The 72,089-nt window shown below is 48.5% G+C and overlaps 1 protein-coding gene across 1 annotated transcript; it reads left to right on the top strand.

Annotated features, from left to right (window-relative positions):
* The first annotated feature begins 20,321 nt into the window (after positions 1–20,321).
* On the top strand, positions 20,322–59,508 carry LOC141272336 (uncharacterized). The gene is made up of 6 exons (XM_073682983.1): positions 20,322–20,399; positions 20,857–21,036; positions 21,120–21,243; positions 21,325–21,389; positions 21,604–21,706; positions 56,512–59,508. The coding sequence occupies exons 1-6, from the start codon at positions 20,322–20,324 to the stop codon at positions 58,116–58,118; spliced, it is 2,157 nt and encodes a 718-aa protein (XP_073539084.1). The 3' UTR covers positions 58,119–59,508.
* The last annotated feature ends 12,581 nt before the right edge of the window (positions 59,509–72,089 follow it).

The following is a 72,089-nucleotide window of genomic DNA, read 5'->3' as shown; positions in this document are numbered from 1 at the left end:
AGATTCTTGGCAATAGTGTTCAAGAATCAGGGATAAAGTTGAAGTTACGCAGTGGATGGATCTTTCAGCAAGACAATGATCCAAAACACCGCTCCAAATCTACTCAGGCATTCATGCAGAGGAACAATTACAATGTTCTGGAATGGCCATCCCAGTCCCCAGACCTGAATATCATTGAACATCTGTGGGATCATTTGAAGAGGGCTGTTCATGCTCAGCGACCATCAAACTTAACTGAACTGGAATTGTTTTGTAAAGAGGAATGGTCAAAAATACCTTCATCCAGGATCCAGGAACTCATTAAAAGCTACAGGAAGCGACTAGAGGCTGTTATTTTTGCAAAAGGGGGATCTACTAAATATTAATGTCACTTTTCTGGTGAGGTGCCCATACTTATGCACCTGTCAAATTTTGTTTGAATGCAGATTGCACATTTTCTGTTAGTACAATAAACCTCATTTCAAGGCAGAAACATTACTGTATCCAACAGTTATTACATATATCAAACTGAAATAGCTGTTGCAAAAACACCAATTTTTATAAAACATTAAGCTTAAGATTAATAGGGGTGCCCAAACTTTTTCATATGACTGTATGTTCCCTAAGCACCATCTTAGCAGTGGCCCAAAATAAATTGATATCATATAGGTGTTCGAGGATATCTTCTATGAAAGTCTCCCACCAACCAGTCACATAGTGCTTGAAGTCATCTGAAGTGTAAAGATAAGAGGGAAAGCACCAACGAAAAGATACAGATCTACTAGTGGGGAGTTATAAAGTAAGTACGATAGGAGAGTGGTCTGAAATAATCGAAGGGAGAATGTCAACGGTTTTTAAGAGGGAAAGAAGAGGAGCAAAGGTCAACCAATAGTCAATTCGAGTATGGACATCATGTACCCTAGAAGGTATATTCTCTTTCCGTAGGGTGGCAGCACTTCCAAACATCCACCAAGTCAAGCCTGTCTAATAAGGTAGAAATCACTCCAGATAGAGAATGAGATGCAGGCAGAGGTGTGGATCTATCAAGAAAAACGTCACGAAGAGCATTTAAATCTACAACTAATAGTATATTAGTGGGATGTCAGCCATGATCGACCTCCAAGAGTTTAATAAAACAGGAAGGATTGGTAGTGTTGGGCGCATAAACGTTAATGAGGTAATATTCCCGTTGTTCAATAATGGCTCTGACTAGTATAAATTGTCCCGCCTGTTCTCTCACTATATCATGTATAGAATATTCGAGATCCTTATGGACCAGAATGGCCACCCCCCTTTTTTCCGCGAAAAGGAAGCCTCCAAGCACTCCACATAATGTCTATTACGGATTGCTGGGTGACCCCTGCAAAGCCAGTGAGTTTCTTGTAAAAAGGCAATATGCGGATGTAAGCGAGTGATATGGTCTAACTTTTCTGCGCTTAACCGGTGAATTAAGGCCAGCCACATTACAGCATAGAAGTTTGAGAGAGCTCATATTAACGTGAGGAGCTATATTATTGAGGGCAACCATGTTAACCTATCCCACATCGGGGCCAAAAAGTAGGAATAGGAAAAAGAGCATCGTTGGGCAAAGGTCTATCCCAGTGAGCAAACCCAAATTAGCCAAAAAGACTGAGTATAGACTGTGCCCAAGGAAGGGGAACCAACCCCCCACCCCCAATTCCCAACAAAACTGAAAAACATATAAATCAAAATGCTAAACATCAGGTTAAATTAGAAACTAGAAAAAAGAAACCTAGATAGAAACCGTGCAATAAGATAACATCAATACTCAGGTTTAGATACTTAAAGGCATTAGAACATATGGCAACAAAACAGAGTCAAGTAACAGGAGAGGATGCCGGGGAGGAACGTTCAGTTTCATCAAAAAACATCGGCTTTCCTTAAAGCATCACCCGGAGGCGTGCAGACTATAAAAGAGCAAAACGATTGCCCCTGTCATGTAACAGCGGAGAAATCCTGAAACATGTGAAGGGAGTGACCCTCATACTTCAACGAGGAGGCGGCTCGAAACGCCCTAAGCAGTGGCATTTTGTCCTGATAATTGAGTAACTTGAAAATAACAGGGCGTGCACGTCTGTTCTCTCTGGTGTCTTGGCCATGCCCCCTTATATTAATTATTAATGTTGGGTTTGACTATTAATAACCAATATCCAGCCAATAACGTGTCTGTTATATACTCCGAATCCTTTGCTATACACTATACTAGACAGCGGCTAACTGAGACAAAAAACGTGTTATCAATAAAATATGTTTATTACACAAGTCTACCATTAATTCTACTATTTATTACCACACTAACACTGAATATAACAATAATAATAAGGATATACATTTAACCCCACAATAACCTATTTATGCTTCCCACCCACTTACCTAAACAATCACACATACATTGTTATATCCCACCCACCTATCACTATACTATCCCTATGGTAAAGAAGGGGTTAATAGTGATATTTAGCCACTTGATGGGGAGGAAGTTCCTGGGCTCTTCCAGTTCTTGGCTGAAGATAAACTTCACACAGAGGTAGGGAGCAGGGCCGAGCGACACAGAGGTAGGGAGCAGGGCCGAGCGACACAGAGGTAGGGAGCAGGGCCGAGCGACACAGAGGTAGGGAGCAGGGCCGAGCGACACAGAGGTAGGGAGCAGGGCCGAGCGACACAGCGGTAGGGAGCAGGGCCGAGCGACACAGAGGTAGGGAGCAGGGCCGAGCGACACAGCGGTAGGGAGCAGGGCCGAGCGACACAGCGGTAGGGAGCAGGGCCGAGCGACACAGAGGTAGGGAGCAGGGCCGAGCGACACAGCGGTAGGGAGCAGGGCCGAGCGACACAGCGGTAGGGAGCAGGGCCGAGCGACACAGCGGTAGGGAGCAGGGCCGAGCGACACAGAGGTAGGGAGCAGGGCCGAGCGACACAGAGGTAGGGAGCAGGGCCGAGCGACACAGAGGTAGGGAGCAGGGCCGAGCGACACAGAGGTAGGGAGCAGGGCCGAGCGACACAGAGGTAGGGAGCAGGGCCGAGCGACACAGAGGTAGGGAGCAGGGCCGAGCGACACAGAGGTAGGGAGCAGGGCCCAGCGACACAGAGGTAGGGAGCAGGGCCCAGCGACACAGAGGTAGGGAGCAGGGCCCAGCGACACAGAGGTAGGGAGCAGGGCCCAGCGACACAGAGGTAGGGAGCAGGGCCCAGCGACACAGAGGTAGGGAGCAGGGCCGAGCGACACAGAGGTAGGGAGCAGGGCCGAGCGACACAGAGGTAGGGAGCAGGGCCGAGCGACACAGAGGTAGGGAGCAGGGCCGAGCGACACAGAGGTAGGGAGCAGGGCCGAGCGACACAGAGGTAGGGAGCAGGGCCGAGCGACACAGAGGTAGGGAGCAGGGCCGAGCGACACAGAGGTAGGGAGCAGGGCCGAGCGACACAGAGGTAGGGAGCAGGGCCGAGCGACACAGAGGTAGGGAGCAGGGCCGAGCGACACAGAGGTAGGGAGCAGGGCCGAGCGACACAGAGGTAGGGAGCAGGGCCGAGCGACACAGAGGTAGGGAGCAGGGCCGAGCGACACAGAGGTAGGGAGCAGGGCCGAGCGACACAGAGGTAGGGAGCAGGGCCGAGCGACACAGAGGTAGGGAGCAGGGCCGAGCGACACAGAGGTAGGGAGCAGGGCCGAGCGACACAGAGGTAGGGAGCAGGGCCGAGCGACACAGAGGTAGGGAGCAGGGCCGAGCGACACAGAGGTAGGGAGCAGGGCCGAGCGACACAGAGGTAGGGAGCAGGGCCGAGCGACACAGAGGTAGGGAGCAGGGCCGAGCGACACAGAGGTAGGGAGCAGGGCCGAGCGACACAGAGGTAGGGAGCAGGGCCGAGCGACACAGAGGTAGGGAGCAGGGCCGAGCGACACAGAGGTAGGGAGCAGGGCCGAGCGACACAGAGGTAGGGAGCAGGGCCGAGCGACACAGAGGTAGGGAGCAGGGCCGAGCGACACAGAGGTAGGGAGCAGGGCCGAGCGACACAGAGGTAGGGAGCAGGGCCGAGCGACACAGAGGTAGGGAGCAGGGCCGAGCGACACAGAGGTAGGGAGCAGGGCCGAGCGACACAGAGGTAGGGAGCAGGGCCGAGCGACACAGAGGTAGGGAGCAGGGCCGAGCGACACAGAGGTAGGGAGCAGGGCCGAGCGACACAGAGGTAGGGAGCAGGGCCGAGCGACACAGAGGTAGGGAGCAGGGCCGAGCGACACAGAGGTAGGGAGCAGGGCCGAGCGACACAGAGGTAGGGAGCAGGGCCGAGCGACACAGAGGTAGGGAGCAGGGCCGAGCGACACAGAGGTAGGGAGCAGGGCCGAGCGACACAGAGGTAGGGAGCAGGGCCGAGCGACACAGAGGTAGGGAGCAGGGCCGAGCGACACAGAGGTAGGGAGCAGGGCCGAGCGACACAGAGGTAGGGAGCAGGGCCGAGCGACACAGAGGTAGGGAGCAGGGCCGAGCGACACAGAGGTAGGGAGCAGGGCCGAGCGACACAGAGGTAGGGAGCAGGGCCGAGCGACACAGAGGTAGGGAGCAGGGCCGAGCGACACAGAGGTAGGGAGCAGGGCCGAGCGACACAGAGGTAGGGAGCAGGGCCGAGCGACACAGAGGTAGGGAGCAGGGCCGAGCGACACAGAGGTAGGGAGCAGGGCCGAGCGACACAGAGGTAGGGAGCAGGGCCGAGCGACACAGAGGTAGGGAGCAGGGCCGAGCGACACAGAGGTAGGGAGCAGGGCCGAGCGACACAGAGGTAGGGAGCAGGGCCGAGCGACACAGAGGTAGGGAGCAGGGCCGAGCGACACAGAGGTAGGGAGCAGGGCCGAGCGACACAGAGGTAGGGAGCAGGGCCGAGCGACACAGAGGTAGGGAGCAGGGCCGAGCGACACAGAGGTAGGGAGCAGGGCCGAGCGACACAGAGGTAGGGAGCAGGGCCGAGCGACACAGAGGTAGGGAGCAGGGCCGAGCGACACAGAGGTAGGGAGCAGGGCCGAGCGACACAGAGGTAGGGAGCAGGGCCGAGCGACACAGAGGTAGGGAGCAGGGCCGAGCGACACAGAGGTAGGGAGCAGGGCCGAGCGACACAGAGGTAGGGAGCAGGGCCGAGCGACACAGAGGTAGGGAGCAGGGCCGAGCGACACAGAGGTAGGGAGCAGGGCCGAGCGACACAGAGGTAGGGAGCAGGGCCGAGCGACACAGAGGTAGGGAGCAGGGCCGAGCGACACAGAGGTAGGGAGCAGGGCCGAGCGACACAGAGGTAGGGAGCAGGGCCGAGCGACACAGAGGTAGGGAGCAGGGCCGAGCGACACAGAGGTAGGGAGCAGGGCCGAGCGACACAGAGGTAGGGAGCAGGGCCGAGCGACACAGAGGTAGGGAGCAGGGCCGAGCGACACAGAGGTAGGGAGCAGGGCCGAGCGACACAGAGGTAGGGAGCAGGGCCGAGCGACACAGAGGTAGGGAGCAGGGCCGAGCGACACAGAGGTAGGGAGCAGGGCCGAGCGACACAGAGGTAGGGAGCAGGGCCGAGCGACACAGAGGTAGGGAGCAGGGCCGAGCGACACAGAGGTAGGGAGCAGGGCCGAGCGACACAGAGGTAGGGAGCAGGGCCGAGCGACACAGAGGTAGGGAGCAGGGCCGAGCGACACAGAGGTAGGGAGCAGGGCCGAGCGACACAGAGGTAGGGAGCAGGGCCGAGCGACACAGAGGTAGGGAGCAGGGCCGGAGCGACACAGAGGTAGGAAGCAGGGCCGAGGGACACAGAGGAGGCTATGGACGAGCAGCAGCAGAAGCACACAGAAGTTGCTGCAGGCTGAGGGAGTTCTTGTGTCCTGTCCTGAAGATAGGAAGAAAAGACCAAGCCACTCCCTCGTGGCCTTATAAGCTGCCCCCACCTTCTCTATACCCATCCCCACCTATGCCGCACCCCCGTCATTGCCCTGGGCCAATTGCTCCAGCCTTTTCTAGAGAGATGTTCACACTTAACAGATGTAATGATGCAGATCAGTGAATAAAACCTTCTGGTCACTTCTGGGACATTTCTGGTATATATCTAATGTGCACGGAAAAGCTGGAATGCGACGTATACATCTTCCTCTATAATACCGTACATCATCCGGCTCCGCTCTGCGCACATTACACACACGGCTCCGCTCTCCGCACATTACACACACGGCTCCGCTCTCCGCACATTATACACACTCGGCTCCGCTCCGCACATTACAACTCGGCTCTGCTCTCCGCACAATACACACTCGGCTCCGCTCCGCACATTACACACATAGCTCCGCGAACGTTACACACACGGCTTTGTGCACATTACACACGCGGCTCCGCTCCGCACATTACACACACGGCTCCGCTCTCCGCACATTATACACACTCGGCTCCGCTCCGCACATTACAACTCGGCTCTGCTCTCCGCACAATACACACTCGGCTCCGCTCCGCACATTACACACATAGCTCCGCTCCGCGAACGTTACACACACGGCTTTGTGCACATTACACACGCGGCTCCGCTTTGCGCACATTATACACTCGGCTCCGCTCATTACGCACTCGGCTCCGCTCCGCTCATTACACACACGGTTCCGCTCCGCAGATTACACGCTCGGCTCCGCTCCGCACATTACACGCTCGGCTCCGCTCCGCACATTACACGCTCGGCTCCGCTCATTACACGCTCGGCTCCGCTCCGCACATTACACGCTCGGCTCTGCACATTACACACTCGGCTACGCACATTACACACTCGGCTCCGCACATTACACACTGGGCTCCGCACATTACACGCTCGGCCCCGCTCCGCACATTACACGCTCGGCTCCGCTCCGCACATTACACGCTCGGCTCCGCTCCGCACATTACACGCTCGGCTCCGCTCCGCACATTACACGCTCGGCTCCGCTCCGCACATTACACACTCGGCTCCGCACATTACACGCTCGGCTCCGCTCCGCACATTACACGCTCGGCTCCGCTCCGCACATTACACGCTCGGCTCCGCTCCGCACATTACACGCTCGGCTCCGCTCCGCACATTACACGCTCGGCTCCGCTCCACACATTACACGCTCGGCTCCGCTCCGCACATTACACGCTCGGCTCCGCTCCGCACATTACACGCTCGGCTCCGCTCATTACACGCTCGGCTCCGCTCCGCACATAACACGCTCGGCTCCGCACATTACACACTCGGCTCCGCACATTACACACTCGGCTCCGCTCCGCACATTACACACTCGGCTCCGCACATTACACACTTGGCTCCGCACATTACACACTCGGCTCCGCTCCGCACATTACACGCTCGGCTCCGCTCCGCACATTACACACACGGCTCCGCTCTCCGCACATTATACACACTCGGCTCCGCTCCGCACATTACAACTCGGCTCTGCACATTACACACTCGGCTCCGCTCCGCACATTACACACTCGGCTCCGCTCCGCACATTACACACTCGGCTCCGCTCCGCACATTACACACTCGGCTCCGCTCCGCACATTACACACTCGGCTCCGCTCCGCACATTACACACTCGGCTCGGCTCCGCACATTACACACTCGGCTCCGCTCCGCACATTACACACTCGGCTCGGCTCCGCACATTACACACTCGGCTCCGCTCCGCACATTACACACTCGGCTCCGCTCCGCACATTACACACTCGGCTCCGCTCCGCACATTACACGCTCGGCTCCGCTCCGCACATTACACGCTCGGCTCCGCACATTACACACTCGGCTCCGCTCCGCACATTACACACTCGGCTCCGCTCCGCACATTACACGCTCGGCTCCGCTCCGCACATTACACGCTCGGCTCCGCTCCGCACATTACACGCTCGGCTCCGCTCCGCACATTACACGCTCGGCTCCGCTCCGCACATTACACGCTCGGCTCCGCTCCGCACATTACACACTCGGCTCCGCTCCGCACATTACACACTCGGCTCGGCTCCGCACATTACACACTCGGCTCGGCTCCGCACATTACACACTCGGCTCGGCTCCGCACATTACACACTTGGCTCCGCTCCGCACATTACACACTCGGCTCCGCTCCGCACATTACACACTCGGCTCCGCACATTACACGCTCTGCTCCGCACATTACACGCTCGGCTCCGCTCCGCACATTACACGCTCGGCTCCGCTCCGCACATTACACGCTCGGCTCCGCTCCGCACATTACACGCTCGGCTCCGCTCCGCACATTACACACTCGGCTCCGCTCCGCACATTACACTCTCGGCTCCGCTCCGCACATTACACACTCGGCTCCGCTCCGCACATTACACACTCGGCTCCGCTCCGCACATTACACACTCGGCTCCGCTCATTACACACTCGGCTCCGCTCCGCACATTACACACTCGGCTCCGCACATTACACACTCGGCTCCGCTCCGCACATTACACACTCGGCTCCGCTCCGCACATTACACGCTCGGCTCCGCTCCGCACATTACACGCTCGGCTCCGCTCCGCACATTACACGCTCGGCTCCGCTCCGCACATTACACGCTCGGCTCCGCACATTACACGCTCGGCTCCGCTCCGCACATTACACGCTCGGCTCCGCTCCGCACATTACACGCTCGGCTCCGCTCCGCACATTACACGCTCGGCTCCGCTCCGCACATTACACACTCGGCTCCGCTCCGCACATTACACACTCGGCTCGGCTCCGCACATTACACACTCGGCTCGGCTCCGCACATTACACACTCGGCTCCGCTCCGCACATTACACACTCGGCTCGGCTCCGCACATTACACACTCGGCTCCGCTCCGCACATTACACACTCGGCTCCGCTCCGCACATTACACACTCGGCTCCGCTCCGCACATTACACGCTCGGCTCCGCTCCGCACATTACACGCTCGGCTCCGCACATTACACACTCGGCTCCGCTCCGCACATTACACACTCGGCTCCGCTCCGCACATTACACGCTCGGCTCCGCTCCGCACATTACACGCTCGGCTCCGCTCATTACACGCTCGGCTCCGCTCCGCACATTACACGCTCGGCTCCGCTCCGCACATTACACGCTCGGCTCCGCTCCGCACATTACACGCTCGGCTCCGCTCCGCACATTACACACTCGGCTCGGCTCCGCACATTACACACTCGGCTCGGCTCCGCACATTACACACTCGGCTCGGCTCCGCACATTACACACTTGGCTCCGCTCCGCACATTACACACTCGGCTCCGCTCCGCACATTACACACTCGGCTCCGCACATTACACGCTCTGCTCCGCACATTACACGCTCGGCTCCGCTCCGCACATTACACGCTCGGCTCCGCTCCGCACATTACACGCTCGGCTCCGCTCCGCACATTACACGCTCGGCTCCGCTCCGCACATTACACACTCGGCTCCGCTCCGCACATTACACTCTCGGCTCCGCTCCGCACATTACACACTCGGCTCCGCTCCGCACATTACACACTCGGCTCCGCTCCGCACATTACACACTCGGCTCCGCTCATTACACACTCGGCTCCGCTCCGCACATTACACACTCGGCTCCGCACATTACACACTCGGCTCCGCTCCGCACATTACACACTCGGCTCCGCTCCGCACATTACACGCTCGGCTCCGCTCCGCACATTACACGCTCGGCTCCGCTCCGCACATTACACGCTCGGCTCCGCTCCGCACATTACACGCTCGGCTCCGCTCCGCACATTACACGCTCGGCTCCGCTCCGCACATTACACGCTCGGCTCCGCTCCGCACATTACACGCTCGGCTCCGCTCCGCACATTACACACTCGGCTCCGCTCCGCACATTACACACTCGGCTCCGCACATTACACACTCGGCTCCACACATTACACACTCGGCTCCGAACATTACACACTCGGCTCCGCTCCGCACATTACACACTCGGCTCCGCTCCGCACATTACACACTCGGCTCCGCTCCGCACATTACACACTCGGCTCCGCTCCGCACATTACACACTCGGCTCCGCTCCGCACATTACACACTCGGCTCCGCTCCGCACATTACACACTCGGCTCCGCTCCGCACATTACACACTCGGCTCGGCTCCGCACATTACACACTCGGCTCCGCTCCGCACATTACACACTCGGCTCCGCTCCGCACATTACACGCTCGGCTCCGCTCCGCACATTACACGCTCGGCTCCGCTCCGCACATTACACGCTCGGCTCCGCACATTACACACTCGGCTCCGCTCCGCACATTACACACTCGGCTCCGCTCCGCACATTACACACTCGGCTCCGCTCATTACACGCTCGGCTCCGCTCCGCACATTACACGCTCGGCTCCGCTCCGCACATTACACGCTCGGCTCCGCTCCGCACATTACACGCTCGGCTCCGCTCCGCACATTACACACTCGGCTCCGCTCCGCACATTACACACTCGGCTCCGCTCCGCACATTACACACTCGGCTCGGCTCCGCACATTACACACTCGGCTCGGCTCCGCACATTACACACTTGGCTCCGCTCCGCACATTACACACTCGGCTCCGCTCCGCACATTACACACTCGGCTCCGCACATTACACGCTCTGCTCCGCACATTACACGCTCGGCTCCGCTCCGCACATTACACACTCGGCTCCGCTCCGCACATTATACGCTCGGCTCCGCTCATTACACACTCGGCTCTGCTCCGCACATTACACACTCGGCTCTGCTCCGCACATTACACACTCGGCTCCGCTCATTACACACTCGGCTCCGCTCCGCACATTACACACTCGGCTCCGCTCCGCACATTACACACTCGGCTCCGCTCCGCACATTACACACTCGGCTCCGCTCCGCACATTACACACTCGGCTCCGCTCCGCACATTACACACTCGGCTCCGCTCCGCACATTACACACTCGGCTCCGCACATTACACACTCGGCTCCGCTCCGCACATTACACACTCGGCTCCGCTCCGCACATTACACACTCGGCTCCGCTCCGCACATTACACACTCGGCTCCGCACATTACACACTCGGCTCCGCTCCGCACATTACACACTCGGCTCCGCACATTACACACTCGGCTCCGCTCCGCACATTACACACTCGGCTCCGCTCCGCACATTACACACTCGGCTCCGCACATTACACACTCGGCTCCGCGCATTACACACTCGGCTCCGCACATTACACACTCGGCTCCGCACATTACACACTCGGCTCCGCTCCGCACATTACACACTCGGCTCTGCTCCGCACATTACACACTCGGCTCTGCTCCGCACATTACACACTCGGCTCCGCTCCGCACATTACACACTCGGCTCCGCTCCGCACATTACACACTCGGCTCCGCACATTACACACTCGGCTCCGCTCCGCACATTACACACTCGGCTCCGCTCCGCACATTACACACTCGGCTCCGCTCCGCACATTACACACTCGGCTCCGCTCCGCACATTACGCACTCGGCTCCGCTCCGCACATTACGCACTCGGCTCCGCTCCGCACATTACACACTCGGCTCCGCTCCGCACATTACACACTCGGCTCCGCTCCGCACATTACACACTCGGCTCCGCTCCGCACATTACGCACTCGGCTCCGCTCCGCACATTACGCACTCGGCTCCGCTCCGCACATTACACACTCGGCTCCGCTCCGCACATTACACACTCGGCTCCGCTCCGCACATTACACACTCGGCTCCGCTCCGCACATTACACACTCGGCTCCGCTCCGCACATTACACACTCGGCTCCGCTCCGCACATTACACACTCGGCTCCGCTCCGCACATTATACGCTCGGCTCCGCACATTACACACTCGGCTCCGCTCCGCACATTACACACTCGGCTCCGCTCCGCACATTATACGCTCGGCTCCGCTCCCCACATTACACACTCGGCTCCGCTCCGCACATTACACACTCGGCTCCGCTCCGCACATTACACACTCGGCTCCGCTCCGCACATTACACACTCGGCTCCGCACATTACACACTCGGCTCCGCTCCGCACATTACACACTCGGCTCCGCTCCGCACATTACACACTCGGCTCCGCTCCGCACATTACACACTCGGCTCCGCTCCGCACATTACACGCTCGGCTCCGCTCCGCACATTACACGCTCGGCTCCGCTCCGCACATTACACGCTCGGCTCCGCTCCGCACATTACACGCTCGGCTCCGCTCCGCACATTACACGCTCGGCTCCGCTCCCCACATTACACGCTCGGCTCCGCTCCCCACATTACACGCTCGGCTCCGCTCCGCACATTACACGCTCGGCTCCGCTCCGCACATTACACACTCGGCTCCGCTCCGCACATTACACACTCGGCTCCGCTCCCCACATTACACACTCGGCTCCGCTCCGCACATTACACACTCGGCTCCGCTCCGCACATTACACACTCGGCTCCGCACATTACACACTCGGCTCCGCACATTACACACTCGGCTCCGCTCCGCACATTACACACTCGGCTCCGCTCCGCACATTACACACTCGGCTCCGCTCCGCACATTACACACTCGGCTCCGCTCCGCACATTACACACTCGGCTCCGCTCCGCACATTACACACTCGGCTCCGCTCCGCACATTACACACTCGGCTCCGCTCCGCACATTACACACTCGGCTCCGCTCCGCACATTACACACTCGGCTCCGCTCCGCACATTACACACTCGGCTCCGCACATTACACACTCGGCTCCGCTCCGCACATTACACACTCGGCTCCGCTCCGCACATTACACACTCGGCTCCGCTCCGCACATTACACACTCGGCTCCGCACATTACACACTCGGCTCCGCTCCGCACATTACACACTCGGCTCCGCACATTACACACTCGGCTCCGCTCCGCACATTACACACTCGGCTCCGCTCCGCACATTACACACTCGGCTCCGCACATTACACACTCGGCTCCGCGCATTACACACTCGGCTCCGCACATTACACACTCGGCTCCGCTCCGCACATTACACACTCGGCTCCGCACATTACACACTCGGCTCCGCTCCGCACATTACACACTCGGCTCTGCTCCGCACATTACACACTCGGCTCTGCTCCGCACATTACACACTCGGCTCTGCTCCGCACATTACACACTCGGCTCCGCTCCGCACATTACACACTCGGCTCCGCTCCGCACATTACACACTCGGCTCCGCACATTACACACTCGGCTCCGCTCCGCACATTACACACTCGGCTCCGCTCCGCACATTACACACTCGGCTCCGCTCCGCACATTACACACTCGGCTCCGCTCCGCACATTACACACTCGGCTCCGCTCCGCACATTACACACTCGGCTCCGCTCCGCACATTACACGCTCGGCTCCGCTCCGCACATTACACACTCGGCTCCGCTCCGCACATTACACACTCGGCTCCGCACATTACACACTCGGCTCCGCTCCGCACATTACACACTCGGCTCCGCTCCGCACATTACACACTCGGCTCCGCACATTACATGCTCGGCTCCGCTCCGCACATTACACACTCGGCTCCGCACATTACACACTCGGCTCTGCTCCGTCCTCCTCTATAATACTATACATCATCCAGCACAGCAGAGTCCTGCAGACACTGAGCAGAGAACCCTGGAGCTCCGCCCCTGATCATGTGACTGATCACATGACGGTGACGTCACACAGGTCCTGGCAGCACACGGCGGTGCCGGCTCTGCAGGTGGAGGTGTGTTGTGCTCTCGGCTCCAGGTTTCCGCGGTTCATGATACACAGATACGGCAGAGAACACAGGTACAGGACAAGGCACAGACTGCACTTCTTCCATTACATGAGTGACGTCTGTTCTCCATTCTACAATACAGACAGCAGAGGGGATTCAGGGGATCGAGGGGCCGCAGGATTCACAACTCGTAGTATCAGAGGGAAACGGGAAACTGTCCTCAACAGTGTACAGACGTCATTATCCTCCTATATAGTCCTCCATACAGTGTAATGGGCCCCACATAGTCCTCCATACAGTATAATGGCCCCACATAGTCCTCCATACAGTATAAGGGCCCCACATAGTCCTCCATACAGTATAAGGGCCCCACATAGTCCTCCATACAGTATAATGGCCCCCACATAGTCCTCCATACAGTATAATGGGCCCCACATAGTCCTCCATACAGTATAATGGCCCCCACATAGTCCTCCATACAGTATAATGGCCCCCACATAGTCCTCCATACAGTGTAATGGCCCCACATAGTCCTCCATACAGTATAATGGCCTCACATAGTCCTCCATACAGTATAATGAGCCCACATAGTCCTCCATACAGTATAATGGCCTCACATAGTCCTCCATACAGTATAATGAGCCCACATAGTCCTCCATACAGTATAATGGCTCCACATAGTCCTCCATACAGTATAAAGGCAATGTAAAAAAGAGGAATGTAAATAAAAATTTTACCACTGAAAATGTCCTCTTGTCTCGCAAAAGAAAAGCCGCCATACATCTCCGTCAGCGGAAAAATTAAAAAGTTATATCTCTCAGAATAAAGCGATGCAAAAATAATTATTTTTTTCTATAAAATAGTTTTTACTGTTTAAAAGCTCCAAAACATGAAAAAAACTATATCGCTGCTCCCATTTGCTTCAAACTCCTTGAGCAACATGTTCACGCTAAACTTTCTTTACATCTCTCATCTAACTTGCTCTTCGATAACCTACAATCTGGTTTCTGTCCCCATCATTCCACTGAAACTGCCTTGATCAAAATTACTAATGACCTACTTACAGCCAAAGCTAACAGACAGTTCTCTGTACTCCTCCTTCTTGACCTGTCCTCTGCCTTCGACACAGTTGACCACTGCCTCCTACTAAAGATCCTCTCTTCCTTTTGGAGTCAGAGACCTTGCCCTATCCTGGATCTCCTCATACCTTTCCAACCGCACATTTGGCGTCTCCCACTGCCACACTACCTCCTCATCCCACCCTCTCTCTGTTGGAGTCCCTCAAGGCTCTCTCCTAGGACCCCTACTCTTCTCAATCTATACCCTTGGCCTGGAACAACTCATAAATTCACATGGCTTCCAGTACCATCTGTATGCTGATGACACCCAGATCTACCTCTCTGGCCCAGACGTCACCTCTCTGCTGTCCAGAGTCCCAGCGTATCTATCAGCCACATCCTCCTTCTTCTCCTCTCACTTTCTCAAGCTCAATGTGGACAAATCTGAACTCATCATCTTTCCTCCATTTCACGTACCTTCCCTACCTGATCTATCTATCACAATAAACGACATCACCCTTTCCCCTGTACCGGACAAGCGCTGCCTCGGAGTAACCCTTGACTTTGCCCTGTCCTTTAAACCGCACATCCAAGCTCTTTCCACCTCCTGTTGCCTCCAGCTCAAAAATATTTCCAGAATCCGTCCTTTCCTCAACCTTCAAACTACTAAAATGCTTGTGCGTGCCCTCATCATCTGGACTACTGCAACATCCTCCTCTGTGGCCTACCTGCTAACACTCTTGCACCTCTCCAGTCCGTTCTTAATTCTGCCGCCCGACTAATTCATCGCTCTCCTCGTTACTCCTCCGCTTCCCCCCTCTGCAAATCCCTTCACTGGCTCCCATTTCCTTAGCTTATCCAGTTCACTGCATCCACTGCTGCTTGTTTCTGAAAAACACCCATGGAGTCAAAATCCTCACCACACCTGTAGATAAATTCACAGAGGGGTAACATTTCTAAAATGGGCTCACTTGAGGGGGATTCTGCTCTTCTAGCACATAGGAGCTCTGTATATGGAGTCCGCAAACTATTCTACGAAAACCTGCACTCAAGGAGGGAAAAAGCGCTCTGTCTTTCCAAAATCTCGCCGTGTGGCTAAGTAATACTGTACAGCCACATATGGGGTATTTTTACATTCAGCAGAAATTGTGGGACAAATTTTGGTGCCATTTTTACCCATTTTCCCAGTGTGAAAATGTAAAATCTGGGGCTAAAACTAAATTTTGGTGGTAAAAATGTAATTATTTTTTCTTCACTGCCCAATGGTATAAAATGCTGTGACACACCTGTGATGTCAATATGATCACTGCACCCCTAGATAAATTAATTGAGAGGTGTAGTTTGTAAACTACTTATGGGGGGTTCGGCTAATCTTGCACCTCAGGGGCTCTACCAATATGACATGGCACCCTCAAACCAGTCCTGCAAAACCTGAACTCCAATATGGCGCATCTTCCTTTCTGAGCTTTGCACTATGCCTCAAAAGTAGTTTTTGATCACATATAGGGTATCTGCATACTCAGAAGAAATTGCACAACAAATTTTGGGGTCCATTTTCTCCTGTTAACCTTATGAACATGCAAAATTTGGGGATAAAAAATATTTTTGTGGAAATATTTGATTTTCTTATTTTTTATTTTCACGGCTCAATGTTATAAACTTCTGTGAAGCACCTGGGGGTTCAAGGTGCTCAACACACATGCAGATAAGTTCCCTGAAGGGTAAAGTTGCTAAAATGGTGTCACTTGTGAGGGGTTTCCTCTGTTTAGGCACATCAGGGGCTCCCCAAACGCATCATGGTGTCCGCTAATTTTTCCAGGAAATTTTACATGTATAAAGTCAAATGGCGCTCTTTCACTTCTAAGCCCTTTTGGTCGCCCAAAGAGTGGTTTTCCCCCACATATTGAGTTTCGGTGTGCTCAGGAGAAATTGTGGTACATTTTCTCTTGTTACCTAGTGAAAGTAAAAAAACTTGGGTCTAAAGTATAATTTTTGTGAAAAAAAGTTAAATGTTTATTTTTTCCTTCCACATTCCATTAATTCCTGTGAAGCACCTGAAGGGTTAATAAAGTTCTTGAATGTGGTTTTGAGCACCTTGAGGGGTGCAGTTTTTAGAATGGTGTCACTTTTGGGTATTTTCTGTCATAAAGTCACTTCAAAAGTGATGTGGTCAAATGAGAAATCGCTGGTCAACTTTTGAAGCGTGAAGCATTCCAGAGTTATTACTTCATAAAGTGACACTGGTCAGAATTGTAAAAATTGGCCTGGTCAGGAAGGTGAAAACAGACTTCAGGATGAAGAGGTTAAGGACATGTTACAGCCAAGATCTTTGTATGTATTGAGTAGATTTTCCACCAACTCTTCATAATTATCTGCTCTTGAGCTCCCACTAATGTGAACACTACCCATGCAGTCTTCTCCTTGTCCTGCTACAAACAGAGAGACTCCTCATCTTGAAGAAGCTTCCAAATCTGAGAGCCAATAAAGACTCCTTCCTTTATCTTTTCTCCACTCAACCTTGGAGATTTATCAATGAGATACTTGATGCTTTTGTGTTTTTATCCATTGCCTTTACCAAGTTCTTCATTAGGTTCAACTTGATCTGCAATGGTGGTGGCAAAGTCTTATGTGGGTGAACAAGTGCTGGATGCAGGTCATTTGTACTCTTTCCTGGCTGAAGTGAATGTCGGAGAGGCCGATCTTTCTAATGGTAGCGATTTTCTCTTGTATGACTATTCCAATCATACAGAAAGCAGCAGAAATTTGTCCACCCTGGAGACCAAGTAAGAGGACAACCACCTTTACTTGACCACAGAGGGGCCACAAATGTTGGTCATAGTTCAGGCCCCTCAACAGCTGTTTCATGTTGTCATGGGTTTCTTTCATGTGGGCGGCATAACCAACTGAGATTGAAGGCCGCGTACTGCCATTATGAACCAAGACAAGCTTATTTTGGACGAATCGATGAAGACCCTCCATTCCTCTGGATTATGATTTATCTTCAGAGCTGCCATTAAACTGGTGATGTTGTTGTGTGCCACAAGATTGCCCTCCATGACGAAGTATTGGACATGATCTTTATCACGGTCGCGGAACAAAGAAATCCGAACATCGCCCGCTAGGAGATTCCACTACTGTAAACGGGAACCTAAGAGCTCAGCCTGACTCTTGGGCAGATCCAAATCTCTAACTAGATCGTTCAGTTCAGTTGAGGTTGCTGACAGAAAGTCTGGGTCGTGAGAGGAAGATGCGTCATGACACCAAGTTCCCTCTTTTTCTTCACTTGACTTGACTGACAATGTTTCGGTGGTGCTTTTGGGTCCAGCAGTTTTTCTGTATGTGGTACTGGGCTTATTGCAAATGGAAGGTTTGGACACTGTAAAATCCACTTCTCCTTCCTTGAAACTACTTTCCTAATGGGGGGAACCATGCAGAAATAGCAATTGGTAGTGTGAGCGATTGGCACTCTCCAGATCATTGGGACAGTAAAAGGCATAGATTGCCTCTTTCCTTGAAACCCCTGGGTAAGATGTGACCCACATCTATTGCAGTATATGTGTGGAGCCCAAATCTTGTCCTGATCTCCTATTCTGCTGCCAAAATACAGGTTGTAGGCTTTCCTTATCATGGTAGCCAAGTTTTGCCTGCAAAAGTGACTTCTCTGCTTATGTAGCGAAAACTGTCTGCTTTGTAAATGCAAGAACAAGGCATATCTGAAAAAACCTACAACATATTGACATGTTTCTAAGAAACTAAGCTAAGAAATCCTAAAACTGCACACCTTACATGGAGAGCGTTTTATAAAAGTAGGTGATGCAGCTGTAATTAGGATGACGTCACCGGAGCGGAGTTGGCGTTTTTTGATTGGTCGCCCTAAGATGATAGAAGACTGAAGGCTCAATAGACCAAATAGATGATGTAACAGACGAGCTACTAACAATGCAATAATGAGGAGGAAATAATAATGCAATGTTTCTATAAGCCTGAATGAAAGGTGTCATAACTAATTACAATCTGGATCTTGAAAATTAGATCCAATCAGCAAATGTAAGCATCATATTCATTTTCAGTACACACTATTAGTTAAGTTCAGCTGTTTTAGTCTCTGAACCAATCTGGTTATAGAACAGTGTTATGGGATGAGTTGTATTTGTTACTTGTGTGGTTGTGGATTACATCTGATGTCACATGACCGGTGTTGTATTCGATGGGCTGCAGCATTCGCAGTCAGTCAGTGATCGAGTACTTTCCTTGTGTGATGTCATGTTCGCTCGGTGTGATGTCATGGCCACCCCATAGAGGATGAATGGAGCGGTGTTCGAGCGTCCGACCTGCGGCCATTGTGTAATAGGGATAAACATTCCACGTCCTGTGATCAGTGCCGCTACCGGCTGTCGGACCCCACGATCAGTAACGTATCACTTCTCCTGGAGGCTGCAGATAACTTGTCTACACCAGACAGCCTCTATAATGGAGGCCGCAGCTCGGCAGTTACACGAGGAGGCTCCGCACTAGAAGATTGTGATACGACTGTCATGTCTGTCCCACAGTCCTCCTCTACCTTCCTTCAGTGTTGCCCTTAGGGCCCTTGTCTGGCGGTCCAGTATTCCTCTGCTCGGCTCCCACGACCCGGTCTGTACTGTCCCCCGTCTTCTTTCCTCACTTTCTTGCCGTCACACCGGTACCTGGACTCTACCGCTCCCAAATCCCTTCTTCCTCCACATCACAATTCTGGGAGCCGCATTCTCCTCTCCTTGCTGTGTGATCTCCTCTGTTCTGCCTCTGTCGCTCCTTCTTCTGTTTCTTGCTATTATAGCTGCTGCTCTTCTTCCCTCACACAGAAATGGGGCAGTGGATGTGGAACTATGACCGCTCTATAAAGGACTTCTATTGGCTCGATCTTTACAATCCTCTCTGTCCAGCAGATACCAGGGGGACCCCGGCCTTCTCCCTGCAATCCCTGTACCGGGATCTGGACTTACACAGGGGCCCCAGGTTACATCCATGGAGAGGCTGCTGGCCGGAGGAGCGAGCTGGCAGAGAATAGTCGTGATGCCGGGTCACAGTCAGGGACAGAATACAAGCCGAGGTCAGGAACTAATAGCCAAGAGATTGGAGAAGATAAAGCAGCAGATCAGGGTCAGAACCAACTTATATCTTGGAGCCAGAAGCAGCTGCTGTGGAGGAAACAGGACGTGTCCTCACCCAGGGCCGAGCGCAGAGAGCGGACTACAACTGACAGCCAGTGCTCTGCAGTAAGACATAGATTCCCTGATGGGCGGCAGCACAAATCCCAGCCACACTAATGTCATACAGGACTGTGCCTGCGTCACCCAATGCTGTCCGCAGTGCAAGTGTGGCGCCACCTAGAGGTAGAAATCGTGTTACTGGGATAAAATGACAGTCTTTACACGTTTCTCCATATTGTTTTTTTATTAAGTTTATCTTGTTTTTATCATCTCATCTTTTTCCCATTCAGGTTCCTACAATCAAGGATCCTCTGCTGATAACGTCTCTGCGAGAATCTTCCTGATTAATGTGTCAAGGATGAATAAGGACAGAGGCAAGATGGCGGAGAGGATAATAAATCTCACCCTGGAGATAATCTTCCATCTTACCGGAGAGGTGAGAGGTTCTGATGTCATCACATGACATCATTATCTATGGGAATAACAGGTGATATGACCGGAGAGGTGAGAGGTTCTGATGTCATCACATGACATCATTATCCATGGGAATAACATGATATGACCGGAGAGGTGAGAGGTTCTGATGTCATCACATGACATCATTATTTATGGGAATAACAGGTGATATGACCGGAGAGGTGAGAGGTTCTGATGTCATCACATGACATCATTATCTATGGGAATAACAGGTGATATGACCGGAGAGGTGAGAGGTTCTGATGTCATCACATGACATCATTATCCATGGGAATAACATGATATGACCGGAGAGGTGAGAGGTTCTGATGTCATCACATGACATCATTATCTATGGGAATAACAGGTGATATGACCGGAGAGGTGATGAACTCTGGGAATGTCTGTAGTGATATTATTAATGTCTCCACACTCAGGATTACACAGTAGTGAAGAAGACCTCTAGTGATCGCTGTCAGGACCCTGTGTCTGAAGGACGGGGAGGAACCCTGAGCCCAATCCCGGAGCCTCCACCTCACCTCCGGATACATGAGGACATCAATGACCAGAAGATCCTAGAACTCACCAACAAGATGATTGAGCTGCTGACTGGAGAGGTGACACTGCTGGGAATGCTGGGACATTATACAGGACGGCACTGGAGGATTCTGGGTGATGACGGTATCATTGTGTGTGTCAGGTTCCTATAAGGTGTCAGGACGTCACCGTCTATTTCTCCATGGAGGAGTGGGAGTATCTAGAAGGACACAAGGATCGGTACAAGGAGGTGATGATGGAGGAGCACCGGCCCCACACATCACCAGGTAATAGACAGGACTAAATCCACACGGCCTATAATTCTCTGTATGTAATAATGGTGTCAGTCCTGTCTGTGTCTCCTGCAGGTCTCTCCAGTAAGAGGACAACCCCAGAGAGATGTCCCGCTCCTCCTCCTGCACAGGACCATCAGGTAGATGGAAATCTCCCCTATGATGTGTAGACGGCTGTGACCTACTTGTGTTCAGTCTTGTCTTCTCCTCCAGTATTAGATGTTTTATACTTGTGTAATGAGAGCGGTGGAGACGGCAGGATCACAGCTGACCACTGACATGTCAGGATCTTCTCACCAGTATTCCCTGTGACTTCTCCAATCCTCGGGGACTTTTACAATATTTGTTTTGCAGCTTTTGGATCCAGATAAAGATCTGAACAATATTAATGCTCCAGAGATAAATGTGAGGGGCGATCAGCGGTGTAAAGAGGAGACCCCTACAGATAACCGCCCAGGTGAGGAGCTTTAGATGAATATTCACTCTTTGAGCCGCAATCTGAATTGATAATAATGTGATCCTTTTATATGTGATGTCACAGGTCGTGCATTTATAATATAGATGATAATATACAGCTGGAGGTGAATTATACTTATGTGAGCGGCCGATTTTTTCATCATCTGATGTCAGTTCTGATGAAGAAAAGTATTTGTCCAATTTGTGACTCATAAACCATTAGCTCCTATTAATGTCACGCCAGGTGTGAGTGCAATACAGGGGGAAAAGGAAAGTGGTGACCTCCTAAACTGGACTAGTGTCACCCTGTCTTCCCCTACCATCCCTATACAGCCTCCGCAGCAGTCGCCGATCACGTGCCTCGCCCTACTATCCCTGGCGTAAGGCTACAACTGGGGGTGGAAGGAGATGAGCACTAGCCAACCTCCGCTAGCACTCTAAAGACAAAAGGGGAAGACAACACAGGGGAATTACAACTTGGCTTTAGAAGAAACTCCAACAGGGCACACGGCCTCAAGACTCCAAAGAGGACGTGATGCTACTTCAGCCAAGTTCCAAGTAGGAATGAGTATAACCAGCAACGCCCACCTAGACACACCAGGTACATATACATCCAGACTAAAGGGAGGTAGTCGCTCGGTCCTAAACACAGCCTCCTATCTAGGCAGCTGTCTGCATTGCCAAACGTGGAGATCTCCTGCAAACTATTGTCACTTCTGACACACCCATGACAATTAATCTCTTGTCAGTGTTTGGTGACAGAATACAGAACATGGAGACGTCCCCCCAAATAACCGCGACTGACAGCGGGGCTCCGGCCATAATGACTGGGAGTGGAGATAACTCTGATCTTAGTCTTTACCCCTAAGATGCTGCGTTTAGTAACAACCATGGACGCTGAATGTGAACAGGGATAAGAAATGAAAACCTTTTTATTTTGACAAAACTTAGATTTATTTTGAGAAAGTTAAAAACAAACAAAACCCCAATATAATGTAACCCGGATAATAAAGGTATTGCGTTATTTTACCAGCAATTCCCCTTTTCTGAAAAAAATTTACTCATTATGAAGAAATGGCAGCAGAGAGACGCCGCAGAATCCCACCGCTGCCACCAATGTGAGAAAATGGCAGCAGAGAGACCCTGCTGAATCCCACCGCTGCCACCACTTGTGATGGATCCGCCACCCGCCTGACGTCACTATCACATCAGACGGATCACGTGATACAGATCTGCCCTTTCCACCACCGTGGCGTTCCACACCCCCTCGAGGACGCGTAAAGTCAGATTGGTACAGTTCTACACAGACACCCCCTGTCCACATGGGTACAGGAAAGCCCCAGGGAGTGAGAAGAGTAGGCACACTCAGTCAATGACGTGGCACCACACTCGCTCACACCCCTAACAGGCTGAGAGGCTCCTTCTCGAGCAGCCCAAGATTAAATTATATATTTAATCACCTTAGGGGCACACTAGACAATACACTATATAAATAAAGGTTATACATACACAATGGTCAGAGTTGCAAACACAATAGTAGTGGTACAAAAGGTATAAAGCAGTTATTAAGAGTCAGTTACCAGTCAGATGAAAGGCCTGGCTTGCTGTCACATGGGAGGCTTGAGGGGCCCTCTCTCTTTGCTGCAGGACTTTCCCCACATGATGTATCCTCCCGACCTACATGGAAAAAAGACACTGGGCTCTAGCTGCTCGGGCTCGTAACCTCTCTGGGTCACCCCCCCCTCTGGCCTCCTTGATGAACCTAACTCTCCACCCCTGGCCTCTCTCAGCTAAAAACTCCAAAAACTAGAATGGGCTATACTTCCTTAATGGACAGTCCTTGGGTGCCGGTTCTGGTGTCATCGGATACAGCCGTGCCCCTGCTACGCGTGGATACCAAGCACCAGGGCCTAGGGGCCCCCGCAAGGCTGTGCCATGTATCTCCCTTTCCCTACGCGCTGGACTGTGCTAAAAGCCAGGGTGACATTCACTTGGGTTTCCAAAGATCTATTTGGTGTATCACTGGGATGTATCGTATTCCCATAACTCTGTGTTGAATTATAATATCTGACACAAAGAACATGCCTCATGGCTTGGAAGCCACAGGGTGTCTTCCCTTGGCAGCTCCAGAGCTGAGGATGGGGGGTTTTGTCACTCACTGGGTCTCTCAGCCCCCTCCCTTCTTCTTGCTGCTGTAGTGTCAGGTTTCAGTTTTGCATTTGTAGACCTCTATAATCCCCCGCCAAACAGGGCACAATGATAGACATGGGATTATCTTGAATATTCTTTACACTCACTTATAGCCGCCCTGAAAGGGTTAAATTAAAACCAGTGACTGATCCGGAATAAAAATAATTCGACAATGTGGAATTTTTGTGGATAACTTGTAAATCCGATAACAAGCGAATGATATCTATATACATTTGGTGTAGCTGTAATCGTAAGGACCCGATGTTACTTCTGCTGCACAGGGAGGGGCGCAAATATGCAGAAAGTCAATGGCGGAATTGCTGTTTCCAGCCTCATAAAGAGTTGATATGTAAGTTATATGTATTCCTAAATATCACAACTGAGAAATACAAATAAAACAAGGCCTCGTAAGGCTGCGCGGACTGAAAGATAAAAAAAAACATAGCTGTGCAAAAAAAATCCTTAACCAGTTTATGACAAATTTTCATATTTATGCTCTTCTTTTTTCCTCTTCCTCCCTTTCCTCCAAAATCCATGACTCTTTTGTGTCTCCGCACAGCTGTACGAGGCTTGTTATCTGCGGGACGAGCTGTAATTTTACATGACACCATTCACTTAGATTATATTGTAAAAAAAAAACACAATTCCACCATTATTTTTTGAGTTTTGATTTTACAGTGTTTATGTAAAATGATCTGGCGACAGGATTCTCCGCTCAGTGTGAATACGGTGATATCAAACTTTGATTCTGTCCCCATTTTCTGAGCCTCATACATTTTTTGATTTTCCTGCGATGGAGATGTGTGAGGACTTTGGAGATTACTGTATGAGTAAGTTAATTTTATGTTTTGATAGATCGGACTTTTTTATTTTTTAGGCTGTGTGCCCACGATGCGTTTTTTAAGCGTTTCCGCAGCGGCAAAAACGCTGCAGAAACGCTTAAAAAACGCATGGTAGAAGGCCTGCCATGTCCCTCAATGATAATCCGCATGTGCTGTGCACATGAGGCAGAAATTTCCGCTGCGGATTATCATTGCGGAAAAAAACGCAGCACTACCAATTATTTTGCGGAAGTGCTGCGTTTTTGCTGCCATTGACTTGCATTAGAACGCGCCAATTCCGCAAGACTGCATCTGTACTTGCGTAATTGGCGCGTTCTAATGTGCAGATGGTACCCGGGTGTGGAGGACAGGAGACTCTCCTCCGGACCCAGATACCATTAAAAAAGCTGTAAAAAAAAGAATAAAATAAAAAATAAATGTATACTTACCTTCTGGCGGCCCGCACTGCGCTCCTCCTTGCTTCCCGGCACTTCGCGATGGAATGAAGGACCTGCGCTGACGTCAGAGTCATGTGACGGGACGGGTCACGCGACGCTGACGTCGGCAGGTCCTTCAGTCTACCGCTGCCGGCAGCCGGGACAGTGAAGCAGGACAGCGCGGGCCATCGGAGGGTAAGTATACATTTTTATTTTTTGACATTCTCTCGGTCACCGTATATAAATCCATGCCGTTTGCATGGATTTATATAGTGTGACCAAGTTGACAACGACAAGCACTTTCCAGGTGATGCTAAAATCGCTTGGAAGGCGCTTGTCAACCCGCATGCGGAAATGCATGTGAAGAACGCTTCACATCCGCATGTCCCTGGCAGGAAAAACCCATGCGCAATCCGCATGCGCAATTCGCATGTACAATCCGCATGCGTTTTTTCTGCCAGGGAGATGCAGAAACGCTCAGGAAAAAATCCTGAGCATTTCTGCATCGTGGGCACATAGCCTAAATCTCGTTTTATTGAAGATAATACAAGGTTACATCATGATTTTTACACACAGCCGGGCTCGCAAGTGAAGGAGCCTACTGAATTCTGAAGCTCAATTTTGGCTGAAATAGGTCTCAGATGCCATGTCACATTTGAAGAGCTCCTGACATGCCAAAACAGCAATAACCCCCACAAGTGACCCCATCTTGGAAACTACACCTTTTGAGGAATTTATCTAGGGGTTCAGTGAGCACTTTTATCCTGGCGATTCACAGAATTTGATAACATTAGGCTGAGTAAATGGAAAAGGAAGCATTAGACCTACCAGTAATAGGGTTTCCAGGAGTCCCTCATGACAGCACCATCAGGAGGTCGTCCTTCATATTCTTGATAGGGACAGCAAACACACAAGAGGTTAAAAGGCCCCTCCCTCCACCCTCACTCCAGTGATTTTCCAAGTACCACACCAGGATGGATGCAACTTTATTTTATTTGCCTTTCAACAATCTATGTTAATTTCACATAGCCGTTTAGGAATATTTAGGGAGGGAATATAATGGGTGCTGTCATGAGGGACTCCTGGAAACCCTATTAACGGTAGGTCTAATGCCTACTTTCCAGGACGTCCCTCCTGACAGCACCATCAGGAGAATACCAGAGTATACATTTAGGGGGGGACCACTGCCTGGAGGACCTTCCTTCCGAAGGCCATCTTTTGGCCTGATAGAATGTCCAATTTATAATGTTTACAGAAGGTGTTCAGATTTGTCCAAGTTGCCGCTCTGCCGATCTGGTCCACAGATGCCCCTGCTCTTTCTGCCCATGATGCGGACATAGCTCTGGTAGAATGGGCTCTAATATTTTCTGGAAGGGACATCCCCTTGGCTAAATAGGCTAGACTACTTACTGATCTGACCCATCTTGCTAATGTAGATTTTGTTGCTTTTTTTTCCCCCTATTTTTTCCCCCAAACTGTATAAATAGGTTGGAATCTATACGCCAGTCCTTCGTGACCTCTAGGTATTGTAGAACTACTCTCCTGACATCAAGTGAGTGGAAAGTTAGTTCCTGATCATTCTTATAGTCCTGACAAAAAGAGGGTAGAACTACCTCCTGATTCATATGGAAAGGGGTAACTACTTTTGGCAAAAAAGCTGGGTCTAACCTGAGGATAATACAATCGTCTAGGCATTTCAAGTATGGTTCTCTGATTGAGAATGCTTGAATTTCCCATATCCTCCTCGCTGTGGTTATTGCGACTAGGAACACTGTCTTAAGTGAGAGGAATTTTATGTTTGATTCTATGAGAGGCTCGAAGGGCTTGTTGCATAGGCTCTTTAGGACCATATTCAAGTCCCATGGTGGGATATGGGTTTTAATTGTTGGTCTTAACCTTGTTGTAGCCTTAACAAATCTTTCTACCCATGGATGGTGAGCTAGTGGGTAATCCATGAAAGCACTCAATGCAGCGATTTGTACTTTTAATGTGCTGGGCCTTAGACCTTTTTCAAACCCTGTCTGCAAGAATTCTAATATTTTGGGGAAGTCTGGAACGGAACTCTCAGATGCTGGTTGATACTGTAAACAGAATCTCTTCCAGATTTTTGTATAGATGGCCGATGTTACCGGTTTCCTACTATTTTGCATGGTTGAGATTACTGCGTCTGATAGGCCTCTAAATCTCAGGATCTGCCTTTCAGGGTCCATGCCGAAAGCTGGAGACATTTCACATCGGGATGAAATATCGGGCCCTGAAACAGCAAGTCCTGCCTCTCTGGAAGGATTATTGGATCCTCCAGGGACATTTTCTTCAGTAAGGGGAACCAACTTCTCTAGGGCCAGAAAGGTAGGATTATTATCACCCTGGCTCGGTCTTCCTGAATCTTCTTTAGCACCCACGGTATCAAGGGTATAGGAGGGAATGCATATGCTAGATTCATGTTCCATTTCTGAGATAACGCATCTATCCCTTCTGGTCTGTCTTCTGGATTGAGGGAGAAGAATTTTCCTGCCTTTGCATTTTCCCGAGTAGCGAAAAGATTGGGGAATGCCCCATCGATGTGTTACCTGGCGAAACACCTCCCAGTTCAATTCCCATTCTGACTGTAGAACAGTTTCTCGACTGAGGAAGTCTGCTACTGTATTTTGAGAGCCTTTTAGATGTACTGCAGATATTGAAAGGACCGAACTTTCTGCCCACTGGAAGATTTTGCCCGCCAAGGATTGTAGAAGGTGGTGACGAGGACCTCCCTGATGTTTGAGGAAGGCTACTGATGTCATGTTGTCTGTTAATACTCTGACATGTTGACCTTTTAGATGTTTTTGACCCTTTTTCAACACCTCCCAGACGGCCTGAAGCTCTCTTAGATTTGATCTGGGACGATCCTGCGTTCGCCAGGTACCTTGTACATATTGACCGTTTTCGTGAGCCCCCCAGCCTCTGCTGCTCGCATCGGTAGTGAGAGTCACGAATGGGGTCAACCTCCACATGACTCCTTCCTGTAGGTTGGCTTTGGAGGTCCACCAAGTCAATGATCTTTTGGTTACCTTTGATAAGGAAACCTTTTTGTCCAGATCAACCATTTTCCGATTCCAGGTTGATAGAATTTGTTGCTGCAACTGTCTTGAATGGAATTGGCTCCACCTGACTCCCGGTATGGAAGCTGTCATGAGACCCAGGATTTTCACACATTCCTGAATGTTAAGTTTCGTGTTCCTCATGAATTTCTTGATCCTGACTCTGAGCTCTGTATGTTTCTTTTCCGGCAGAAAAGACATTTGTTGTTCTGAGTCTAGAAGGATTCCCCAAAAAAACTTTCTTCTTTCTGGTACAAGATGTGATTTTTCCCAGTTTATAATCCATCCTAAATTTTTCAGGGTCAGGATGGTTGATGTTGGGTTCGACTTTAGCTGCTTAATAATTAATTAATTAATAATATTCCTTGTTCCCTGAGGAACGCCATAACTTAGGCCATCAGTTTGGTAAAGATACGTGGAGCTGAAGAAAGGCCAAACAGAAGACAAGTAAACTGGTAATGTAGAATGGTGTCTCCTTCTTTTAGAGCAAACCGTAGAAATTTTTGACTGAGACGGTGAATTGGGACATGATAATAGGCCTCTTTGAGATCTATTGTACACATCACCATGTTGTGTCCGATTAAGGGAATTGTCGACCTGATTGATTCCATTTTGAATTTTTTGTAAACGACTGATTTGTTTAGAGATTTCAGATTTATTATGGTGCGATAATCGCCCCCGGGTTTCTTTATTGAAAAAAGACCCGAGTAAAAGCCCAGGAACTGTTCTGCTTTTGGTACTGGTATTACTGCTCCCGATTTTATTAGCTTCCTCACTTCTGGTAGCAGCCTTTTGGAGACCTGGGCGGAATGGGTTGTCAGATGAAATCTTCCCTGTGGAATCTGTCCGAATTCTATCTTGTAGCCCTCTGCGATAAACTGGAGAATCCATGGGCTGTTGGTAATCTTCATCCAAGTCCCGTGGAAAAGTTGGAGTCTTCCTCCCACTTTCCTGGAGTCATCTTCTACGTGTGTTAGCACTTGTAGAGGGAAGGGGATTCCTCGAGATACCTCCCTTCTGGTAGCTCCATCTACCTGACTTCCCTTTTCCGGAAGATTCTGGCTTTTGCTGGTAGCGAGGTTTCCGAAAGGAGGACACCTTCTTAGGTTTCTCCTCCGGAAAACCCTTTTTTTCATCTGAGGCCTTCTCCAGTATTTCATCCAATACTGGACCAAAGACCCGCAGACCTGAAAAGGGAATGGCACATAATTTACTTTTAGAATGACTGTCACCTGACCAGGTTTTTAGCCATATTGCTCTTCTGGATGCAGTAGAAAGGGCCCCATTCCGAGCAGCAAATCTTATTGATTCTGCCGAGGCATCGGCGACGAACCCTATTGCCATCTTAAGTAGTGGAATAGAGTCGAGGATCTCCTCTCTGGATGTCTTCCTCCTCAGGTGGTCTTCCAGTTGTTCCAGCCATATACTCATAGATCTTGCAACTGAAGTGGATGCGATATTGGCTTTTATTATTGCTGCAGATGTTTCCCAGGTCTTTTTAAGGAGACTGTCTGCTTTCCTATCCATTGCATCCTTTAGAGATGATGAATCCTCAAACGTTGTTTTTTTCGCTACCCTGCCAATTGGGATATCAATTTTTGGGGTTTTCTCCCATAATTTTATATCTTCTGGTTCGAATGGTAGGCGAATTATTAGCTTCTTCTCTGTGTCCTCCCACTCTTCCAGGATCATTGTCTTAATGTGATTATTCACGGGAAAAACCTTATTCCTGCGGGTTCTCAACCCCCCAAACATCTCATCCTGCACTGATAATGGTTGGTAAGTGTCTTCTATCTGCATAGTGTTTCTTACGGCAGTTAACAGTGTATCTGTATCTTCCCAGGAGAAGAGATATTTTTTCTTCTCTTCTGGAGGGTTAATGATAGTCTTCCCTGTCTTGATCGGGGGCAGAAAAATCCAACAACTCTTCTTCCCCAGAACTCGACTCCCGCTCCTGACGTGGCCTCTTGAGACGGTGCGCACCCTGAGGAGCTTGTGGAATGACTAAGTCTGTGACAGTACTCTGCACTTCCTCTCTTACTATGGCTCTTAAGTCTGACATGAAGGAGGAATGTTCTTCTTTGACAATTTTTGCAATACAGGTAGAGCATAACTGTTTTCCGTATGTGTCCGGTAGTTTCTTGTTACAGATGGCGCATCTCCTTTTCTTAGGAGCTGATGTCATAGAGTCTTTTTTAGGTGTCTCCTTGTCCTAAAAAGACTAGGAGCACAAGACTTTTACTACCGTATATCAATGGGAATGAGGTGAGAAGAGGGGAAGTACCCAGTTAACTTACTTGGGCTGGAGGTTCAGTCAGAGTGTCAGAACGACCAGTGGTTTGATCTGCCATTGCTGCTGTGCTGGTTGGCTGATGACCTTAGTCCCATGCCCCCTTAAATAGATCTCACCTGTCTTCCATCTGAATCGTCAGAAGAAAAGGTCGTTTCTCCTTTAATTTTAAGTTTGGCGCCATTTTTTTCAAATTTTCTGGAAGTACATTCCACCGTGGAACACACGCCGGTTACTAGAGGTTTGCGTATCGCTCCCTCTGTAACCCGAAGTGCCGTCTCCGCCATCTTGCACACGCTGGAGTATGCCGGCTGCAGCAGCCGGAACCAAGAGCCCCCTTTGCGGGGAAGATGGTTCCACTCCCACCGGAAAAAAAGGCTGAGGACCCCTGGATTCAGCGGGGTGTCGGCCTCCGGACCCTGGCAGGATGGAGGGGAGGAGTGTGAGGACCCCGGCCCGATCCTCCTGCGCATGGCTTCAGGAACTCCTGCTCCCGGTACGTAACCTCTTCTGTGTCCGTCCCTGATAGGGACAGGATAAACACTGGAGTGAGGGTGGAGGGAGGGGCCTTTTAACCTCTTGTGTGTTTCCTGTCCCTATCAAGGATATGAAGGACGACCTCCTGATGGTGCTGTCAGGAGGGACGTCCTGGAAATTTACTTTTTTTTCCACTGAAATGTTGCTTTGGCCTCAAGTTTTCAAAAGGGATAATAGGAGTAAATGGACCATACAATTTGTTTTTTTCCTGAGTACACAGATGCCCCATATGTGGGGGAAAACTACTTTTGAGGCACAGTGCAAAGCTCAGAAGGGAAGAAGCGCCATATTGGAGTTCAGATTTTGCTGGATTGGTTTGAGGGTGCCATATTACATTGGCAGAGCCCCTGAGGTGCCAGGACAGCAGAACCCCCCCCCCCCCATAAGTGATGTCATTTTACAAACTACACCCTCAATAAATTCATCTAGGCGTGCAGTGATCATATTGACACCACAGGTGGGTCACAGAATTTTATACCATTGGGCAGGGAAGGGAAGATTATTGCATTTTTACGTCCGACTTGGCTACCAGACAAGGAGCTTCTATGGGTTCTCTGTCCTGCCATGATTTAAGCAGGTTAACATGGTAAACTTGGTAGGGCTTCCTCTTCTCCGGTTTTTGGATTTTATAGTTGACTTCCCCAACTTTCTCTACCACCTCATAGGGGCCCTTCCACTTGGCCAGGAACTTGCTCTCCACTGTGGGCACTAACACAAGTACTCAATCTCCTGGGTTGAACTGTCTCACTCTGGCTGACCTATTATACACCCTGGACTGTGCCTTGAGGAGGTGCTCCTTCACAATGGGCATCACGTTGGCAATCCTCTCTTGCATTTGGGCAATATGCTCCACCACGCTCCTATAGGGAGGGGTCTCACCTTCCCAGTACTATTTTGCCACATCCAGGAGTCCTCGAGAGTCTCGGCCATAAAATATTTCAAATGGGGAGAAGCCTGTGGAAGCTTGGGGAACTTCCCTGATGGAGAACAACAGATAGGGAAGCAGACAGTTCCAATCTTGGCCATCCTTCTCCACTGCTTTCCTCAACATCGCCTTCAAGGTTTTGTTAAACCTCTCCACCAGTCCGTCCGTCTGGGGATGGTACACTGAGGTTCTGAGCTGTGCAATCTGTAGTGTCTTGCACAACTCCCTCATAACCTTCGACATAAATCGAGTTCCTTGGTCCGTTAGGATCCCCTTAGGCAACCCTGTTCTGGAAAATATATGGACTAACTCCCTGGTTATACACCTGGCGGAGAAGTTTCGGATACCATGTGGCATAATCTAATACCACCAGGATATACTGATGCCCTGGGGCGGACTTGACAAGGAGCCCAACTAGATTCATTGCTATGCGTTCAAATGGGACCTCGATGACAAGTAACAGTACCAGGGGACTGCGGAAGTGGGCCACCGGTATGTGGGGCAGGAACGACAATATCTCATTATTTCTCTGTAGCAACCTGGCCAGTAGAATCTCTGGAGGATCTGTTCCTGAGTCTTTTCTGCGCCCAGGTGACCACCCAACACGTGAGAATGAGCCATGTCTAACACCCTGCGTCTATAGGGCCCTGGTACCCTCAACTGCTCTATTACCTCACACCTTGGCTTGGTTACTTTGTACAGTAAATCCCCATTCACAGCAAAATGAGGGAACCGACTGTCGGCCCCTGGCTCCTGAGGCACCCCATTTAACACAGTAACATTTTCGAACACCTTTTCAGAGTTTAAATCCCTGAGTTGAGCAGTTCCAAAGTTTCCCTTGGACACCTTCAGCTCAGGAAAGTTGGCCTCAGGGGATATTGCCTCATCCTCATTGCCCACAAACACATTCATGGGAAACTCGTCCATTATGGCCTGTGGCGAGGTTTCTTCAGGGATGATCTGGCTGTCATCCCAAGCAACCAGGTGTCCCCTCTTTCCTCTACATGTCCCAGAACAATACAAATTCCCGTCCATTATTATGGGGTGCAATAAGTCCTTGACGACCCCCCACTTCATGAGACGTGGTGCCACAGTCCATGCTTGCATCCACCTGGGCCACAGAATAGTTCTTAGCGTCCCCAAGGATACACCGGACACCCACCACCTTCCCAGGAACCAGCCGATGAGGGAGTGTGACCCTTATCAGGGTCACCAAACTTCCTGAATCCAACAGTCTAGACACTTGAACCCCGTTTACGGACACTGAGCACAACTGAGGGCCCTTGCCATGTTGAGGAACTGCGCTACAGGCGGGGTAGGCGAAATAGGAGCAATGCTGGCCTATGTTGCAGTCCATTGGCTCAGAGTTCATGCGACACCGGGTGGCTATATGGCCGGGGGCATGACACCTCCCACAGAGGATGAAATGGGACTGATTACCCGGCTGTGATTCAGCGACCTGGGACTTTGAACGCCCACCCAGTGAGGATATAATCCCCTTCTTTTGGGAGCCATCCTGTAAGAAAGTCCTTACTGAGAGGTGGAAGAGCCTGGAAAACAGTGTAGATAATTCTTCAAAGCAGAGAATGAAGTTTATTCAGAGGTACGCGTCAGAACAGTTCAGAATGCAGGCAGGGAAAATACATTTTGTTATGGATCCGGGTGGTGGAACCTCTGCTGCGGTGCAAGGAGGGACCAGAGGGGCGTAACTAGGTATCAACTCAGACTGACCAAGGTTGCACGGCGGCTCAATCGACTCCGTAAACCAGGGAAGGACCGAGCAGAGGGACCAGGTGCTACTCTGGACCAATCCTTGTATGAGAGCAGGTGACTCCCACGGGTCAGAAGGCGGGGACTGACCGGTACAGCAGAAGAGCACGGCAGGCAGGCTGACGGGTGATCCGGGTAGACGGACTGGCAGACAACACGGGTAACTGGCAGGAGCCTCCAGGTAAGCTGGCTGGTAGGCACGGCAGGCCAGTGTGTGGCCATTTTTGTGAGTGGGGGGCAGAAGACCATTGAGCTAGGATGAAGGAGGAAGTGAGGGATAGAAGCTTGGAGACAGATGAGTGGGAAGTGTAAATGGGAATGTTGAAGTCACCCATGATGAAAGTGGGGATGTCAGCGGAAAGGAAGTGAAGCAGCCAGGTGGTGAAATGGTCAAAGAAGGTGGTGGCTGGTCCTGGGGGGCGGTAAATGACGGCTGGTTGGAGGGGGAGTAGATGCGCACACAGTGCACCTCAAAAGAGGGGTGAGTAATGGAGGGTGGCAGTGGGATTTGGGTGAAGGAGCAGTTAACTGACAGGAGAAAACCTACTCCTCCATCATGCCATTGGAGTGGGGGTTGTGAGAAAGATGAAATCCACCGTATGAAAGTGCAGCTGGGGAGGCCGTGTCAGAGGGGGCGAGCCAGGTTTCGGTGATGCCGAGGAAGGAGAGTTTGTTAGTAATGAAAAGATCATGGATGTAGGAAAGTTTGTTGCAAACGGAGTGAGCGTTCCATAGAGCTCCTGTTAGTGGGACTTGGGGAGCGGGGGCTGGGCGGATGGGTATAAGGTTTGAAAGGTTGCGAGAGTTTTTGACAGATCGTGGATAGGAGGCGGAAGTGACTATATAAAAAGACACACATGTATGTTTTTCTCAATATCTGACATGAAATCAGAATACACCTTTCCTGTTTTAGGTCAATTAGGATTACCATAATTTGTAATATTTGTCAAATGCCAGAATAATGAGAGAGAGAGCATGTTGTAAGGCATTTTTATTACTTACTGCAAAGTCAAAAGTTTACATGCACTAAGATTATTATACCTTTAAACAATTCTGAACTGCCCATTGTCACGGGTGTGTCGCCACGAAGATCGTCACGATTACACAGCCTGACTTCTCGCAGCTGACTTTTTGGTGCTTTGTGTTTTTCAGCAGTGAGGGAGTTAATTCTCTCTCTCTCTGTGCTAGACGAGGTCCAGCCTCGCCCAGCTGCAATCAATGTTGCTGTAGTTAGACTGCTTCATATGCCTGCTGGTCTGTTAGGGAAGTGTCGGTGAAAGCTTTTCATGCAGACTAACAGAGCGGATCGTGGCATTTGGAGTTTAAGAGATAAGTGTATTTGGAGAGTTTTTTCCCTTCCTCGCTTTATCATTTATCTCCTTTCCCGTTGGTGTTCCCTCTGTTGTAGTTGTGTAGTTTTTGTATGCAAGGTGATTTTGGTTTTTCCCTTGTACTGTCTCGTGCGTCTAAGTACTGTGTGTGGGCATATTATTACTTGTCCCCTTTTGTAGTGATCGGGGTCCTTCTCAGGACTAGATTACTTTGGTGCAGGGATCCTCAGGAGGTAGGGGTTACGCTGGCGGCCTGGACCTCTGTACCTTTAACAGTACCTCCAGGTTGAGGGATTAGTCAGGGCCCCAGCTTAGGGTCAGCTTAGGCCCCCTACCTCCAGTATACAGTGACAGCGTGACATTTTCACCGACCCGCTTAGTTTTTCTCCAGCTACCATGGATCCAGTAGCCGGTCTAGCTCGGCAGTTGCAGAGCTTGTCCATGGAGCTGACGGACGTTAGGTCCAAGGTTTTGTATCCTCAGGAGCAAGCCGGACCAGAACCTAAAGTAGCTCTCCCTGACAGGTTCACTGGGGGGCGGGACAAGTTTTTTGTTTTCCGGGAGGCATGCAAGTTGTACTTTCGGCTGCGGCCTCGGTCATCGGGGAGTGAAGAACAAAGGGTGGGAATTGTCATCTCGCTCCTACAAGGGGACCCACAATCTTGGGCGTTCTCTCTACCCCCGGGCTCCCCGGCTCTCCAGTCAGTGGATAGGTTTTTCGCTGCTCTGGGACTCGTATATGATGACCCTGATCGGATCTCCCTTGCTGAGTCTAAGTTACGTAGGATCCAGCAGGGAGATCGTCCGGCGGAGGAATTCTGTTCAGAGTTCCGCAGGTGGGCCACGGACACCCAGTGGAATGACCCGGCTCTTAGGAGCCAGTTTTGTCAAGGTTTATCCGACAAATTACAGGATGTGTTGGCACAGTATGACTCTCCCGCGTCACTGGAAGCCGCTATGGCCCTTGCTATTCGCGTTGACAGACGGCTTCGGGAGAGGTGTGGGATAACTCTACCCCCTGTGATGACTCCACCTCCTACAAGGTCCCCTCATATGGTTGTTCCCCTGGTCAGTCCAGAGGAGCCTATGCAATTAGGTGGGACATCATTTCGGGGGAGGGGACCGGTGGTGCGCCATAAGGCAGGAAGGTGTTTCTTCTGCGGGAGAAAGGGACATTTTATTGGGGGGTGTCCATCCCGTCCCTTGCAGAGTGAAGAGTCGTCGGAAAACTGTTGATCCCAGGTTGTGTGGTGGACGGCAATCTGGGAGTAGGTATTTCGTCCCTAGGTTCATCTCAGTTTCTCGTACCGGCGGAAGTGGTGGTGGGTACGAGAACTGAGAGGATATCTGTTCTTCTGGATAGTGGGGCCGGGGCTAATCTGGTTGATGCTCGGTTTGCCCGGGTTCAAGGTATGCGATTGAGTGAGTTGGCTAAACCCATCCCCATATTCTCGATCGATGCCAGGCCTCTCGGTCAGGGAAGGTTTTTGCAAGCTGTGCATAATGTAAAACTTCAAGTGGGGGCGATACATAAAGAACTGTTGTCTTGCTACGTGTTGGAGGGTCTTCCCACTCCTATAGTGTTGGGCCTTCCTTGGTTAACTAAGCATAACCCGGTTATTAATTGGCAAACCAGAGAGATAAGCCAATGGAGTAAATTCTGTAATAAAAACTGCATGAACACGGTCATCGGTGCGGTTACTCCTTGGGTATTACCTCCATTTCTGGCGGACTTTGAGGATGTATTCTCGGAGAAAGGGTGTCAGGAACTACCTCCTCATCGCGAGTATGACTGTTCTGTAAAACTGCTCCCTGAGGCCAAGTTACCTAAAGCTAGGTTGTATAACCTTTCTGGTCCTGAGAGGCAGGCCATGAAGGATTATATTTCAGAAAGTCTGGCTAAGGGGCATATTAGACCTTCATCTTCACCGGTGGCTGCGGGGTTCTTCTTTGTTAAGAAGAAAGATGGAGGCCTACGCCCTTGCCTGGATTTCCGTGAACTTAATCGGATTACGGTCCGGGATCCGTATCCGCTCCCACTTATTCCCGATCTCTTTAATCAGATCGTGGGCGCCAAATGGTTCTCTAAGTTGGATCTCAGGGGGGCGTACAATCTGATTAGGATGAAGGAGGGGGATGAGTGGAAGACGGCGTTTAACACTCCGGAGGGGCATTATGAGAACCTTGTCATGCCATTCGGTCTGACTAATGCCCCGGCGGTGTTCCAACACTTTGTTAATGACATTTTTCGCCGCCTGGTGGGACAGTTTGTTGTCATATATCTGGATGATATCTTAATTTACTCGCCGGATCTGGTGTCTCATCAGGAGCACGTTAGGCAGGTGTTACAGATCCTGCGGGATAATAAACTGTATGCCAAATGGGAAAAGTGTGTGTTCGCCGTACAGGAACTCCAGTTTTTAGGCTTCCTGGTTTCAGCGTCCGGTTTTCGTATGGACCCTGGGAAAGTGCGGGCAGTTCTTGAGTGGGATCGGCCAGAGAATCTTAAGGCACTACAACGTTTCCTGGGGTTTGCGAATTATTACCGGAAGTTCATTCGTAATTTCTCGTCCATGGTTAAGCCTCTCACAGACATGACTAAAAAGGGGACGGATTTTTCTAGGTGGTCTGACAAGGCTTGTCAAGCATTCTCCTCCTTGAAAAAATGTTTTGCCTCGGCACCCATACTCATTCAACCTGATGCGTCACAGCCATTCATTGTAGAGGTAGACGCTTCCGAGGTAGGGGTGGGAGCAGTATTGTCACAAGGTTCGTCCCCTGGTAAGTGGCATCCGTGCGCCTTTTTCTCAAAAAAATTGTCGTCCGCTGAGAGGAATTACGATGTCGGCAATAGGGAACTCTTGGCCATTAAGTTAGCTTTTGAGGAGTGGCGCCATTTTTTGGAGGGGGCAGTCCATCCGGTCACCGTCATCACCGATCACAAGAACCTGCTATATCTGGAGTCCGCGAAACGTCTGAATCCCAGACAAGCTAGGTGGTCATTGTTTTTTACCAGGTTTAATTTTGTCGTTACATATCGTCCTGGGTCAAAAAATGTAAAGGCGGATGCCTTATCTCGTAGTTTCCCTGGGGCCGGGAATACGGACGACCCGATTCCTATCCTTCAGGAGGGGGTGGTGGTTTCGGCACTATGCTCTGAGCTGGAGGAGGAGGTATTGGAGGCTCAGGGGGATGCCCCTGTTGGACCTCCGGGGAGACTGTTTGTTCCAGATCAGTTGCGACAAAAGGTGATCGAGGCACACCATAACTCAGTTTTTGCAGGACACCCGGGGAGTAGAGCAACTGTGGATCTCCTCTCGCGTCGGTTTTGGTGGCCTAACTTACATAAGGAGGTGGTAACTTTTGTCGCGTCCTGTGGGGTTTGTGCGCGCTCTAAGACCTCACATACCCGTCCGTCTGGGGCCCTCTTACCTTTGAAGATCCCGGAGCGTCCTTGGACTCATCTGTCTATGGACTTTATTACGGACCTCCCTCCGTCTTCGGGTAAGACGGTCATACTCGTTGTAGTGGACAGGTTCAGCAAGATGGCACATTTTATCGCTCTTCCGGCTCTCCCTAATGCTAAAACTCTTGCGCAGGTGTTCATTGGGGAGATTGTGAGGCTTCACGGGGTACCCTCCGAGGTGGTGTCTGATCGGGGGTCTCAGTTTGTGTCCAAGTTCTGGAAGGCGTTTTGTGCACGGCGGGGGATGCATTTGTCATTCTCATCGGCTTTTCATCCTCAGACCAATGGTCAGACGGAACGTATGAACCAGAGCTTGGAGACATATCTCCGGTGTTTTGTGTCAGAGAACCAGGAGGACTGGGCTTCTTTCTTACCTCTGGCAGAGTTTGCCCTTAATAATAGGCGGAGCGAGTCCACTGGTAAGTCCCCGTTTTTTGGGGCATATGGTTTTCACCCCCAGTTTTGTACTTTCAGTAGGGGGGGCTCTTCGGGGGTTCCTGAGGAGGAACGATTTTCCTCATCACTCGCTTCAGTATGGAGAGGGGTGCTGAAGAATCTGAATACTATGGGGAACCGATACAAACGTATGGCTGATAGGAGGAGAGTGTCTGGTCCGGACCTAAGTGTGAACGATCGGGTATGGTTGTCTACCAGGAATATTAAACTTAAGGTTCCCTCCTGGAAACTGGGTCCCAGGTTCATCGGGCCGTACAGAATCAGTTCTATAATTAATCCGGTGGCATTCCGTCTTGACCTCCCCCCTACGTTTAAAATTCACAACGTGTTCCACAGATCGTTGCTTAAGAGGTATGTGGCGCCGGTGGTACCGTCACCTTTACCTCCCCCTCCAGTGGTGGTCAATGGTAACTTGGAGTTCCAGGTATCGAGGGTCATCGATTCACGCTTTAATCGCCGGTCCCTTCAGTACCTGGTTCATTGGAAAGGGTATGGTCCTGAGGAGAGGATGTGGGTTCCTGCGTCGGATATTAACGCAGACCGATTAGTTCGGGCCTTCCACACGACTCACCCGGATAAACCTGGCCCTGAGGGTCCGGAGGCCCCTCGTAGAAGGGGGGGTACTGTCACGGGTGTGTCGCCACGAAGATCGTCACGATTACACAGCCTGACTTCTCGCAGCTGACTTTTTGGTGCTTTGTGTTTTTCAGCAGTGAGGGAGTTAATTCTCTCTCTCTCTGTGCTAGACGAGGTCCAGCCTCGCCCAGCTGCAATCAATGTTGCTGTAGTTAGACTCCTTCATATGCCTGCTGGTCTGTTAGGGAAGTGTCGGTGAAAGCTTTTCATGCAGACTAACAGAGCGGATCGTGGCATTTGGAGTTTAAGAGATAAGTGTATTTGGAGAGTTTTTTCCCTTCCTCGCTTTATCATTTATCTCCTTTCCCGTTGGTGTTCCCTCTGTTGTAGTTGTGTAGTTTTTGTATGCAAGGTGATTTTGGTTTTTCCCTTGTACTGTCTCGTGCGTCTAAGTACTGTGTGTGGGCATATTATTACTTGTCCCCTTTTGTAGTGATCGGGGTCCTTCTCAGGACTAGATTACTTTGGTGCAGGGATCCTCAGGAGGTAGGGGTTACGCTGGCGGCCTGGACCTCTGTACCTTTAACAGTACCTCCAGGTTGAGGGATTAGTCAGGGCCCCAGCTTAGGGTCAGCTTAGGCCCCCTACCTCCAGTATACAGTGACAGCGTGACACCCATATGATGATGTCATGTGTTTGGTAGGTTCTATGGCAACATCTGAGTTAATTAGAGAGACACCTGTGGATGTATTTTAATGCACACCTGAAACACAATGCTTCTTTATGTAGCATCATGGGAAAGTCTAAAGAAATCAGCCAAGATATCAGGAAGAGAATTGTGATGCCTCGTTCATTTGTACAAACAATTTAAACGCAAGTACAAACAAGATGGGAATGTCCAGCCATTATACCGCTCAGGGAGGAGACGGATTCTGTGTCCCAGAGATGAGCATGGTTTGGTCCGACATGTGCATATCAACTTAAGGACAAAAACAAAAGACCTTGTGAAGATGATGGCGGAAGCTGATAAGATTGTGTCAATAACCACAGTGAAAATCATACTGTATCAACATGGGCTGAAAGGCAACTCAACCAGGAAGGGGCCATTACTCCAAAAAGATCATAAAAGAGCCAGATTAATGTTTGCAAATGCACACAGGAACAAAGACCTTAATTTTTAGAGACATGTCCTGTGGTCTGATGAAACTAAAATTGAACATTTTGGGCATAATGACCATAATTACATTTGGAGGAAAAAGGGAGAAGCTTGGAAGCCTAAGAACACCATCCCAACTGTGAAATATGGGGATGGCAGCATCATGTTGTGGGGTTGTTGTGCTGCAGGAGGGACTGGTGCACTTCACAAAATAGATGGCATCATGATCTTTCTTTCTTTCTTCTTTTTTTTTTTTTTTATAGCGCCAACATATTCCACAGCGCTTTACAATTCAGACAATTTACATACATTATTGGCACTGTCCCACGGGCTCACAATCTACATTCCCTATCAGTATGTCTTTGGAGTGTGGGAGGAAACCGGAGAACCCAGAGGAAACTCACGCAAACACGGGGAGAACATACAAACTTCTTGTCCTTGGTGGGATTTGAACCCAGGACCCCAGCGCTGCAAGGCTGCAGAGCTGACCACTGAGCCACCGTGCTGCCCTTTTCATGAGAAAAGAAGATTGTGGTAATACTGAAGCAACATCTCCAGACATCAGCCAGGAAGTTGAGGCTATGTGTGCACATTCAGGATTTGAAGCAGAAATTTCTGCAGCGTTTCTGCATCTCTTGGCAGGAAAAATGCTTCAGAAAAAAACATGCGTTTTGACACATTTTTTGATGCGTTTTTTAAAGCGTTCTTCTACATTAATGAATGTTTTTTGGAGCTAAATAAAGTTATTTGAAAAAAGAAACGTGGGACATTGCTTTAACCCTTGGATTACTGTCAGACCTGGGGTGAGTATATTAGTTAATTTAAATGATTAAAGAGTGTGTCTGTTGTATTTCAAATAAAGTGTTTACTATGTGTCTGTGTGTTTTTAATTAGGTGTAGTAATGAAAGGGTCTAATTCATCTATTTCATCACCACACAAAATGGCCAGGTGTCAGCTAATCCCATAAACCCAATCTTCATTAGCATTTCCATTCATGTATTTTCTGGGGCAGCTGAGAGCTGCTATTTTTAGCCTAGGAAGGTGACATTAGGCAAACATTTTCCCTGGCTAGTAATAACAGCTCACAGCTGTTTCGTTAGTCGCTACGTACTGCCGATCAGCACTCAGCAGTGCTTTGGATGCAGCGTATTTTACATGCGTCCAAAACGCTGTATTCTAATGCCTCACTTTTGTTGTCAATATTTGCGGATCCACCGCATATAATGACACCGCAATCATGCTGCGGGTGAGTTTGGTTACATGGCCACGGTCAAGAGCAGAGCCGCTGCAGGTTTGAAGCTGTGTATCTATGCAGGGTCAAACCCGCAGCGTCCAGATGTTACAGCATAGTGGATGGTATTTCTAGAAATCGCATGTCCACTATGCGTGCATCTGAGGCTGTGCATCATCCGCAGACACTGACATGCGGCGCGTCTTTCAGGACCGCAGCATGTCAAATTCTCTTGCAGAGTCGCTAGTCTCCGCAACAGAAATTAGACCACTAGAAAGTATTGAATGTGATAAATCCACAAGGTTCAGTAAACACATTTATCTGCTTTCAATAGAACGCAGCGTTTTGGACACAGCAAAAATATGCCGTGTTCAATGCGCTGTTACGTCCGGATTGTGGGCACATAGCCTAAAAAAAAAAAAAAAAAAAAAAAATGGCGTGTGCTGTCGCATCATTTTTATAGCCAGCAGAGGGAAAGCCACTCGCTGGGGGCTGATATTACTTGCCGGGGAAGGGGCCATTAGCCAAAAATGTTCCCTGGCTATTATTAACAGCCCACAGCTGTTTGCTTAGCCTTTACTGGCTAGATTACAGGGGACCCCAGAAAAAAATTGACATAGGGTCCCCCTATAAAATCTAATCAGAAAAGGTTAAACAGACAGCTGCGGGATACTATTAATAGCCAGGGAAGGGGCCATGGATACTGGTTCCCACCGTGACTAATAATATCACCACTCAGCAGTCCAAGAAATGGTGCATCCATAAGATGCGCCAAATCTGGCGCTTAGCCTCCGCTCTTCCCACTGCCCTGTAGTGGTGTAGAGTGGGGTAATGGGGTTCATGTCAACCTTGTATTGCCGGTTGACATGAAGCCCAGGTTAGTAATGGAGGGTGTCTATAAGTGGAGTGGCTTCTCCACTTTCTCTCTGCTGACATTCCCACAATCATCATAAGCGATTTCAACATCCCCACTGACACTCGCCAGTCATCACTCACCTGTCACCCATGTCCAGCAACTAGCACACCCCCGCAGAAACCTTGCACATCTAGACACTCACAGACTCTCTGATTCTATTCTACCACTGACATCCATATTTTCACTCCACGACTCAGACAGCACCACCTCTTTCTACATTGCCACTCTCGCATCAGCTATTGACTCGGTCTTCCCTTTGTGCATGGCAGAGCGCGACGAGTCAATAGACAACCTTGGCACAACAACCTCACTAAACAGCTTCGACAAGCATCCAGGGTGGCGGAGCAGCGTTGGAAGAAAACACATTCGCAAGATGACTTCACTGCATTCAAACAAGCAATACTTGCATTCAAATAAGTCGTCACCTCTGCTAAACAGGCCTACTTCACAACCCTCATATCTTCCTTATCCTACAACCACAATTCAACACTTTCAACTCTCTCCTCCGCCCTCCACTGCCCCCTCCGACCTCCATCATCTCTGTTGAGAAGTTTGCCACACACTTGAAAAAACAAGATTGACCAACCACAACAACCCATTTGTTTTCCAGACCATTGCTCTTCCCCCATAAACTCCCTTTCCAACATCTCTGAAGGAGACCTTACTCGTCTCCTCTCCAAATCACACCTCACCACTTGTGCACTCGACCCCATCCCATCCTCCCCAACCTCTCCCACACGCTTATCCCATCCCTAACAGTCTGATGTGTTGCGGTACAGCGTTATCACAGTAGGGGAGATGCACAGCAAAAATCTGCTGAGAGCCTAAATCACGGTAAGCTTCCAGGAGCTAACAACTGAGCAGATTAACCCCTGCACCGATTAATATATAGGCGAAAGGCTTCTAATGACTGCAGGAGTGGGATGAATCAGACACTGTGGTCTTCTGGCTTCTCTCTGTCACAGTAAACCCGTGACACCTTGCAAGCTTCAACACATTGTTCACAAGGTAGACAAAAGCGGTGGTCGGTCTCCTTGACAACGAGCTAACTCCTTTATGATGATAGAGGACAACATCTGCAAGTAGTTTGTATGTTCTTCCCGTGTTTGAGGGGGTTTCCCCCAGGTTCTACGGTTACCTCCTTAGTAAAAAGCAGCCATACAGGAGTGTTCACAATTCAAAAAATTAGGGCCTGACACCACCATTTCCGTGGCCAACAGATTGGAGATGGTGGACTTCAACCTCTTAGCTTTGTCATGTGTGGGAGGAAATAATCTTTTATGGGTCCACAACTGCGGGACCGAGAGCTGGCTGCAGTGCTGAAAGAGGGTGGAGTATGGTGAAACGGACAAACTGCTGGACCCTGAGTGAGATGCAGGGGCAGATGTTACTGTGGATTGAGAAACATGTGGTGTGCTCGGTGAAACAAACACAGCAGGCATGTCCGCTTCCGTTAAAGCTGACGAGCTCTCACTCAGCCTGACTGGACCGGGTAGAGAACCAGAAGTTCTGCGGTGGGAGGCCTGCATGACAATACTTGGCACGGTAACAGAGGAGGAGGAAGAAGTAGCGGATGCGGTTGATGGGGCAGCTGATGATTGTTGAGGTCCGCATTTTATCGCAGTGAGATTGCCAGAGTAACGCATGTCGTGTGCGCATGTGAAGGTTTGTGCATGTAGTAGTCAAATTATTGCACTTTTTCCCTCTACTGAGTTTTTTTATCGCAAACTTTGCAGATAACGTGAGCTGGCTCATCCTTTGCGGTCTCAAAAAAGGCCCAGGCTAGGCAACCCTTGCCGCCCCTGCATGCTGCAGATCCGCGACCGCTGCTGGTCACGGCCACGGTTGTCACTAAGGATGTTGTTCTCCTCATGCTTGCATCACTGTGTGTCTGTGCCATAGGACACAATGTAACCTCCTCTTTTTCCTCCTCCTCCTCAGATGAGCTACTCAGCTGCATGCCTCTCTGTTCACACCAAGTTGGATGTACAACCTCATCATCATCCAATGTGTTATCCCATTAGTTGCCCTCAGTCACCCTCCCCCTCTTCTTGCCCTGATAGCACAGTACAGTGGAGGGACTGGAAGCTGCTTGTCCCCAACCTTTTTTTTTTTTCCCCCTGTATGGAGAACAATATCTGCCCCAAACCATTTTAAGCGGAGATGTAGTCTGCTTTATATACCAATTTTGGGTTCATCAGGACTGTGTACCCCTGTGTGGAGAAGAATATCTGCCCCAAACAATTTTAAGTGTAGATGAAGCCTGCTTTATATACCACGGTAGAAAGAAAACCAATTTCTATTTTACGATGTGTTCTCCTGTGAGAACAATATCTGCACCAAACAATTAATTTAAATTGAGTATAAGTATTTTAATGGGGACTGACACCTCTTCCACTACAGCCACCCCAGCAAATGGAAACACAATCAGGAGTGTTCACATTTAAAAAAAATTAAGGCCTAAGACCACCGTTTCCGTGACCAACAGATTGGAGATGGTGGAGTTCAACCTCTTAGCTTTGTCCATGTGTAGGATGAAACAATCTTTTACGTGACCACAACTGCGGGACCAAGGGCTGGCTGCAGTGCTGAGAGAGAGTGGAGTATGGTGAACCAGACAAACTGCTGGACCGTGAGTGTGGTGCATGCGGAGATGTTACGGTGGATTGAGAAAGATGTGGTGTGCTCGGTGAAACAAACACAGCAGGTATGTCCGTTTCCGTTACAGCTGACGGGCTCTCACTCAGCCTGACTGGAGCGGGTAGAGAACCAGAGGTTCTGCGGTGGGAGACCTGCGTGCCAATACTTGGCACGGTAACAGAGGAGGAGGAAGAAGCAGCGGATGCGGTTGATGGGGCAGCTGATGGTTGTTGAGGTCCACTGGTCCGCATTTTAGCGCGGTGAGATGTATTACGCATGTTGTGTGCGCATGTGAAGGTTCATGCATGTAGTAGTCAAATTATTGCACTTTTTCCCTCTACTGAGTTTTTTTATTGCAAACTTTTGCAGACAACGTAAGCTGGCTCATCCTTTACTGTCTCAAAAAAAGCCCAGGCTTGCCTTGCCGCCCCTGCGAGCTGCAGACCCGCGACCACTGCAGGTCACTGCCACGGTTCACGCTAAGGATGCAGTGCTCCTCATGCTTGCATCACTCCGTGTCTGCGCCATAGTACGCAACGTAACCTCCTCGTCTCTCTCCTCCACCTCCACAGATGAGCTACTCAGCTGCATGCCTCTGGGTTAACACCAAGTTGGATGTACAACCTCATCATCATCCAATGTGTTATCCCATTCCTCGCCCTCAGTCACCCTCCCCCTCTTCTTGCCCTGACAGCACCGTACAGTCGAGGGTCAGGAAGCTGATCGTACCCAAACTTTTTTTTTTTCCCCTGTATGGAGAAGAATACTTGCCCCAAACAATTTTAAGCTGAAATGTAGTCTGCTGTATGTACCAATTTTGAGCTTATCAGGTCTGTGTACCCCTGTGTGGAGAACAATATCTGCCCCAAAACATTATTTTCACTAGAGTATAACTATTGTAAAGGAGACCAAAACCTCTTCCACTATAGTCAACCCAGCACATGGAGACCCAATCAGAAGTGTTCACATTTCCCTAAATTAGGGCCTAACACCACCGAAGTGGCTTCAATTTCACTACAGTAGAAATAGTATAATTAGGACCGACACTTCTTCCCCTACAGCCAACCCATTAGATGGAGACTCAATCAGGAATGTTCACATTTCCCAAAATTAGGGCCTAACACCACCGAAGTGGCATCAATTTCACTACAGTAGAAATTGTAGAATTAGGACAGACACTTCTTCCCCTACAGCCAACCCATTAGATGGAGACTCAATCAGGAGTGTTCACATTTGAAAACATTTGGGCCTAAAACCACCAAAGTGGCATCAATTTCACTAGAGTATAAGTAGTATAATGGGGACCGACACCTCTTTCAATACAGCCAACCCAGTAGATGGAGACCCAAACAGGATTCCCCACATTTCCAAAAATTAGTGGCAGATACGAGCAAAGTGGCATCAATTTCAGTACAGTAGAAATTGTAAAATTAGGAATGACACCTCTTCCACTACAGCCAACCCAATAGATTGAGAGACCCTCAATCTATTGGCCAGGTTTTAGGCCCTAATTGTTTGAAATGTGGAGAATCCAGGTTCTCCACATTTCAAAAAAGTAGGGCCTAAAACCTGCAGCAAAAGCAGGCACACTAGCTATATCAGACTGCATTTCCGCAAGATCAATGCCGCACACTAAAAACTACAACATCGCCTAGTCTGTACAGTCTGCAATTGGGGTTCAAAAGTCCTTGGAGATCCATGACTTCTTCATCTTGATGAAAGTTAGGCGGTCTACACTTTCATGGGACAGCCGGCTGCGCTTATCTGTCTTGACACCACCAGCAGCGCTGAAGACACGTTCTGAGAGAACGCTGGCTGACAGGCATGATAAAACCTCCAAGACGTGACAGGCATTCTCAGTCCATTCATCCATTTTTGAAGACCAAAATGTATAAGGGTCCAAATCCTCCGATGGTATTCACATTGAGCTCTAGATACTCCTCCACCATCCTCTCCAGTCGTTTACCACTTGTCAGACTTGTACTCTGTTGTGCTGGTGCATGAGCTAGTCTAAAAAATGTGTGAAATGACTCACAGAAATTGCTTCTGCCACTGTGTACCTCACTCCTATCTTGGGGGAAAGCTCTATTAAGGTTGCTTAAAAGCTTGTTTTGATACTCCAACATTAGCACGTCCCTTTCCAGGGCGGGAAGCATCTGGCAAAATTTACTCTTATAATGTGGATCTAACAGAGTGGCAACCCAGTAGTCAGCATTATTTAGAATCCTAACTATACGGGGATCATGTTGCAGATAGTGCATCAATGTCTCCTCTTATGTCGGGCTCTTCCAGGTGGTCCAAAGCCAGGCTCTATTGTTGGCTGCGTAAAACTGATGCTTGTTTCCTCCGTCCCCTCCTGCCAACCACGTTCAACAGAGAGGGAATGATTATCCTCTTCATCTTCTGACTGTTGCTCGCCCATCACCTCTTCCTCCTCCATTTGTTCCTCGACTCTTGCACCTTCATTAACTGTATGTCTGGTGTCACCAAACCCCCTCGAGCGCAGGAATTCACGGTCACTTGGCATCCGCCTGTGTGACGACAGTCTGGAACTTTGAGACATTTTTATCCCTTCCGCATCCTCCTCTTCTTCTGGGACAACCACCTCGTGCCGAACGCTAATCAAAGTCTGCTCCAGCATGTAGTTGACCAGAATAGTGATGCTGAAGATGGCATTGTCAGCGCTAACTATTTTAGTAGCCATTTTCAAAACTGTGCAGAAGGGTGCGGAGGTCCTTAATATGCTCCCACTCCGTAAACGTAATATGCCGTACGTCCGTACTGCGTTGGCCCAGGTTATACAACATGACATACTGCGTCAGGGCTCGTTGCTGCTGCCACAGTCGCTGCAACATGTGCAGAGTGGAATTCCATCGCGTCGGCACATCGCATATGATCCTGTTAACTGGCATGGAGAAAGACCTCTGTATTGATGCAAGTCGAATGGCGGAAGTGAGCTCACAGCTTCCGTACTTTCTGAAGCGGGTCATCTAGGCTTAGATAGTGGCAGAGAAATCGCTGTACCACCAGGTTGAGGACTTGAGCCATGCAAGGCACGTGTGTGAGATCGCCTTGGCATAGGGCCGCCAACAGGTTATCGCACACAGCCTTCCCTGGCTCCAGGTTCAGCGTAGACGGCCATTGCACAAACTGAGCCTGGAGAGCTGTCCACAACTCTTCAGCTGTATGACTGCTATCTCCAAGGCATATTAATTTCAAGACTGCCTGATTGCAGTGAGCCCTGGCTGCGCAGTACGAAGGTGGTGTGGATTCGCTCTGCACTGTTGGGACGCGTGTCTTGTTAAGGCAGAGGTTGAGTGCGCAGTTGGAGGCCCTACTGGAGGTGGAGGAGGCAGAAGCAGTGGAGGAAGTGGGAAATCGTTTTTTTTCTGCAAGCCTTGGGGATTCCAAGATTTGTGGAACTGCCCCTTCCCCACCTGCCACCAGAGTCACCCAGTGCCCAGTATCGAGATGTAACGCCCTTGGCCATGCTTACTCGTCCAGGTGTCTGTGGTGAAATGCACCCTGGCAGACATAAATTTAGTCAAGGAACGGGTGATGTTGTCTGCGACATGCTTGTGCAAAGCAGGCACAGCTTTCTTAGAGAAATAATGGCGTCTGGGCAACTGGTACTGGGGAACTGCGACGGCCATCAACCTTCGGAAACGTCTGTACCAGGTGAAAAGGCAGCATTTCCGTGGCCAACAGATTGGAGATGGTGGAGTTCAACCTCTTAGCTTTGTCATGCGTAGGATGAAACAATCTTTTACATGACCAAAACTGCGGGACCGAGGGCTGGCTGCAGTGCTGAGAGAGGGTGGAGTAGAGTGAAACGGAAAACTGCTGGACCCTGAGTGAGGTGCAGGCGCAGATGTTACGGTGGATTGAGAAACATGTGGTGTGCTCGGTGAAACAAACACAGCAGGCATGTCCGCTTCTGTTACAGCTGATGGGCTCTCACTCAGCCTGACTGGATCGGGTAGAGAACCAGAGGTTCTGCAGTGGGAGACCTGTGTGACAATACTTGGCACAGCAACATAGGAGGAGGAAGAAGCAGGTGATGGGGCAGCTGATGGTTGTTGAGGTCCGCTGGTCCGCATTTCAGCGCGGTGAGATTCCCAGTGTAACGCATGTGAAGGTTCATGCATGTAGTAGTCAAATTATTGCAGTTTTTCCCTCTTGAGTTTTTTATCACAAAGTTTTCAGATAACGTGAGTTGTCTCATCCTTTGCGGTGACAAAAAAGGCCCAGGCTAGTCAACCCTTGCCACCCCTGCGAGCTGCAGACCTGCGACTGCTGCTGGCCACAGCCACAGTTGTGGCTAAGGATGCCGTGCTCCTCGTGCTTGCATCACTCCGTGTCTGTACCGTAGGGTGAAAGGTAACCTCGTCTTCCTCCTCCACCTCCTCAAATGAGCTACTCGGCTGTGTGAATCTGGGTTCACACCAAGTAGGATCTTCAACCTCATCATCATTCAATGTATTATCCCATTCTTCGCCCTCAGATTGACCCTTCTACTCTTGTTGCCCTGACAGCACAGTACAGTCCGCATGAGTCTCAGGTATCTGAGTCTCATCAGGATCACATCCCCGGTGGATAACGTCTGGTGACAAGGGTCAGGAACCTGCTCGGACCCTACTCCGTCCTGCCCCAAATCCAATCCAACCTATAAAAAATGTTGGCATCGGTGCAGATGCTTTCCTCCTCTTCTTGACTCTATGAATGTTTGGAGTACACTTCTGATGCCCATGGTATAGCATGGGTGAACAGTTCTACAGACTCGCCCATCTGTGGTTCGCTACAGTCAATTGGGGAGTTGGACAGTTGTGACGCGGGGGTAAGCAAGGGTAATTGAGTGGCACACATCTGTGGACTGTACTGTGTGTGATGTTGAGGTGGAGGAAGAAGAGGAGAGAGCGCTGCTTCCAGTGAGGACTTATCTACACTATGTGACTTCCAAACAAGTGCCCATCTATATAGCTAATATCTCTCAGTACACAGGCGCACACTCAGCAGCGTCTGTCTCCAGCAGTGACATGGATAAAATGGCGCTGAGGGAACATGGCCGCTTTTTATATAGAGAGGACGTGATTTCAGCAGCCAATTGCAGAAGCCTTGGGGCCGGATAGTGTGGATGCTTTCTGCGCTCTGATTGGCTAGCCACGCTTTCCTGACTTAAAGTTACTGCCTACAGGAAGAAAAAAAAAATTACAAGCGTGCCGCTGATCTGACCTGTTCTGAGCTATCACCAGCCCCCCCACTCATCTACCATGTCCCCCCGCTCATCATGCACAAGCACTAGGCTAGCAAAACTGTTAAAAACGCTGTAGTTGCCCCGCAATCACTTCCCGCACTTATTCGCTGAACGTTGCCTATTTTTCCCGAATTTAAAAAAATTTGCTCTCCTTTCCGATCACGAATCCGAATGTGCCATATTCTTGTCAAATTTTAGTTGTAAGTTCGGATTTCAAATAAATTCGCTTATCACTACTAGGAATTGTGATGAGATGACCAGCACCTAACAGCTTTGACCTACAGGTTCACTTATGATTCTCCATTGGGAAATTTTCTGAGAAAAGAGCGGCGACAGACATGAGACATATGAAACATGAAGATGCCTTTCAAACCTTATAGCGATCCGCCCAGCCCCCGCTTCCCCAGTCTCACTAACAGGAGCTCTTTGGAACGCTCGCTCCGTCTGTAACAAACTTTCCTACATCCATGACCTTTTCATTACTAACAAACTTTTCTTCCTTGCCATCACTGAAACCTGGCTCGACCCCTCTGACACGGCCTCTCCAGCTACACTTTTGTACGGCAGATTCCACCTTTCCCGCACCCCTCGCTCCAGCGGCAAGCATGGTGGAGGAGTAGGTTTTCTCCTGTCAGATACTTGCGCCTTCACCCAAATCCCACTGCTGCCCTCCGTTACACTCCCCTCTTTTGAGGTGCACTGTGTACGCATTTACACCCCCAGGGCCAGCCACCACTTTCTTCGACCACTTCCCCACCTGGCTACTTCACTTCCTTTCCGTTGACATCCCCATTATCATCATGGGCGACGTCAACATCCCCATTGACACTTCCCTCTCCGCTGCCTCTAAGCTTCTATCCCTCACTTCCTCCTTCGGACTTGCTCAATGGTCTTCCACCCCCTACTCACAAAGATGGCCACACATTGGACCTCATCTTCACCCGCCTCTGTTCCCTATCTAACCTCTCTAACTCACCTCTCCCTCTTTCTGACCACAACCTACTTACATTCTCTCCCCTCTCCTCTCCAGGTCCACTATCCCTACTTCACAAACTTGCACACTCTCGCAGAAATCTCAAACTCCTTGACCTACACTCACTCTCTGAATCCCTTCTCCCTCTCACAGGCATAAGTTCATTACATGATGCAGATGCTGCTTCCGCTTTATATAACACCACAAAAGCTGCAGCTCTCAATTCGGTCGCCCCTCCCACACATACCACAACTTGCACACTCAATAGGCAACCCTGGCACACCAACTTGACTAAAGAACTGCAAAGGGCCTCCAGGGTTGCTGAGCAGAGATGGAAAAGGTCCCACTCCAATGAGCAATTCATTGCATTCAAACAGTCCCTCACTTTTTTCAAGTCCACACTTACTGCTGCAAAACAAACCGACTTCTCATCTCTCATATCCTCCCTGTCTCACAACCCTAAACATCTATTGAAAACTTTCAATTCTCTCCTCCTATCTACTCAACTCTCCTCCTCCAAAACCAGCTTCTCCACCATCATGGAAGATCAGCTTTTCCTCTTTACTCTCCAAATCACACCTCACCACCTGTGAACTTGACCCAATCTCGTCCCACCTCATGCCTAACCTTACCACAATCCTCATCCCATCCCTAACCCAACTTTTCAACCTGTCACTAACAACTGGTGTCTTCCTTCCATGCTTCAAACATGCCTCGATCACACTCATCCTCAAAAAGCCATCCCTTGACCCATCCTCTCTGTTTAGCTATTGCCCCATATCACTTCTCCCCTACTCCGCAAAACTGCTGGAACAACACGTCCATTCTGAACTGTCCTCCCACCTCTCCTCCAGCTCTCTGTAAGCGGTCAAACAATCTGGCTTCCGACCGCATCACTCCACTGAAACTGCACTGACTAAAGTCACCAACGACCTACTAACTGACAAATCCAAGTGACACTACTCTGTCCTCCTCCTCCTGGACCTGTCATCTGCCTTTGACACAGTGGACCATTCCCTCTTACTACAGACTCTCTCATCTCTTGGCTTCACAGACCTGGCCCTATCTTGGATCTCCTCATACCTAACGGACCGGACGTTCAACGTCTCCCACTCACACACCACCTCCTCATCTCGCCCACTTTCTGTCGGTGTCCTCCAAGATTCAGTTCTTGGACCCCTGCTCTTCCCCGTCTACACTTTCGGCCTGGTACAGCTCATAGAGTACCACGGCTTTCAATATCATCTCTATGCTGACGACACACAGATTTACCTCTCTGGACCTGATATCACCTCCTTACTAACCAGAATCCCACAATGTCTGTCTGCTATTTCACTGTTCTAAAACTTAACATGGATAAAACAGAATTTATCATCTTTCCCCCATCTCACTCAAACTCCCCCAACTGACCTATCCATCATAGTCAACAGCTGCTCACTCTCCCCAGTCCCGCAAGCTCGCTGCCTCAGCGTAACCCTGGACTCTCATCTCTTCTTCAAACCACATATTCAAGCCCTTTCCACTTCCTGCCGACTCCAACTCAAAAATATCTCCCGGATCCGCACATTCCTCAACCACGCCTTCATCATCTCCCGCCTCGACTACTGCAACCTCCTGCTCTGTGGCCTCCCCTCTAACACTCTCGCACCCCTCCAATCTATCCTAAACACTGCTGCCAGACTAATCCACCTGACCCCCCGCTATTCGCCGGCCTCTCCTCTCTGTCAAACCCCTTCACTGGCTCCCCATTGCCCAGAGACTCCAGTTCAAAACTTTAACCTTGGCATACAAAGCCATCCACAACCTGTCTCTTCCATACATCTGTGACCTAGTCTCCCGGTACTTATTTGCACGCAACCTCCGATCATCACAAGATCTCCTTCTCTACTTCCCTCTTATCTCCTCTTCCCACAATCGCATACAAGATTTCTCCCGTGCTTCCCCCCTACTCTGGAACTCTCTACCCCAACACATCAGACTCTCGCCTACCGTGGAAACCCTCAAAAGGAACCTGAAGACCCACCTCTTCAGACAAGGGTGCAACCTGCAGTAACCATCGCTCCACCATACCCAGAGGTGGATTAAAAGTAGCTAGGACCTCGGGCAGTTTAGAAGGCGTGGGCCCCCCCGCCAAACACACACACACCTGATTTATCACGTGACATGTCACATGATCCCCTGTGATAGTTCATGTGATAGTTCACGTGAAATTAATTTGGCACAATATTAATTATATATTTTTTTAGGCTGTGTGCCCACTATGTTTTTTTTAAGCGTTTCCGCAGCGGCAATTCCGCTGCAGAAACGCTTAAAAACCGCTTGGTAGAACGTCTGCCATGTTCCCCAATGATAATCCGCATGTGCTGTGTACATGCTGCGGAAATTTCCGCTGCGGATTATCATTGCGGAAAAATCCGCAGCATTACCAATTATTTTGCGGAAGCGCGGCGTTTTCGCCGCCATTGACTTGCATTAGAACGCATGGAATCCGCACCCCTGCATCTGTAGATGCGGAATCCATGCGTTTCAATGTGCGGATGGTACCCGGGTCTGGAAAAGAGGAGACTCTCCTCCGGACCCGGGTACCATAGAACCTGTAAAAAAAAGAATAAAATAAAAAATAAATATTATACTTACCTTCTGATGGCCCCCGGTGTCTTTATCCGATGCGTCCTGGCTTGCCGGCAGCTCGCGATGGTCTGAAAAGGACCTGCCGTGACGTCATTTAGTCGTGATGGGTCACGCGACCACTGACGTCGGCAGGCCATCAGAAGGTAAGTATATATTTTTTATTTTTTACCATTCTTTTACGGTCACACTATATAAATCCATGCTGGTTGCATGGATTTATATAGTGTAACCAAGTTGTCAAGCACTTTCCAAGTGATGCTAAAATTGCTTGGAAAGCGCTTGTCAACCCGCATGCGGAAATGCAAGTGAAGAACGCTTCACATCCGCATGTCCCTGGCAGGAAAACGCATGTACAATCCACATGTAAAATCCGCATGCGTTTTTTCTGCCAGGGAGATGCAGAAACGCTAAAAAAAATCCGGAACATTTCTGTATCGTGGGCACATAGCCTTACATTAATTGTATGACTCAATATTGAGCACACGTAGCCATCTATACACAGCGGGAGGCTGCACGGTGCCATCTATACACAGCGGGAGGCCACACGTAGCCATCTATACACAGCGGGAGGCCGCACGTAGCCATCGATACACAGCGGGAGGCCGCACGTAGCCATCTATACACAACGGGAGGCTGCACGTAGCCATCTATACACAGCGGGAGGCTGCACGTAGCCATCTATACACAGCGGGAGGCTGCACGGCGCCATCTATACACAGCAGGAGGCCGCACGGCGCCATCTATACACAGCAGGAGGCCGCACGGCGCCGTCTATACAAAGCAGGAGGCCGCACGGCGCCGTCTATACACAGCAGGAGGCCGCACGGCGCCGTCTATACACAGCAGGGGGCCGCATGGCGCCATCTATACACAGCGGGAGGCCGCACGGCGCCATCTATACACAGCGGGAGGCCGCACGGCAGTCACGCACACACACAAACATATACAGACATATGCATACACGCATAAACACATTTGAAACACAAAAATACATATAAACAGACATCACACAATATCTGCCTGCACACACACACGTACACATACACACACAGACTCACCATCCCCCGGCTCCATTCTTCCTGCCTGCTCTGACTTCTCCGTTGCAGCAGTGCAGGCCGGGCGCGCACTGTGTGACGTCACAGCTAGGAGACAAGGCAGCGCACAGGGCCGTGTCTCCTAGCAGTGATGCGGCCGGGCCAGCACAGGGAAGTTAACTGCTGCAGTGCTGGCCTGGCCGGTTAAGAAGTAGCGGCGGCCGCTGCTGGGGGAGCGGTCTGGGGCCCCCCTCCCGCCACTGCTACCGGTATGTGTCGCGGCGGCCCGCACATATAATGAGGGCAATCCGGCATTAGACACCCCGCCCGGAGCCGCGGGCCCTCATTATAATCCGCCTATGACCATACCGCTGCACGACCAGCGCTATCCTCACCTACTGTATCCTCACTAAGCGAGTATGTTCTGTCCGAGTATGCTCGGGCCGAGCTCCGAGTATTAACAGCTGCTCGGTGATAAGGTTATATCGCTCCTGTGTGCATGATTTGCAACTGTTTGACAGTTTTATTACATGTGAGGAATGTGTAAGAAATAGACATTCCTCACATGTAATAAAGCTGTCAAACAGCTGCAAATCATGCACACGGAGGCGATTTAACCTTATCACCGAGCAGCTATAAATACTCGGAGCTCGGCCGAGCATACTCGGCGAAAGGGTTAATAGAACATACTCGCTCAACACTAATCCTCACCCATCCCTTGTAGATTGTGAGCCCTCGCGGGCAGGGTCCTCGCTCCTCCTGTACCAGTCGCTGACTTGTATTGTTCATGATTACTGTAATTGTTTTTGCTATGTATACCCCTTTCAAATGTAAAGCGTCATGGAATAAATGCCGCTATAATAATAAATAATAATAATAATGTCTTCAACACAGAAGTGGAAAACTGCAACAGAAAAACCTGTTATCATAACATTGTGACCTAGTGGTCCCTGCTCTGAGATTGTGATCCATTTTGCAACCAATATTTTAGTTATTATATGAATGCTACTCAATTATAATGTCATAAAATGTCAGTACAATTGTTATTGTAGGTTATTTTGCTATAAAATAATCAGTTTTATTCTTTGCAGATGACTGTACCGGGAGCTCAGAGGAACATCCAAAATCTTCACATGTTAATGCAGATGATTGTAGGATCATTCAATATGTATATGAGAAAAATTCCAATATTGAAGATATACCCTCCGCCCCTCATATCCAAAGTGTATCATCTGATCCTATTGGACAGATCCTATCTTCTGATTCATCACAGACTGTAAAGCGAAATACAAGTTACAGATTGGGTGTCGAATGTCAAAAAGTTTCCATAGGGGAAAAGCCATATTTATGTTCAGAATGTGACAAATGTTTTTCCACAAAATCAGGTTTGGTTACACATCTCAGAATTCACACAGTGGAGAAACCATTTTCATGTTCAGAGTGTGGGAAATGTTTTACCCAAAAAACAATTCTTATTAAACATCAAAGAATTCACACAGGGGAGAAGCCATTTACATGTCAGGAATGTGGAAGATGCTTTACTAATAAATCAAATCTTGTTAGACATGAGAGAATTCACACAGAAGAAAAGCCGTATTCATGTTCAGAATGTGGGAAATGTTTTGAAAGGAAATCATATCTCGTTACACATCATAGAAAACACACAGGGGAGAAACCATTTTCTTGTTCAGAATGTGGGATCAGTTTTAACCGGAAGCATAGTCTTATTAGACATCATAAAAGCCACAGTGGGGAGAAGCCATTTTCATGTTCAGAATGTGGGATCTGTTTTAACCAGAAGCATAATCTTATTAGACATCAAAGAATTCATACAGGAGAGAAGCCATTTTCATGTTCAGAATGTGGGAGATGTTTTAAACATAAACATATTTTTATTGGACATCAAAGAATCCACACACAAGAGAAGCCATTTTCATGTTCACAATGTGGAAAATGTTTTAACTATAAACATATTCTTATTAGACATCGAAAAATTCACACAAGGGAGAAGCCATTTTCATGTCAGGTATGTGGAAAATGCTTTACCCAGAAATCAGATCTTGTTAAACATCGAAGAATTCACACAGGAGAGAAGCCGTTTTCATGTTCAGAATGTGGAAAATGTTTTAGCCAGAAACAACAACTCATAACACATCAAAGAATTCACACAGGAGAGAAGCCATTTTCATGTTCACAATGTGGGAAATGTTTTAGCCAGAAACAACAACTCCTAACACATCAAAGAATTCACACAGGAGAGAAGCCATTTTCATGTTCACAATGTGGAAAATGTGTTACTGTAAAATCAGTTTTGATTAGACATCAAGAAATCCACAAAGGGGAAAAGCCATATTCATGTTCAGAATGTGGGAAATGTTTTACCCAGAAACAACAACTTATAAGACATCAAATAATTCACACAGGGGTAAAGCCATTTTCATGTTCACAATGTGGAAAATGTTTTAATCTGAAAAATGTTCTTATTAGACATCAAAAAATTCACACAGGAGAGAAGCCGTATTCTTGTTCAGAATGTGGAAAATGTTTTACACAGAAACATCATCTCATAATACATCAAAGAACTCACACAGGGGAGAAGCCATACTCATGCCCCAAATGTGGAAAATGTTTTACCCATAAATCAGCTCTTGTTAGACATGAAAGATCTCACACAAAGGGAAGCCAGCTTCATGTTTAGAACGTGGGAAATGTTTCACTGTTTGATCAGATCGTGTTAAACATCAGAGAATTTACATGGGAAAAGCCTTAACCCCTTCCTGACATGGCCAATTTCTGTTTTTGCATTTCTGTTTTTTACTACCCTTCTTCCCAGAGCCATAACTATTTTATTTTTCGGTCAATATAGCCTTCTGAGGGCTTGATTTTTGCCGGGGCGAGTTGTACTTATGAATGACATGATTCATTTTACCATATAGTGTACTGGAAAACGGGAATAAAATTCCAAGTGAATTGAAATTGCAAAAAAATGCAATCCCACAAAAGTGTTTAGGGTATTTAATTTACCTTGTTCACTATACGGTAAAACTGACTGCAATATGATTCCCCAGGTCAGTAGGAGTGCGCAGATACCAAACATGTATTTTTTATCTAAGTGGTAAAAAAAATTGGAAATTTGTAAAAAAAAATTTATATATATTTTGCTTTTGTCGCCTTTTTTTTTAAACCCGTAACGTTCATTTTTCGGGATCTGGGGCTTTGTGAGGGCGTATGTTTTGCGCCCAGAGTTTTTTACTGATACCATTTTGGGATAGATACATTGTTTTGATCGCTTCTTATTGCATTTTTTTGCAATGTTGCGGCGACCAAAAAACGTAATTCTGGCGTTTTGATTTTTTTATCGTTACACCATTTTACCAATCGGATTAATTTATTTTATATTTTGATTGGACATTTTTGAATGCAGCAATATCAAATATGTGGGTTTTTTGGTTTTATTTTAAATGGGGCAAAAGGGGGGTGATTTTGAATTTTATTTTTTCATATTTTTACTTTTTACTGTCTTTGTTAGTCCTCTTAGGAAACTTGAAGCTGCGATCATCCAATTGCTTGTGCTATACATAGCAAGGCTTCAGAGCTGCTACATATAGCAGAAATCACGATCTCCTATGAAAGAAGGCCACGGGCCCACATTCATAAGATGGTTATGATGACAATAGGCACAGGGGTCATCAGCAAACCTACGGCTGGCAAGACAACCTATTGGCGCCCCGCGATCAGCCCAATTTAAAAACAGGCAGGGAAATGTTTTAGCTCACAGAAAGCAGCGTCTGTGATCCCATGCTGTCCTGTCTGTATACTCTCTTATGTTTCCTCTACTGGCCAGGACCTGTGGTTTGTTCAGACCATGTTCCTACAGTAAGACACAGCCATTACACAGTACACAGCAGGGGGCACACTTATAAGATTATCTCAGCACAGGAACATTTTTTTTAACACATTCAATTGTGGAACTTATTTTTATTGTAAGATCTATTGATTAAAATGAACAATCGTTACATGCAAATTCTTGTCTGCCTTCAACATTAGACCACTTATGGTGATCATATAGTAAATTACTGTTACAATTATCTAATTGTATCTATTTTTTTTTTTCAAACAGAATATTTATTGTAAAAAAATAAGAATACATAAACAAAATGACATTAATTTGGTGTGGCCAGAATCATGCTGATCCACAGGGTAACGTAAATACTTTATTTCTACAGCATATGATAAGCCTAAAATGTCAAAAACAATTGCAGAATTTGTGTTTTTTGTTCTATTTTTCCCATAAAAAGTTAATAAAAGTTTGGTATTAAGTTGTATGCCACTGACAAATACAATTCTTCCTGCAAAAATAAGCCCACATGTCCAAAAAATATATATATAAAAACGCTGTGGCTCCTGGAACGTGACAAAAAAAAAAGTGTGGACATTTAGACAAAATTAGGTCTGGTCCTTATGGGGTAAATCAACTGATCATGTTCAGAACGTGGGAAATGTTATAACATTCCATAATCGACTCTTGTTGAACATCAAAAAAGTTACACAGGGGAGGAGCCATACTCGTGCGCTGAATTTTGGAATTGTTTACTTGGAAATCAAATCTGGTTGAATATCAAAAATCTGACACAAGTGAAGCCATTTTCATGTCCAGAATGTGGGAAATATTTTATTAAAAAACACTGTGTCAAACATCAAAGAAATCAAACAAGAGAAAATGTTTTCGTGTTCAGAACATGAGAAGTGTTATACCGTTCACTCATCTCTTATTGACCCTCGAAGAATATACAAAGGGAAGAATCTGTTTTTTTTATGTCCAATTCCAAGAATGTAGAAAAGGTTCTGATCAGAAATGAACTCTTGTTGTACATCAAAAACCTCACACAGGGGAGAAGCCATTTTCATGTTCAGAATATGAGAAACTCATCACAAGGAATTAGACTTGGTACAAATCGAGTAAACCGTTGTCTTTAGCCGCTAGTCAGGAGCTATGAGAAACGGGGAGGCGCAACGTCTTGTGTGCATCATGCCACAACAATGACATCACGCCAAGTTGGCTAATCAAAAGAAAAGCCGCGGATGTCATCAGGTAAGGGGCGGTTCTCATGGCTCCCATCCTTCCAGAGGCCACAGATTACTGTCGCGGTGGATGGACCGGATCACTTGAATCAATTTGCACCAACTATATAAGGAAAGATTCCCTGAGAATATGCCAATTATATTTTAAACTAATTTTTGGATGAATAAAAGCTGAATCTGCATCAAACACGGGTTAACCTTCCAAAAAACTACTTGAGAGTTGGAAAACCACTGAGGTGAAGACAAGCCAAGAAGTATATTCTGACGTAGGGGGTCGAGCTGCTGTTTTTGGCTTGCAGTTCTCGTTCTCATGGCAAGTGCTGCCTCACAGTCGCTGCATCTGAATGCCCCCTGATAGGGTAATAATAGTAAAAGCCCCCCAACATTTATTAAGCAATTTCTACTCCGTAAGGTACAGACTCTGTATGGTGGTACATCAGTACATGGCAGATTTCAAGAGGCAAGAAGCTCTATTCCATTAGTGATGTGGAGTGCACATTAATGGTTTATTGCCATGTTATTGCATTTGCAGAGCTGCTGAAGTAATTGGGGCAATTACAATGTTACAAAAGAGAAGAAACCCCATATTTGGGTTTTGGAGTGCACAAAACGTAGTTTTCCCGCTAGTACTGTGACCCAGCTTAAGGAGAAGCCCTTTTAAGATCCCAGGATGGACCAGTGGATGCCGCATTTTACTGAGGGTTGCAGAGGAGACGACGGGTTTGGGATCAGAGTGGGCTCTGGCACAGCTTTGAGCGCCGCAAGGAAGTCATCAGAAGTCACAATTGAGTAACGTCACTACCAATGTAGTGGTGATTATACTAAGGAGTCAAGGGGATTGGCAGCCAGCCTTGGACCCACGTGTATTCTTAAAGGCAGATCCGGTGGCAGGAGGACGGCTTCTTCTCATGGACACTTCAGCTGACATGATGAACAGTCCAGGCAAAATGAATCGTGACCCAGCTATCCCATCCACTGCTGTATTGAATGATGGTATGGGTGAGTGGCTGCGTGCCAAAAACTTTTCTTCCCTCTGCTAATGTATTTAATATTAATGCTTTAGGGGGAAAGGCCTAGGACAAGTCAACCCAATGATAAAAAAATGGTTTCCCTTCCTTTCCAGTAGACACAGTAGGGCCTTTCGTAGAGGGAAAATATTTAATAGAGATAGAAGCCCCAGGGGAAAAGAACCAAAGTGGAGGTATTCCAGGGGCATCCAGGTTTTGGGTAAGGGTTTAATACAGTTTGATCTAAGTTGGGAAGGGATTACATCAAATCTCCGGGTCCGGAACGTAATAAAGCACAATCAGAAACTAAAATTTCTCTCCTTCCCCTGGGACAAATTCCGTCAGACTATAACCTGGGGGGAAAAAGCCAAACTACTTTGAAATTAGAAATTTCCTTTCTGGTAAAAGAAAGTGTTCTAGTGCCCTGCCAAACTCAACCATAGGAGGCTTCAGGGTTTTATTCCTATCTAAGAAAACTCAATGGGAAGAGGAGAACCATTATAAATTTAAAAAGCTTGAACAACGTTTTAAAATACAGAAAATTTAGTATGTAGATGACACGGTCGGTGGTGGGTCTGTTATATTAGGACTGCTTTCTGGTGATACTATATATCCAGGACACCTACTACCATATACCAATCCACTAGGACCACCAGAAATGTTTAATGGTAGCCATGATTTTTCAGGGGAAGTTATCCCATTTTCAATTTTGAGCTCCTCTCTTCGGGCTCTCAATGGCCTCCATATCTTCAAACAATTGTTTCTGAACTGGCGGCTTTTATAAGGAATGATGGTATCCTTTTTATTCCTTACTTTGATGACTTCCTGGATGTAGACTCCACAGAACTGCGGTGTCTGGAGCATATAAGAAGGGTGCAAGAAATTCTTTCCTCTCTTGGAAGAAATATAAATTATTCAAAATCAAAACTAACTCCATTCCAGCGTCCCAACACAACCTTGGACTCCACAGACATACGTTGTTTCCTGCCAGAGGAAAAAGTTCAAAGGCTGTATCATTTAGTGGGAGATTTAATCTCGCGACCAAAGGTGACGATAAGAAGGACCATGTCAGTTGTGACTTCCCTGACCTCCTGCATTCTGGGGGTACAGTGGGGCCCAGGGCCACTTCAGATGCCTCTAGGCTCAGATCTTAAGAAGTTGGAGGGAAATGGACGTGCATCTAGACTCCCACGTAACTGTATCCAGGGACACTTGCCAGAAGCTGGAATGGTGGCTGATCAGATCAAACCTTTCCCATGGAGTTTCCTGAAGGGTGATTAACCTGCAGGGAAGATGGGATAGTTCTTCCTCCAGCAATTCTTCCAATCTGGGGGAACTAAGAGCAATTCTAAAAGCTTTTCAGAAGTTCCTCCCTCAAATACAGGGATGACATGTGAAGATAAAATCAGACCATACTGCAGTAGTGGCCTACCTAAACCACCGGGGGGGGGTACCAGGTTAGTGAATGTAATGAGAATGACCAGTCAAATCATAGAACTCTAGAAAAGGAAAGCCCTCTCCCTATTTAAAGGGGTGTGGTAGGACAACTCGCTCGGCCACTTCCCGAAGTAGACTCAGGATCCCGGGTTTTCTTTGCAGGCTTTATTAGCAGCATAAAGCCCTGCACTCCAGCAAAATAAATACAGCCTTACTTGGCTAAACCACAAAAACAAAAGATAAACTATAGCACAGTCCATATATGTGTGGGCGGGTCGCACACACAGGTTATGTCCAGCCTTCAGCTCCCTCCTGAGCTATGGCTGTCCAGTCTGGAGACCTTGCCTCTCCAAACACAACTCAAAGAAAAAAAAACAGGGCTGAACATTTAAACGATGCTCAGCCACACCCTGAACTGGAGGTATGGGGAATGACGTCCCTCCCATCACTATGTCATTCCCCTAAAACCACGCCCTTTAAGTGAGTTAACCTACCAGCATATAACATGCTGGCAGAAAGTCCATTGGTTTCAGTTCACACAGGCTAGCAACCTGTGCGACACATAACCCCCTCATAAATCATACCAGTGACTCTGTCACAGGGGATACAAAACAGGAGAGCAAATTTCCTCAGTTGCCAGCCCCTGGTCGAGTCAGAATGGTATTTAAATCAGACAGTGTATAACAGGATCGTACAAATGTGGAGGAAACCAGCGGTAGATTTGTTTGCGACAAAGGCGAACTAAACAACAAGGTTGTTTTTCTCCCTAAATCGACAGGACCAACCTTTAGCAATAGAGGGATTGGTATTCATTGATCATCCTCTTACAGGATACAGCACCTTGACCTCTTCCTCATATTTTGGACCTTCTATTCCAGGGCCACGTTTATCACCCCAGAATGGAAAACTTGAGATTAACCTTGAAAAGTAATTGTGATGAACCTGCACCTCGCCACCCCGCCTGACGTCACTATTACGTCAGGAGGATCACGTGTTACGGTCTCCCCACTTGCACCAACGTGACATTCCGCAACCACCGGGAACAGCTTGGCACAATTTTACACAGACACCCCCTGTTTACACGAGCCCAGGGAGACATTGTGAGTGAGAACATGTGCCCCACCCAGTCACTGATGTGGCACCACACTCACTCACAACCCTGACAGGCTGAGAGGCCCTTTTTACTAGCACCAGTGAAACAGCGCCTCGTCAGCCCAGCAGGACTGCCAGCAGTTCCTCATTAGATATAAGCCCGGTCTGTTAACCGGATTATATCGGGCCAGAAACCACCCTCTGTTGCATGGAAAGTTAAGCCGAGAATACAGAGGTGTGGATCGAGATAAAAGAGCAGCCCATGGTTAATTTATATATTTAATCGCCTTAAAGGCACAGTAGACAATACACTATATACACAATGGTTATACACATAGGCAATGGTCAGATATGCAAATACAATTAGTGGAAGTACAAAGTATGCAGAACATAAGAGTCAGTTACCAGTCAGATGAAAGGCCTGGCTTGTGGGGGAGGGGCTGCCAGATGGGAGGCTTGTGGTCCAATCTGCCTTGACTTCTCCCCACACAATGTGTGGTCGTGATCTCCCTGGAAAAAAAGCAATAGGCCATGCTTTACATGAGCATTGAACCCCTCTCGGTCACTCCTCTCTTGCCCCCTGGGCTGAACCTCAATCACCTCCCCTTGCCTCTAGGAGCTAAAAACTCCAAAATTTAGTCAATGTTGTCCTTATGACATGCTAGCGGCCTTTACAAAGCAGCTAGACTGCATGGTTTGGATACACAGGGGGTCTTCCTGTAGGAGCTTGGATACTAGCTGGCTGGTAAGGGTGTGAATTCCTTCTTTGTAGCTGAGCAGGCTGGGCCCCCTGCTGAGCCAGGTGTCCTCTTACAGCTACAAGTTTTCACATACCTCCCAACTTTTGAAGAACAGAAAGAGGGACACAGCGAGCCGCAGCAAATTTTGGCCACACCCCAATCCACGTCCATTTACCATTTCTTTCTCCCCTGGCAGGAGGAGTTGTCAGAGGGGCGCTGGCAGTGAGGGGCATTCAGCAGACGCTTGAGCCTGCAGTGCGTAGACCCAAATCCAGGACTGCTAGGACTAAAGATGAGCGGATGGATTCACGGGACTCCAGGTCAGTGTCCAGGTCAGTGGTACCTGGCTGCTGGACAGGAAGCCGCAAATCTCTTATCTTCTGGTGTCCCCGGCGGCTTTTGATCACCCCGGGCAGCGTGACGTCATCTGTGCGTCCTGCTCATCTTTAGTTGTGGATTATTTTTTGTTCCCTCATTCACAGTCGGAGCCCCCAGAACTTTCTCATCTTTATGTAGCGTCACTATATGACATCCGGCTTTTTTGTGTCTGTAAGGCCGTGTTCACATGTTGCATAAATACTGTGTTTTTTGTTTTCTCTGCAGGATCCGCACCAAACTCCACAATAACAATCAAAGCTTTTCTGTACTGTTAAAAAGGGTTAAAAACTCTGCTTCATATCTGCCCCAAAATCACATCAAATAAGCAGGAAAATGCATAAAGAAAAGCAGCAAACACCAATAATCAAAGAAGATTGTTACTGTGTCATGTGGTGCAGACCCTTGCAGAAAAAAGCAGCAGAAAGAACGCAGCATTTACGCTACGTGTGAACATGGCCTCAGCACTGCCGTTTTATTACATTTTTATGGATTTAATAGAGAAAAATATAAATTACTCCTTTTTTTTTTTACGTCCTTTACCGATCCCCGTAAATAATCTGATTCCTGTGTTGTGCACGTCATTACGATTACAGGGACATAATAATAATAATAATAATAATAGTTTATTTTTATAGCGCCAACATATTCCGCAGCACTTTACAAATTTTAGGGGGGACTTATACAGACAATACAGAATAAGCATATCTCATATCGAACGGAGTGAGGGCCCTGCTCGCGAGCTTACAGTCTATGAGGAAGTGGGGGAGACACAAAAGGTAAAAAGTACATATATTGTATAATGCAGCCTTGATATACTGAATAGGATAAATAATAATACATGGACTGGTCGCCAGCCAGTATGTGTGCAGTCCTGACAGAGGCTTTTATGTGCATGGTTGGTTTGAACCCGAAGTTGAAGAAGATTTTAATATGGGGGAAAGCTGGGATGGACAGAGTGTGTTTAGGTGATACGCCAGTCTAAAGAAATGTGTTTTTAGTGTTCGCTTGAAACTGTGGGTATTGGGAATTAATCGAACTGTCCTGGGTAGTGCATTCCAGAGAATTGGCGCAGCACGCGAGAAATCTTGGAGACGGGAGTGGGAAGTTCGGATTATGGAGGATTTTAGTTTCAAGTCATTTGCAGAACGGAGGGCACGTGTAGGGTGGTAGACTGAGACAAGGGAGGAGATGTAGGGGGGTACTGAAGCATGGAGCGCTTTGTGGGTAAGCGTGATAAGTTTAAAACTAACTCTATATTGGATGGGCAACCAATGCAATGACTGGCACAGGGAAGAGGCATCTGAGTAGCGGTTGGCGAGGAATATGATCCTGGCTGCTGCGTTCAGGACGGATTGGAGAGGGGAGAGTTTAGTAAGAGGGAGACCGATTAGTAGAGCGTTGCAATAGTCAAGACGAGAATGAATAAGAGCGACAGTAAGAGTTTTTGCCGAGTCAAAGGTGAGAAAAGTCCTGATTCTTGAGATGTTTTTGAGGTGTAGATGACATGAACGAGCGAGTGATTTGATGTGAGGAGTGAAAGAAAGATCTGAATCAAAAATGACCCCAAGACAGCGGGCTTGTAGCTGGGGAGTAATGGTTGAGCCACAAACGGAGATGGCAATATCGGGCACAGGTAGATTAATGGAGGGAGGAAAGACGAGTAGTTCAGTTTTTGACAGATTCAGTTTTAGGTAGAGGGAGGACATAATGTTAGACACAGCAGAAAGACAATCACTGGTCTTTTGTAGTAATGCAGGGGTGATGTCCGGAGCAGAGGTGTATAATTGGGTGTCATCAGCATAGAGATGGTACTGAAAACCGAATCTACTGATTGTTTGTCCAATAGGAGCGGTGTATAAGGAGAAAAGAAGGGGGCCTAGGACTGATCCTTGAGGAACCCCGACAGTAAGAGGAAGTAGGGAGGAGGAGGAGCCGGCGAAAGACACAGAGAAGGAGCGGTCAGAGAGATAGGAGGAGAACCAGGAGAGAACAGTGTCCTTGAGGCCAATAGTGCGGAGCATAGTGAGGAGGAGCTGGTGATCCACAGTGTCGAATGCTGCAGAGAGATCCAGGAGAAACAGCAGGGAGTAGTGACCATTAGATTTAGCTGTTAGTAGATCATTAGAGACTTTAGTGAGGGCAGTTTCAGTAGAATGTAAAGAGCGGAAACCAGATTGTAAAGGGTCAAGAAGAGAGTTGTCTGAGAGATAGCGGATTAGACGGGAGTGGACCAGGCGTTCCAGGAGTTTAGAGATAAAGGGAAGATTGGAAACAGGTCTGTAGTTGGCCGTGCAGTTCTGGTCGAGGGATGGTTTTTTAAGTAATGGTTGTATGCTGGCGTGTTTAAAAGAAGAGGGAAAGATACCAGATGAGAGGGAAAGGTTGAAAATTTTAGTTAGGTGAGAGGTGACAGCTGGAGCAAGGGACTGAAGGAGATGTGAGGGAATAGGGTCGCTGGTGCAGGTGGTAGGGCGAGAAGATGCAAGGAGCCTGATCACTTCATCTTCCGTGACTGGTTCGAAGTCAGAAAATGAGCAAGATACAATGTGGCGGGGGGGAGCATGCATAACATTTGGGGATTGGGAGAAAATTTCCTGTCGGATATGGTCAATTTTTTCTTTGAAATAGTTGGCCAGATCGTCAGCGCTGAGGTCGGTGGTCGGGGCCTGTGCTGTTTGATTGAGGAGAGAATGAAACGTGTCAAAGAGTCGTTTAGGATTATTGGAAAGTGAGATGATGAGGGACACAAAATATGTCCGTGTTGTTTGCTGATTTGTGATGTTTAATATTTAAAAATAAACGCATTAAAAATAAAATTAATTTTTTTTTTCATTATCAAGTGTTTTCATTATTTTTTTTTTAGTAATTTTATAAGATAAAAAAAATCTGCACACGATCCGGAGCTGCTGCGGGTTTGATGCTGTGTGCTTATGCAGCGTCCAGATGTTACAGCATAATGGATGGATTTCTAGAAATCCCATGTCCACTATGCGTTTCCGTGCACCTGCGGATCACCCGCGGAAACTGACATGCGGCGCGTCTTTCCAGACAGCAGCATGTCAATTTCTCGTGCGGATCAGCATGCAGACTTTCCCCATAGACCTAACCTCTATGAGGAAAGTCCGCAAGTGAAAGAAAAAAATGGCGCCGCTCTATTGCGTATTGAGCGGAAGCCGCCGCCGGCTATTCTGCAGCGTCGGAGCCACAGGCTGGGAGTCATCGTGTGCACATACCCGGATTCTCCCTTTAGAATAAAAATACATACATTGTACACAGCAGTGTATTTCTATCAGCCTATGATTCTGCAGATCAAGTACATGGATTTCTGCTCATTACATCACTAGAGCTTGCAGCTCAGCACAATAAAGCTCCCATCTATCTATCTGTTATGTGAAGGTTGTGGGTTCAAGATAGGAGTAGACACTAAAAAAAAAATTGTAATATCTTATTGTTATTTTTAATAGTTTTAGGCTACATTACCACGATCAGGAACAGCAGCGCTTTGGACGCAGCGTATTCTCGCTGCGTCCAAAACGCTACGTTCTAATCACGCAGGTAAATCCGCATGTGTTCACTGAACCAAGTGGAGTTACCCCATCTAATGACATTCTATTGTGGAAATTTCATAGTGGAGACCAGCGTCTCCATAACAGAAGTTGACATGCCGCAGCTTGTAAATCTGCACCGCTGGTGAGTTTACGCAGCGTCAAACAGAAGCACAGTGGGTGTGGGATTTCTATAAGTCATCCACTGTGCTTCTAATGTAGAACGCAGCGTTTTGGACGCAGCGCAGGTAAGCTGCATCCAAAATGGTGCTCTTCATGATCGTGGGCTCATAGCCTTATAGGAACAAGATAAATAGTTTTCTTCACCTCAGTATACAGCCACCATAAAAATACATTGTTATATATACAATGTATTTATACGGAGCTGTATACTCTGCTTCTGGATTCATTGCAATGTAGAGTCACGATAACCAAAATCTCCTATCTTTATCATTATGGGCTCTAGCTCAGTGGTTAGAGCAGCAGCCTGTGAGCATTAGGTAGCACATGGACACTGGGAAGTGACTTCGAGTCCCACCTGATGACAGGAGTGAGATGACGTGAATATTTAATTTATGCACTGAGAAGAGATGATTGGCCCTGCCCCCGAGGAGGTGAAGCTACGGAGCGATGAGAACATCGGAGATAGAGGTAAGTATATGTAAGCCGAGAGAACAGCTGAGCCATGACGCAGTCACCTCACAGATACATTTCAGGACCTGGAAAGCCATTTTATCTGGTTTAGGGGATAAACCCATTTAATACATGGGTTTCCTCCAATTAGGTTTTGAAAAGGGCTTAGGGGTTAACACCTTAAGGCTATATGCACACGATCCGGACAGGCATCAGATTCACCGCATTGATCTAATTTCTCTTGCGGAGACTAGCGGCTCCGCAAGAGAAATTAACATGCTGCGGTCTGGAAAGACACGCCACATGTCCGTGTCCCCGGGTGATCCACAGGTGCACTAGAAATCCCATCCACTATGCTGTAACATCTGGCCGCTGTGGGTTTGATGCTGCATAAGCACGCAGCGTCAAACCCGCAGCGGCTCTGGATCGTGTGCACATACCATAAAAGTACAGGTGTTTGAATTTAGCGCCCTTTTTCAACATAACATTGCTGACCATCCATGGGTTATAACATTTTTTAACAGGTGTCAGGAGAACAGCAGGGGGATCTCGTAGATATTCCCCCACTGATACCAATTTGTCAAGGGAACAGCACTTTGGTGCCGCCAATCATCAGGGCAATTACACAATTAACTGGCGATTGAAGTTCTAATTGCCCGCCGCCCATAGAAAAAGAAAAATTAAATATTTGTCGGGGTCACAGAAGAGCAGATCTCGCAACTTTCCAGCCTTTACATAGTAATTTTCCTCCTGCTGAAGTCCTACACTCCTCTTTCATTGCCCCCATAAAGTATGAAGCCAACAAAAGTGCCCCCCAAACACAGTATGATACCCCCATGGTGAATTCCTCCATATTAGACTCCACATGCACAGTATAATGACCCTACTGTACCCCACCTCAACTCCCCCAGCAAAGTATGGTGACCCCCACACAGCCCTCCATATAGTATAATGGCCCCACACTGTATAATGTCCCGCACAAGCCTTCCAAACAGCATGATGCACCCCACACAAACGTTCACATTATATAATTGCTTTTCATAAAGTAAAATGCCCACCCCTCACATAGCCCTCCAAATATTACAATGACCCCACATAGCCTTCCATATAGTATAACGCGGACCTCCATAATCCTCAATATAGTACTGTATAATGTGCCCCCGATAATCCTCCATATAATAAAATGCACTCACCATGGTCCTCCATTCAATATAATGCACCCCTCCATGATCCTCCATACAATACAATGCACCCCCCATGGTCCTCCACACAATATAATGCACTCCCCATGGTCCTCCACACAATATAATGCACCCCCATGGTCCTCCATACAATATAATGCACTTCCCATGGTCCTCCACATAATATAATGCACAACCCTATGGTCCTTCATACCATATAATGCTCCCCCATGGTCCTCCATACAATATAATGCAATCCTATTGTCCTCCATACAATATAATGCACCCCCATGGTCCTTCGTACAATAAAATGCAACCCCATGGTCCTCCATACAATATAATGCACCCCCATGGTCCTCCATACAGTATAATTCAGCCCCCATAGAATATAATGTAGTCCCTATAGAATATAATGCAGCCCTCATAGTATAATGCACCCCACAGTCCTCCAGTATTATGGCCACCACGTACTCAATGATTTATAAAAAATAAATAAATACAATACTAAACTCTCCTACTTGTTTCTCCGTTGCTCCAGTCTCTGCAGCGCGACTTATCAGCCCCTCTACCTGACACAGCGTGGCGCGTGATGAAGTGACGGGAAATGATGGGAGAGAGAGCGTCACATAACGCTCTCGCCTCCATCATTGCTTTTGCTTTCAACTGTATGCGGGGATGGGGGGGTCGGCTCTGGCTGCCCGGAGGGGGGTCCCGAAGCGGACACTGACACCGGGCTCCCCCCAGCTCACGGGCCCCATAGCAGTTGCGTGGCCTGCCGCCATTGGTAGTACGCCACTGTGTGTGTGTGTATATATATATAATGTATAATGTACACCAGTACAGTCACTGCCAAACCCCGCAATAACCCAAGAAAAACTAGTTGCCGTCACCAATCTTTTACACAGGCTGATTGGACACCCATTACAGGTAGAGTATGGTTTCAGGGATGCAGCTTATAGGTGTATACAGAAAAAGCAAAAGAGACCCCTAAAATATAACGTTTAATATATACTTTATAAAAACAGACAATCTTAAAAATATTAGGGGGTATGTCCTCAAAAATAACATGTATAAGAGGGACAGATAATTTTAGCCACGTACCTTAATAAAAAGTGCCCACAAGTACAGCCCTATAAGGCCATATTGGATGCCCTACCTGACAGCGGAGGTTGACACCCTACTTTGAAACAGTATGGTGCCCCCGCTCCACGGCGGCTGTCCCTACAGCCCCTAACAACCCCCTAATATACAGTGCACAGATAAAAGAACCTAATAGTCACAATATAGTTACCAGCAGACAAAAGTCATATCAATTTCACCCTATTAGAGTGTGTGATTTAAATAGTTAATACCACACTGAATTCAAATACTAAAATTCATTTACTTTATGTGGTATATACCACTCAATTACTTAACCTATATATATATATATATATATATATATACCACATTGCAGAATATGGGCATCAATAGTCCACATAGTGTACCCAATCAGCCACTTTCAATGGTCCAAGTTCAAATGAACAAATGTAACAATAATGTCTTAAATAAATTGTATAGTTAGCTAAATAGCA

Source organism: Phyllobates terribilis, unplaced genomic scaffold (assembly GCF_046119375.1).
Source record: "Phyllobates terribilis strain yellow unplaced genomic scaffold, ASM4611937v1 Scaffold_1__5_contigs__length_1240528914, whole genome shotgun sequence".
Classification (NCBI taxonomy): Eukaryota; Metazoa; Chordata; class Amphibia; order Anura; family Dendrobatidae; genus Phyllobates; species Phyllobates terribilis.
This window is presented reverse-complemented; position numbering and strand designations above follow the sequence as displayed.

Excerpts from the sequence above, each read along its gene's own strand:
- LOC141272336 (XM_073682983.1), top strand. The coding sequence starts at position 20,322 with ATGAATAAGGACAGAGGCAAGATGGCGGAGAGGATAATAAATCTCACC. Across the intron at positions 21,037-21,119 it reads TTGAGCTGCTGACTGGAGAG|GTTCCTATAAGGTGTCAGGA; the intron begins GTGACACTGCTG and ends TGTGTGTGTCAG. Across the intron at positions 21,244-21,324 it reads CCGGCCCCACACATCACCAG|GTCTCTCCAGTAAGAGGACA; the intron begins GTAATAGACAGG and ends TGTCTCCTGCAG.